At 41.9% G+C, this 72,089-nt stretch overlaps 1 protein-coding gene across 1 annotated transcript; it reads left to right on the top strand.

Annotated features, from left to right (window-relative positions):
- The first annotated feature begins 26,424 nt into the window (after nucleotides 1–26,424).
- SH3GL2 (SH3 domain containing GRB2 like 2, endophilin A1) lies at nucleotides 26,425–48,273 on the top strand. Its single transcript, XM_086629302.1, has 8 exons — nucleotides 26,425–26,490; nucleotides 30,957–31,029; nucleotides 35,869–36,012; nucleotides 37,772–37,905; nucleotides 39,168–39,326; nucleotides 40,802–40,905; nucleotides 44,215–44,345; nucleotides 48,074–48,273. The coding sequence occupies exons 1-8, from the start codon at nucleotides 26,482–26,484 to the stop codon at nucleotides 48,271–48,273; spliced, it is 954 nt and encodes a 317-aa protein (XP_086485428.1). The 5' UTR covers nucleotides 26,425–26,481.
- The last annotated feature ends 23,816 nt before the right edge of the window (nucleotides 48,274–72,089 follow it).

Here is a 72,089-nt window from a genome sequence, read left to right as displayed (position 1 = left end):
CTGCATTATGCAGTATAGACATGCACATGTGCCTCAGCGATGTCAAACAAGGCATGTTGGATATGAATCACAATTTTGCAGCTTTGTCAGCATCCTTACCATCAACGAGTTTTGTTGCCTCTGTTGGTCAAAGTATTTCTGTGCAGTAATTAGGCATATAGAAATGAAGATAAAGCATAAGAGCGGGGTGTCTAGATGCCAAGGTTTCACTTGCTGACTTAGTCATTAAAAAATTTTACATGTACCCTCTGGGGTAAAACCCAGCAATCCTCTGCACTGCATTGGTGCATTTGTCTAAAATCTCCACAAAGCAGCAAAACCTGTCTGAAAACCCTTACCATTTTCCCCATTGGAAAGACTGACAGAAGTAATGGAAAATTATCATCCTGCTGTGAATAAATAGCACTTATTTTATCCCTTGTAAAAGCTGATGATTTAAAAGTAAAACCTTTTATTAGGTGCAGCAGGCTACCATGAAGTGATTCAAACATCTCTTTAGAGTGCAATAGAAATGTGTGGTTTGTAACTTGTGGTTAAATACAAAAGAAAGAAAGATATGCTGTGCCTGAGCAGCAGCATGCTCTGTAATGAGTGCCAGAATGCCTTTGCCTGAGTAAGCACAGTTGATCATTTAACTTCTTAAGAGCTATAGATGAATGGATTTTTAATGGGTAATTAAATTAAGAAATGCTTTATAATTTGGTAAGTTCATGGATCATGAAGAATTTCCCTTGATATTTTTGCTGTGCAAACAAATAGTTTTTCTATTGTGTATTTAGTTACCATAGCTCTTTCTGGTACCTTTTTAAGTGGGAATCACCCAATGAAACCTCACTGATGCCATGGTAAGGCAAACCAGGCCTGATGGTTTTTGATTTGCACGTATGGAGGGATTCACACATTCTCCATTTGTAATGTTATCTTCTACCCTTCTCACCTTACTTTGCAACCTGCACATATTAACTGCTGACTTAGTTGTCAGCACTGTCAATATCGTGATAGACAAGGGGTTGGCAAACCAACTTGTCACCAACTTCCAGAACAAGGTATCTTCCACAGGGTCTGTTAAAAACATGACATTCTTAGAAACATTATTTTCTTGCCCTGTGCAACTTATTGAGATTACAGAAAATTTTCTAACTTGCATGACGCTGAAAACAGTTCTGAGATAGTAGAGAGTTTTTGTGAAAAAAGCTAAGAGCAGCCTACTTAAACATGTACTGTTTTCTTGACGCAAATTTCTCCTGTGAACTGGATGATCTTAATCTCTCCTTTGGACCTCCTCCACTTTGTGTGAGTTTCTTCTTCTCCCCTTCCCTCTCCTCCAAATGTTAATTTGGCCAGGCATAACTTTTTTTTTTTTTTCTGAATGGCTAAGGCTGTGAGATGTCAGAGGTGCACATTTTAGTCTCTTTTGTAAAAGAGACTCTGTGAGTGAGCTTACAGGGTCACTTGTTATGTCCAGTTTTTAACAGCATTTCTGTCCTGGCATAGAGAAAACATTTCTCAGGTCACAGTGAAACGTGTAGAATCCTGTCAAAAAAAGTCTTTTTGTCCAATGAGCATTATCTGTCAAACTGTTTGAGAAATTCCTAAACATCCCTAAATTTACCCTACAGTGGACTGGCAGTTACCATTTCTGGCTATCACTCACATGTTCTGAACTATAAAAATCTTTCTGCAACTATTAAAGTCATTGATCTTGTGGGATCCCAACTGTCTTTACAAAGGGCATCTGAATGATTAGAAGCTATTACGTAGAAGAGATTCCAGGGAAGAACATTGTCATGCTGTATCATTTGAGCTATTTAAAGAGAGCTTGGATCAGTCATCACCTTGATTGTCTTACACTAGATGCCCAGTGTCGTAATAGCTTCCGTTTTATTGCTTTTGTCTGCAGTTTGCAGGAGGCTGTAAAGCTCATGTATAAAGAGGAATGCGAGAGGTTTTTAGTTTTCAGACATATCCTTGGGCAGTTTGATGCTGGAAAAGTTTCACTGCATTTTGCCTGTCAAAATGAAGGCACACGTATCGTCAGCACTAGTGCCTAGGGAGTGTCAAGGCTATAGTCTTGATAGATTGAACGAGCGTGATGATGTACACTCTGCATAAAAATAGTCTCAGCTTTACCCAGGCAGACTTACAGCTCAAATACGCAAGAGAGAGAAAAGTTGAGGAATAAGTGGATATTACTCTCCACACAAAGAACAGTGACACAGAAACGTTAGCAGCCTCATTCCATGAAATGTCTAGGTCTGTCAGCTTGCATGGTTGGTGCATCTGGTCCCAATCCTGCATTCTTTTATAGGTAAAATTTCTCTGAATTTTCAATAGGAATTTTTCCTGTGTCAGGACAGTAAAATTGGAACTTTTAATTGTTTTCTGTTGGTTTATTTTTCCAGCTTCAAATTGTATAATGATTGTAAAATTTATTGTTGATAAGCTATTCAGGGCAAAATGTCCTTATTTTAAACTGATTTTTTTCACTGATATTCCCACAGTATAAGAGAAGGAAACACTCATTTGCAATTCTAACTGTTCGTTTTGCTCTGTTTCGCAGAAGCAACTTCATATGTTAAAGGAAAAGTAAACTGGAAAAAGCCCAACTTCACAAAAGAGCGTTATACAGCAAATAAGAATTATAAACTTATCAGTTATTCCTACAGATAAGTACTATGTTTGTTATAAGAGCAAATTACATGCTCTTTTGCATTAAGCACAGTAATTCTTTCATCAATTTCCTCAATAATTTGAAGTAGCATTATCCCTCAGAGTGGCTGTGCTGTGGTAAGATAAGTTTGAGAATAAAATAGAAACTCTAGAGCAGCAAAGCCTTCTTATCTCTCCACGTTCTGCTGAATAAAATAAGTCATCAGTCATGAGAGTGGAGTGCGCTGCCAGGTTATGTCAGCAAAGGACTCCAGTTGTATTGATGCTGAAACCGTAAAAATGCAAAGTCAAGGTGGCTTGTGGTGGAACTGATGCATGAACAGATTGTAGCGTGGTATGTGGTGATGGGAAGTCAAAGCAAATGGTTGGGTGGCCACTGGGTCATGAGAGCTTGTAATGATTTTTCTGACAGCTCCAACACTACACGCTGCCTCATGTTCATGGTGAAGAGCAGGAGATGGTGTGTAGCTGGGGGTAGCCTTTCTGCCCTTAGAAAGAAGACTTTGGCCTGTGCATTTCTGGCATCTTTAAAAGGAGATGCTGTTGGCCTTGGTTTTCCTAATCTTGCCCTCCCTGACATTATGTCCCCTTTCCAAAGCATAATGGCAGTACCAGTTGTCTTACTGCATGTTTCTGTGGCGCTGGAAGGCAGTCTTTTCCAGGCTCCTGTTTCCCCACCACTGCTAAGGCTACAGCTTACTTTCCCCCGTGGCCCTTTTGAAAGTCTCAGCACAAACAGGATTCAATGGGTCACAGCTCACCTTGGCATGACCCGCATATTGGTAATGGAGAACCAACGCTTGAAGAGTAATGTCTTGAGAGCACCACTAGTACATGTACCCATACAATATTTTTAATCTGCCATGATTTATGAGATTGCATATACCGAGTTTCTTTTCATGGTGTCGCGTGCGTGTGGCCGCCTTTTGGCTTTTGAAAAGTGCTGCTGAATTTGTATGTCAAGAATCTTCTCTTTTTGTAGCTCGTTCAGTGTTTTTTCGTGCTTATGTTGGTACAGGGTGGCTGGCACGTGAGATTATCGAATCATAATCAGAAGACTGCTTTGTAGATCCCATCACAGCTCATGCACACTTTAAGGAGAAGATAAAAAGTGGGTTTATTCTTCTGGGCATTATCATTTCACACAGTAGCTAAGGAACTGGGACACAGAGAAAATGTTATTCGCAGATTCATGCATATTCACAACATGGCTTATTTACTGTCCACCATTTTACACAACTTCAAAGTGAGTGACATATTCAGCATAAATGAAGTATGAAAAATGAGATTTTGCAAAAGTGAGTATAACTTCTCTGTCTCAATACTCCCTAGCTTCAGTTCTACTTTTCAACCACTAAAATCCTTCGGTTTGCATTGCCACTAGCTAACTGTGAAAAACAGAAATACTAGCACTTACATGTCTACATTTTTATGTGTTTATTATATGCATTTATATTTTTTTATTATTTAAAAAACCCTTCACCTGCACTGATACGTATTGTAATGCCTGTATTAGGATGTGACTACATGATGAATAACTGTTCTGCAAATTTCACACCATATTATTTTTGGCAATATAGAAGCTCAAGACACAAATAGTTCTTTATTCTTAAGGAGAAGGAACAAATTTCTTTTTTTTTTTTGGATGCTGTGATGCCATTATCCTGTACAGCTAAGGAGGATTCATACAGGAGACAGGTGGCATACTGTCATGGTGCTTGGTAGCACTGGATTTTGTGTAAATAGTTTCCGACCTTCCATGTTTGCATTTAATTTAGAGGATCAAAATGCTTTCATTTGCATATTTAGGATGTTCATAGGTAAAATGTAGCTATATTTTCACTCGTTCCTTCTTTCCTACCTTCCATGTGCAACAGTAGGTGTAATTCAGCATGCTACTATGCTATTGCTTTTTAAAATTCCAGCAGCCATCTTCAGATCTAAGCTGTCCATACTATATCTTATCTAACAAAAGAGAAGCGTTAAACTGGTTGAGTTCCACTGTTGCTGACTCTATTGGGAATCCAGGTGTAGGTAGGTCACCTGGCTTTGCCTCGTGAAAACCTCTTCTCAGCAGGGTTGGAAGTAACATTGTCCCAACTGGCAGCAGCGTACTGCCAGCATTTGAAGGCCTGCGGGAGCCAGGATACTTCTAGCCATAAAAGAAGAGCTTTTGCAAAAGACTCCCTAGAGTAGGCAAAGCTTTTATGTGTTCTAATTAATCAATTAAAATGGTGCTTAAAGCAAAGAGACTAATGGCTTTAACTGTGGACTACTGCCCTATAGTTGTTAAATGCTGATTGTATTACATTATATAAAACAGCAGCTGATTGTTACTGCTCTTCCATGTGGGTGGTGATGAAGCCACAACACGAAGTCCAAGGGCAATCAAGGGAGACTTCAGGGTCCTGGGACGGTTGGTAAGGGAATCTGGGACACAGGTTATCTTCTTTTCTTCCAGTTGCAAGCAGCGACATTGGAAGAAAGAGATGTGCCCAGTCTGTTAATACATGGTTATGTGGCTGGTGTCATCGCCACAGTTTTGAGTTTTTCAGCAATGGGATGGCCTACATGGCACCAGGCTTGCTGGCACCAGATGGGATTCACCTTTCTCAAAGGGGGAAGAAGGTCTTAGCACAATAGCTAGCGGGCCTCATTGACAGGGCTTTAAACCAGATTTGAAGGAGGAGGGGGATAATATCAAGCTTGATCAACACAAGCTGAGAGCATCTGAAGAGCAGCAGAAAGGAATTCCAGACACTCCAGTCAGGAAGTCAGATTCATTGGGGGCTCAAATTAAATGTCTCTATGCAAACACACGCAGCATGGGGAATAAATAAGAGGAGTTAGAGGTGTGTGCGCACCTGCAGGGTTATGATCTTACTGGCATCATGGAGATGTGATGGGATGAATCCTACGACTGAAGTGTCAGAATAGAAAGACACAGGCTTTTTAGGAAGGACAGGCAGGGGAGACGAGGAGGAGGTGTCACCCTCTATGTCAAAGACCAGCTGGAGTGCACAGAGCTCTACCTGGGATGGATGAGGAGCAGACAGAGAGCTTATGGGTCAGGATTAAAGGGAGGGCAGAGACAGGTGACAGTGTAGTGGGGGCCTGTTACAAGCTACCTGCCCAGGAAGACCATGCAGATGAGGCCCTCCACAGACGGATAGGAGCAGCCTCACGTCCACGACCCCAGTCTTCATGCGGAACTTCAACCACCCCGATATCTGTTGGAGGGACAACACAGTAAGGCATAAGCAATCCAGGAGGTTCCTGGAATGATTTGATGATACCTCCTTCTTCAAGTGATAGAATAACCAACGAGGAGAGGTGCTATGCTGGACCTTGTTCTCACCAACAAGGAGGAGCTGGTGGGGAACATGAAACTCAAGGGCAGCCTTGGCTGTAGATACCATGAAATGGAGGAGTTCAAGATCCTTAAGGCAGCAAGGATGTGCTCAGCAAGCTCACTACCCTGGGTTTCAGGAGAGCAGACCTCGGCCTCTTCAGGGATCTACTTGGTAGAGTACCATGGGATGAAGTCCTGGAGGGAAGAGGGGCCCAAGAGAGCTGGTTAATATTCAAGGATCACCTCCTCCAAGCTCAGGAGCAATGCATCCCAACAAAGAGGAAGTCAGGCAGGAACATCAGGAGGCCTGCATGGATGAACAAGGAGCTCCTGGACAAAATCAAACACAAAAGGGAAGCCTACAGAGGGTGGAAACAAGGACAGGTAGCCTGGGAGGAACACAGAGAAGTTGTCTAAGCAACCAGAGATCAGATTAGGAAAGCTAAAGCCCTGGTAGAATTCAATCTGGCCAGGGACATCAAGGGCAAGAAGAAAAACTTCTATAGGTATGTCAGTGATAAAAAGAGGACTAGGGAGAACATGGACCCTGCCTGGAAGGAAACGGGAGACCTGGCTACCCAGCATATGGAGAAGGCTGAGGTTCTCAATGACTCCTTTGCCTCAGTCTTCACTGGCGTGGGCTCTGGCCTCACTGCTCAAGTCGCAGAGGGCAGGGACTGGGAGAATGAAGAACCGCCCACTGTAGGAGAAGATCAGGTTTGAGACCATCTAAGGAACCTGAAGGTGGACAAGTCCATGGTACCTGATGAGGTGCGTCTGCGGGTCCTGAGGGAACTGGTGGATGAAGTTGTTAAGCTGCTATCCATCATATTTGAGAAGTTGTGACAGTCCAGTGAAGTTCCCACTGACTGGAAAAGTGGAAACATAGCCTCCATCTTTAAAAAGGGGAAAAAGAAAGACCCAGAGAACTACAGGCCAGTCAGTCTCACCTCTGTGCCTGGCAAGATCATGAAGCAGATCCTCCTGGCAACTATGCTAAGGCATATGGAAAACAAGGAGGTGATTGGTAACAGCCAACATGGCTTCACTAAGGTCAAATTGTACCTGACAAATTTGGTGGTCTTCTATGATGGGGTTGCAGTGTTGGTGGATAAGGGAAGAGCAACCGACATCATCTAGCTGGACTTGTGCAAAGCCTTTGACACTGTCCTGCACAACATCCTTGTCTCTAAATTAGAGAGACATGACTGATGGCTGGACTACTCAGTGGATAAGGAATTGGCTGGATGGTTGCACTCAAAGAGTTGCAGTTAACGACTCGATGTCCAAGTGGAGACTAGTGACAAGTGGCATTCCTCAAGGGTCAGTGTTGGGGCCGGTACCATTTAACATCTTAGTTGGCGACATCAACAGTGGGATTGTGTGCACCCTCAGTAAGTTTGCTGATGACACCAGGCTGTGTGTTACGGTTGATATGCTGGAGGGAAGGGATGCCATCCAGAAGGACCTAAACAAGCTTAAGGAATGGGCCTGTGTGAACCTTACGAAGTTCAAGAAGGTGAAGTGCAAGGTACTGCACATGTGTCAAGCCAATCCCGAGCATAAATACAGGCTGGGTGGAGAATGGATGTAGAACAGCCCTGAGGAAAAGGACTTGGCAGTGTTTGTTGATGAGAAGGTCTACATTAGCTGGCAATGTGCACTGGCAGCCCAGATAGCCAACAGTGTCCTGGGCTGCATCCAAAGAAGCATGGCCAGCAGATCGAGGGAGGTGATGCTGCCCCTCTACTCTGCTCTCGTGAGACCCCACCTGGAATACTGCATTCAGCTCTGGAGTTCCCAGCACAAGAAGGACATGAAGCTGCTGGAGCGGGTCCAGAGGAAGGCCACAAAGATGATCCGAGGGCTGGAGCACCTCTGCTATGAAGACAGGTTGAGAGAGTTGAGGCTGTTCATCCTGGAGAAGAGAAGGCTCCGGGGTGATCTTACAACTATTTTCCAGGACCTAAAGGGGGCCTACAGGAAAGCTGGAGAGGGACTTTTTACAGGGACATGGAGTAATAGGACAAGGGGCAATGGCTTTAAACTGAAAGAGGGGAGATTTAGATTAGATATAAGGAAGAAATCTTTCTGTCTGAGGGAGGTAAGGCACTGGAACAGGTTGCCCAGAGAAGTTGTGGATGCCTCATCCCTAGTATTGTTCAAGGCCAGGCTGGTTAAGGCTTTGAGCAACTTGGTCTAGTGGAAGGTGTCCCTGCCCATGGCATGGGTTTGGAACTAGAAGGTCTTTAAGGTCACTTCCAACCCAATTCTATGAAGCACACGTTTCTTGCAGTGGTGTGAAATTTACAGATACATGGCATCCTAGCATCGTCTTCTGATACAGTCTTTTTTAGGCTCCTCTGAGGTCCAGATTTCTGCCATCTAAGGACATGGCTAAATGTTTATTTTGGATTAAGGACAAAGAGGAACAAGTTTAAAACATTACAGATAATCCAGAATGTATCTCTATACTCCAGAATAAGAAACGTTTGCCGTAGCTACTCTATTAACTGATAACATGCCTTATCAAACTTTTAATACCACAGGATCCATCATTTGATATGTAATGATTCATTTTTTTGTGAACTAAAACAATGCATTTTTGCAACACCTAAAGTCTTATTAAGCATGGCATGGGAGTTGGAACTGGATGATCTTTAAGGTCCCTTCCAACCCAAACCATTCTTTGATTTTGTGATTCTATGATACTGATGAAATGCAAATCCATTGCAAGGTTGACATTTTTTTAATAGTTTCTTTTTCAAAATGTCTAATCTTGTTGTTCTCTTTTGGGCTGATATTTCTGAAATCTGGGTAGTAAAATGTTATCAACTCCTGTTATGTTTTTGTTAACGTTTAGAGACTCAAGAACTCAAGGAAGAAGTATTTTAAGGATTTTTCTGCTGATCTCTGTGGTAAAAGGTCAGCTCTGGAAGCTACAGCATGTTTGCAAAGAAGCAAGTTTTTCAACCTTTCCGCAAAGAATATTTGTACTTTGCAAACGTTCTAACTCCCAAGACGTGGTGGAAACTGGAATCCTAGCTAATTAATCCACCCTTCTACTGATGTGATGTGGGGACGAATGCATATATGCTGAAACCTGATCACAGGTGATCAAATGACTTGGCATAGGTCACGATCAGGCAATGAGATACCTGAGTGGAAAAAAGCTGTAAAGCCGGTGGCACAGCAGACACCCAACCACCTATGAGCAGAAGTGGTATCTGAAGCTGTCTGTTGGGGTGCAGTACCAGTTGTGTTTTGTTTGGGTTTCCTTTTTAGAAAGCTGAGGATAAATGAGTTTGGAATAATTTTAGAACTATGTAAAGGTGAGCCACCATCATAGGCAGGTACCAGTGAAAAATCTGTGCTCCTCTGAGTCTCAGTAACTTGCAGGTGGTACTGTGACAAATGCCAGGAGATTCTGCCTGTCCCTGAGTGTTTGGTGCAGGCTGGTCTCGGGTTTTCTCTAGATAGGAGGGTGTGGTAAGACTAGCAAACCATATTTATACATTTCAAGCCGACCACTTCTGTGTGTAATTTTATGTTGCCTTTGGAAACTAACTCAAATGCAGTATTTTAAAGCAAGAAGCAACAGTGTAACAGATTTAGGATTTCTTGAGAATTACTTTTTACCTCAGACTTGGGTATACTGCTAAGCAGCTTCCAAGGCAGAGTAAGGCAGTGAAGTATTTAGTACCATTTCGTAGAATGTTAGGGATTGGAAAGGACCTCAAAGGATCATCTAGTCCAGTCCCCCTGCCGGAGCAGGACCACCTAGATCAGATCACACAAGAACACGTCCAGGCGGGCTTTGAACATCTCCAGAGAAAGAGACTCCACAACCTCTCTGGGCAGCCTGTTCCAGTGTCCTGTTACCCTTGCTGGGAAGAAGTTCTTCCTCATGTTGAAGTGGAACCTCCTATGTTCCAGCTTATATCCATTTCCTCTTGTCCTATCATTGGATGCCAGTGAGAAGAGCCTGGCTCCATCCTCATGGCAGTCACCCTTTACATATTTATAAACATTCATGAGGTCCCCCCTCAGTCTCCTCTTCTCCAAGCCAAAGAGACCCAGCTCCCTCAGCCTTTCCTCATAAGGGAGATGCTCCACTCCCTTCATCATCTTTGTGGCCCTGTGCTGGACTCTGTCAAGCAGTTCCCTGTCCTTCTTGAACTGAGGGGCCCAGAACTGGACACAATATTCCAGATGCGGCCTCACAAGGGCAGAGTAGAGGGGGAGGAGAACCTCTCGACCCACTAACCACACCCCTTCTAATGCACCCCAGGATGCCGTTGGCCTTCTTGGCCACAAAGGCACATTGCTGGCTCATGGTCATCCTGCTGTCCACCACGACCCCCAGGTCCCTTTTCCCTGTGCTGCTCCCCAGCAGTTCAGTCCCCAACTTGTACTGGTACAGGGGGTTGTTCTTACCCAGATGCAAGACTCTACACTTGCCCTTGTTGTATTTTATTAAATTTCTCCCCGCCCAACTCTCCAGCCTGTCCAGGTCTCTCGGAATGGCAGCACAGCCTTCTGGTGTGTCCCACCCCTCCCAGTTTAGTGTCATCAGCAAACTTGCTGACTGTGCACTCTATTCCCTCATCCAAGTCATTGATGAATATGTTGAACAATACTGGTTCCAGTACCAGCCCTTGAGGGACTCCACTGGATACAGGCCTCCAGCTGGACTCTGTCCCATTGACCACTACTCTCTGGCTTTGATCCTTCAGCCAGTTCACAATCCACCTCACTACCCAATCATCCAGACCACACTTCCTCAGTTTAGCTGTGAGGATGCTGTGGGAGACTGTGTCAAATGCTTTACTGAAGTCAAGATAGACCACATCCACTGCTCTACCATCGTCCACCCACTGGGTGATGTCCTTACAAAAGGCTATCAGGTTTGTCAAGCACGACTTTCCCTTAGTGAAGCCATGTTGACTGCCCCTAATGACCCTCTTATCCTTGATATGCCTAGAGACAGCACCAAGGATAAGTTGTTCCATTATCTTTCCCTGGATGGAGGTGAGGCTGACCGGTCTATACTTACCTGGGTCTTCTTTCTTGTCCTTTTTGAAGACCGGAGTGACATTTGCTTTCCTCCAGTCCTCAGGCACCTCTCCTGTTCCCCACAATTTAACAAAGATGATGGATCCGCCAGCTCCCTCAGCACCTGCGGGTGCATCCCATCAGGACCCATGGATTTATGGATGTCCAGGTTGCTTAACTGGTCCCTAACGAAGTCTTCATCAACCAGGGTAGACTCCTCCTCTATCCTGACTTCCTCAGGAGCCTCAGGGTTCCGGGGCTCATCAGGGTAGCCTCCAGCAGTATAGACTGAGGCAAAGAAGGCATTCAGTAACTCTGCCTTCTTCTTATCCTCTGTCACCAGGGCACCCTCCTCATTCCCCAGTGGGCCTACATTGCCTCTAGTGTTAGTTTTATCTGCAATGTATTTGAAGAAGCCCTTTCTGTTGTCCTTGACCTTTCTTGCAAGGTTAAATTCCAAGGAGGTCTTAGCTTTCCTAGTTGCCTCCCTACATCCTCTGACAGCAGACCTATATTCCTCCCAAGTGGCCTGTCCCTCCTTCCATGATCTGTACACTCTCTTTTTCCACTTGAGTTTGCCCAACAGTTCCCCATTCAGCCTTGCAGGTCTCTTGGTACCCTTTCTTGACTTCCTAACTGTTGGGATTCACTGGTCTAGAGCTCAGAAGAAGAAGAGGTCCTTGAAGGCTAACCAACTATCTTGGGCCCCTTTACCTTGCAGTACTCTGTCCCATTGGGTTTCTTCTAGCAATTGTTTGAAAAGATCAAAGTGAGCCCTACTGAAGTCCAGAGTTCCAGTTCTGCTAGGTATTCTCTTCCTGCCACATGAGATCCTGAACTCCACCATTTCATGGTCACTACAACCAAGGCTCCCCTCGACCTTCAGCGCTTCAACCAGACCCTCCTTATTAGTGAGAACAAGATCCAGCAGCGCTCCTCTCCTAGTAGGCTCATTCACCATTTGCATCAGGAAGTTATCATCAATGCACTGAAGGAACCTCTTGGACTGTGGATGGCTGGCTGAGTGGGCCTTCCAGCAGATATCAGGATAATTGAAGTCTCCCCTGACAACCAGGGCCTGCATTTGTGAGACTGCTATCAGCTGCCTGTAGAAGGCCTCATCAACCTCCTCATCCTGATCTGGTGGTCTGTAATAGACACCAATAACAGTATCACACATGCCAGATTGTCCTTTAATTTGCACCCACAAGCTCTCAACTTGCTCCTGATCCGCCCCTGGACAGAACTCAATGCACCCCAGTTGCTCCCTCACGTAAAGAACAACTCCACCACCTCGCCTTGCTGGCCTGTCCTTCCTGAAGAGGACATAGCCATCCATGACCACATTCCAGTCATGCGAGCTGTCCCACCAAGTCTCAGTAATTGCTACCAGATCATAACCCTCTGATGGAACACAGATTTCTAACTCCTCCTGTTTGTTCCCCATGCTGCGTGCATTGGTGTATGGGCATTTCAGAGAGCCAGCTGAGCACGCCGATTCCACCATAGAGGGGTGGGAGGCCTTATTCCCTGAGCCTAGTTATATCCCCCCCCTGCCTTCAAACCTAGTTTAAAGCCCTCTCGATGAGCCCACCAGCTCATGAGCCAGAATCCTTTTCCTCCTTTGAGACAGCTGAAGTCCATCAGTTGCCATCAGACCCGGTTCAGTGAAAGCCACCCCATGATCAAAGAAACCAAAATTCTGTCCATGGCACCAGCCTCTGAGCCATCTGTTAATCAGGTGTGTTTTCCTGTTCCTATCTGTATTCTCTCCTGCCACTAAAGGGGTTGAGGAAAACACTACCTGCGCTCCTGACCCTTCAACCAAGCGCCCCAGTGCCCTGAAGTCCCTTTTTATGGCTTTTGGACCTCTCTTTGGCATTTCTATCTCTCGGTTTCTTTTACGAACAACTATAGGTCTGAAGGCTGTGAAAGTATACAGAGCCCAACTTATTCTTCCCCCCCCACACCCCGATATAAAACTGCTTGGGTATAATAAACATGTTAGTGGTGTAGTCGTCTGCATAATGGACCGTAACTCTAAACACATGGGTAGTTAGGCTAATTAGGTTCATTAACTCATTACATCAAGAGGCTACTGCTATATTTTTATTTGTGGTTGCGATGTTTGAATTTAGACATTTGAAAATCTCATCTGGTCTGCATTTTTTGTTATTTTTTGCTTTTACATCACTGTAGAATAACTTGTGGTAAATTTCGTATTGAATATAAATGTTCTACTAAATTTAATTAGCAGATTGACATAAAAGATCATACATGTTTTACTATCCCATGCAGACTGCAAGATATTTACATACTAAAATTCAAAACAAATGTTAATACTTGCCAGTACGGGAAATATGGGAAGTGTTTTTTCTCCTGTAGTGTAAGGTGATTGTCTTTGAAAATATTTTCCATTATATTATTTCAAATGGAAAAGAAATCCTACGCATTTAAAAGCTTTATTACACATGTCCCTTACATCTCATTCTGTAAAGTATCTTTTGATGAAATGTAGTACCTCCAGGATGGAACCTGGCATAAAACAGATCAGCACCTGGCAACATGATGTATATGTTTTTAAGAAAACAGATGAAAGAAAGGGAGATGAGTTTTTCATTGACAGGGGCAGCATAGAGCATCTATAGTGGTTGCTTGTGTCGTAAAATGGAAGCTGATTCATGTATGTTACACTAAATGAAGATCATATCTCCTTCTTACACTTGCTTTCCTTGCTCTCTTCACATCCTCTCTCTCCTCTGCCAGGTAGTACTCTTTTACAGGTAGCAGGTGGTAACCTCCATGTGTTCTGTAGAACCTGGGAAGTCCCTGTGCATGTGGCAAGGACCATATAGCAGGCCTTATGTCAGCTATGTTCCCCAGAATAGATTCAGCCAAGAGAAAATAGGTGCCAGTGAGGTGGCTGTGGCTGTGCAGACAGGCAGGGTCCACAGGAGTGGGCCACAAGGACTACCTTTCCTGGTCTGGCAGAGACAGACGTGGTCTCTCTCTAAGTGGGATGAGACAGGTTTACACTATTGCTATGTAACGGTACTTGACACGAATATGCAGCTGTCTTTCTAAAAAGGCACTCTTAGGATGGCTCTTCACCTGCTTTAACATGCTGAAAGAAGCAGGTGGGGTTTTAGTACCACGTACTATATTCCCATGCTTACGTTTCCTCACTCTAAGCTGTGACTACTACTCCCTTTATGTAGCTACAGTTTTATTTTGTAGTGAGCTGCCTAAAAGGTGATTGCCCTTTTTTCAGATGAGACATGCCTGTGGTGCAATTCAGGAAGGGTGAAATTTTCATAAAACCTTCCCTTTATTTTTTGTGGAGGCTTCAATATTTTTCAGACTTGGTTTATCTCTGAAAGTAGTCTGATCACATATGCAGGTGCACATTGGAATCTATCTTGCCTGTTGTTTTTTTTTCTGCATAGGCTAATGCAGTGTGAAAATATTTTCTTTATGGATAGTGGACTTGCAGAGGACTTCCAGACACTGAGGGCAGGGAGGGAGGTGACAATGGATTAACTCTCAAAAGGCAATTCAGAAAACAATCTGTAGTCACTTTTCATATATTTGTATTAAGCAAGATATGTAAGCAGTTCCCCTTTTGCATCTTCCTAATCTGTTTTTAAAATTCAAATGAGTCTGCACAGCCAGTTCATGAAGACTTCATAATATTTTTAGGAAAAGTTAATAGAATGTAATAGCTTTATGAAACTGAATTTATTCATTGCAATAGCTTATTCTCATATGTTGTTAAAATTACAGGGGATATAACCTAGCAAAAAGCAGCAACTGAACTTGAACTTCAAGAGTAACATTTCTCTTTTCTTTTCTGTGAAACTTCAGGTATCTATGTAAATTGATCCACAATAGCTCAGAGATTCAGCTGCTGTAAAAGGCTAAAAGACTGTAAACGTCTTGGTATATTTAAAGATGTAAATACTTACAATTTTTGAGCTGGCCACTGGTCCTTTTACCAAGCCAAACATTCTTTTTTATTATGTTTTCATCTGGATACCATCATTCAAACAAATTGTGACATTGGTAAAAAAGTACCTGTTTCATTGTTATTTCTCAAAAATTTCTGTATCCCTCCTGGTAATAAGACTCTGCTTTGTAACTTATGTAAAAACCTAGCAAAAGGTTTTAATTTCCCTTTGTCACAAGAGTCTTCTTAGAGCATCAGTGTCTCAAATACCAGCTAGAACCATAGGCATATATTATTACTACATCTAAAGCATATTTTGTTGTGTTGATCTGTGTCGTATTATGACCAGCCCTGACAGTGGTCATAAGCCAGTCAGTGCGATGATTGCTATAGTGTAATTTGTTTCCAGGGGAATTTTATGGTCATTTTTCTCATTTCTTTGGTACCTCTTATAATTCCCAAGTAAGTGTCAGAAAGCAGCGGGCTCAGCTCTGCTTTTGCTTAGTGCAGGTATGTTTGTGTAACTGCCAGGGCTCCAGGGGTGCTGCTGGTGAATTGCAGTAGTATTAAGGTCAGAGCTGAGTCCTGGGTCTCTTGGTTTTTTTATGCAGGTTTTTTATGCAGGTTTAAAATGTCCTTTGTTACTCGTAGCTGATACACACAGTGGTGAAAGGAGGAGAATGATCATCTTAAAATTTAAATATTAATCGCCTAGGGCTGTGTCTGTGCATTGATTTTGGTAGGAAGGGGCCGCTCCTCCTCTCTTCCCCCCACCCAGGGACTGGCAGAATCCCCTTGCTGACTCTGCTGCAGCTGCAGAAGCAAAGCCGCATCTGCTGTTGGCCGTGGCGCCGCGCAGCCCGCTCATACACGGCACAGCGTCGGGATAAAGTGGTGCCATCCCGCTCTTTTTCTTGTGGCTGGGTATGCTTCAGCCAGGCGTACCTGGTCCAGTCCCCTTTCTCTTCTCTTTTTTCATTTGCGTGTGTCTCAGGAGCACAAAAAGGCACACCGCCGTTTCCATCAATCAAGGGCGTCACCCCAGAAATGCCCGGAGCTTGCCCGAGCATTGCAGTTGTATTGCGGTGCTCTCCTGCCCCTGGTAGCAGGCCAGTGCTTGGCCACTTACTGCTCTTACACAGTGAACGTGAGACACAGCACATGAGTTTCAGGAAAGGGCGTTCGGATTAATTTATGTAGCGCTCATGTAAAAAAGTTAAAGCTTGAAGCAGATCTCAGCAATTTCTAAATGTGCTGCTAGTCAAAATGAAAGTGGTGGATGGCTTTGGGTTGCTCTGCGTGTAGTTAATAAATTATCAACACTGCCAGCAGCATAAGAAAATACGCAAATCGTTTGGACTGGCACTTTGTTGTGCTGTACAGACTGCAGCATTTTAGACATCGTGGCAGTAGGAACACCAGAAATAAAATGTCCATCAGTACCAGCCACAGCTTCTAGATGTGATTTCCCTCACAAACTCCCTTTAACGTCTTGTCTTCGGCAGATAACAGTTAATTCACTGACAGATTCCAGGAAATGCGCTTTCAAATTAAGAAGGAACTAGTTCACAATAGCGTGGTTTGTACAGCTGTTAAATCGATGAATCGTATTTAGGCCGGGTTTTGTTCTCTTGGCCTCTAGCAGCTTCTGAGTGTTCCCAGCATTCTTACTTTTCCAGATGTTAAGGACTAGGCTGACTTCCACCCAGCAGAAGACATGTAGACTGGTGTACATTATGTAGGGTTATAAAATATGCCTTAAATGAGATTTAATTTCTGTATATTTCTCATGCTGTTGTGGTTTGGTTGTTTTTTTTTTTTTTTGGCCTGAGTATGACCTATTTATTTCTGCTAATCTTTAATTCATTCCTGTACTGAGAGAAAGAAATTAAAACACTTCCAAAGCTTCAGTACTGTGTAAAAATGAGTAGTTGATTTGCCTAACAAAGTCACGTGTGGTAAGAATCAACAGTACATCATTGTGTCAGTGCTTGCATAACGCTGATATTTGGACTCCATGTTTCATGGAGATCTTAGAGAGGTGTAGACTGTGCCCTAGCACTCTTCACGTGCTATGCCTGCATGTGAAATACTCTAGTGTTTTTCAAAGTTGACCTTGAGTGCTTGTAAGTTATCTGGATCAGTAGCCAAGACTAAACGTTATTCTTCATGAGGAGTGAATGTGAACTCTGCCTCCCAGCTGGCAGCTTAAACCACTGCTAGAGGAAACAGCTCTGTGCTGAAATGGAGTAGGTGAGCTCATGCAGTCCAGTGACAGAGACTAATGTGGGAAGGAAAAGATCATTGTTTCTGCTACACTTGGAAGCTATGTGGACGGAGCAAGCACGTGTTAGTGTATGTAGCTGAGATAAGATGGAACATAATCCATAAGTATGCTGTATCTGGACTCCAGATTAGGCTACTAGCTGGATGGATACATGCTCTGTGTTCTCTTTCCCTCTTTTTTTTGCCCTATATACTGTCATACACCTCTGTATACAGCTTTAAGGTCCACAGCTTACCCGTCTGACAGTGCAGCAAGAAAATTTAAAGTTGCAATTCTGTCTACCCAGAGGAAGCATCTTCCCCTTAAAGCCTGATAAAAATTCCTTTGGAGGCATGAGAGAAGTATGAAAGTTTGAATGAATGCATAATTTCACGGTTTACACTCTCCCTCTAAAATACAAAAACATTATTTTTATGGTAACAGAGCGTGATAGGTCAGGACCTGGCAACTTATAGCATTCCAGATGAGAATGCTGGTTCTGTGCACATCTCCAGGCAAGAAATCTGGGAATACCCAAAACTGTTAGTGTTCCTGTATTAGTTTTGCCCCTCCCTCAGTTTCCTTATCACCACCCAGCTGAGTGAGCTGCTTACATTGAAGAAACACCCAGGCAGCGACCAAAGTTTTTGGCGCTCTGCGAAATACAGCACAGATGTCCTCTTTCTCTATGGCAGTGCAGTGTAGGGCAAGGCTCCCACTACTGCTGTGTTGAGAACCCATAAGGATTATGGGTCTGAATCCAGATCCCTTTGCACAACGGTAAACAACTTGAGTGCATTTTATTGCCCACAGGTCCACTAAAGAGTCTGGGTCATGGTACTGTTGTGATCCGAAATAGGGGAACAGATAACGTGTGGGAATAGATTCTGTGCTGTTTTGCTGTACTGCCATAAAGGCAGAGATTGGCACATCTTCTAGCTAATACAGCCACCTTTTTGTTGCCAATTTCTTCTCTGTTTCTCATACTGGTGGCCTGCTGGGGACAGAGAGTGTTAAAAAAGCACACAGTGTTCTGACTGTCCTCAGCTCTCTGGAAGCTTTTGAGCTTTTGCCAGCTTCTCTTTGCCAGCTCTTCAGGCTGCTCCAAACTGCAAAGGTGCTGGGGTTGTGACCAGCTTTCTGGCTGAACTTAAGCTTTGCAGAGAACCAGCCTCCTAAAGTGTGTGTTTGGTAAACACACAAAACTTCAAGTTTAAATGCGTGAAATGGTTTCTCTTGGTTATCGTGGATGCAGTGCAGTCGCCCAGCTATCAGCACACCTCTGTCACTGGAACGCGTAATACTGATTTAAATTTTTGTCCACCCTAGGGTAGTACTTTCCTTATCTGTCACGGTGGGTGCCTCTATGCAGGAAATTTCCATACAGAGATCCAACACGGGGCACTACTACAACCAGCACTTCCTCAGCACTTCTTCCCCTGTTCTCACCTTGCTTTATTTCACTTAGCAGTGGGCAGCCTCTGGGGTGATGCAGTGGCACTGCAGCAGAGGCTCTGCAGTAACTCCTGTCGCTGCCGAAGCTTGCGGCGTGCTTTCACATTGTGCGCTAGTGCTGAATGTGAATGACTCTCGCCGTGAATGCTGGAGTTGCAGGAATTCTGCAGTCTGGTCCTTGCGAGCAGTTAGAAAGCAAAACACTGGATCAGACTGGTCAAAGACAGGATTGATCTAGACACTCTCTTCCCTCCCCTTTGACAGCTTTAGCTGAAAATGAAAAAAAAAAAGGCAAATTAGGGATTGATTCTAAATGAGGAGAGTAAAAGCACGGGACAGGTTCACGATGCGTTATTTCTTACGCTGGAAAAATGCTGGAGCTTGGGATCCTGATCTCTTTTTATCCTTCTCTGGTAGAAACAGTTCCACTGAGCCATTTTGCTTTTGCTCCAGGCTATCACTGGCGTTACTGGAGATCCTGTCGCAAGAAGAGTTTCCTTCATGACTTGACAAGTTTTAGCAATGGCTTGTGTTTAGCATTGCCAGTTCCTGCTTCTCAACGTATGTCACATCTATAGCCAATTTCCCTGGCTTCCTGACCTGCCTTCAGACTGTTAGTGGAGCTCTTAACAGGGCTATGGGCCCTGCTACTATGAGCTGTGAGTCACAGCCTTCCCGTTTCTTCTTGAGTTTCCAAAATGCAGTTCACTTCCTGAACTTTGAATAGCAGATTTTATTGTTGACATTCTGCATCCAACAACAGAGTCAAAGGAATTTTTAAGGGAGGATAAACCTACCCAGCCTGTGGCTGGTGTGGTATTGCAGTGGAACAGGCCAGTGAACAAAGACTTCTAGCAGGGAGAAAGTGATTTAAGTGCTATCAGAGGAGGGAGTATATTATTTCCTGATGAAATATTCTGCTGAGTGACAGAAATGAAAAGGAAAAGATAATCTCAGGCTTGTCTGGCAGATGCTTTACCTTAACTTCATGACGAACATTTCTGTAGATATGCATGACAAGCAGTAGCAGGTGCAAATTAGTGCTTACGATTTTCCCATGTGGTAGGCAAGCGTACGTCTTCATTTTGCCAAGGAGAAAGCAAAGCTTCAGTGGCATAATCAAAGTCTCAATGCAAACAGGACATAAACAATGAAGTTCCCTGGATATTCTTGGATCTTTCATTTTTTCCCTTTCGCCTTTCACTCTGTCTTCATGACCTCTTACAGCTTGTGTAGTAGCAGTGGAGTCTCTGTGCTCCTCAGTTCTGCAAGGGAAGAATCTTCTGCTGATGAGCTCCAGATGGTATTGTGGACTGCCTTTGTAGCCATCCCAGCTGAGGAAGAGGAATTTACTAATGAAGTGTAAATGGGCATTACTGTATCTTAAAGGTATGTTAAGTTGGGACACTATTTCCATTTTACTACTGAAGTGGCTTGTTCTACGTTCTTATGCCATGTCATATTGACAGTCCCTATTTTACACAAGATGTTTACAAATTAAAAGAAACATAGAATACAATTCAAAGAATTTTAAGTGCAAAGGAGAGCATGATAAGCTTTCCTGCCTTGTGAAATCTTTTGTGTTTAAAGAAGTGTGGGTTTTCCTCAGTTTCTCTAACAATTGAGTGCAGTGTAAGTATAAGGCTAATCAGACACTCTGGCTTCTCGTGAGATTTATCACATCTGTTGAGTTTCCTGAAGCTTTCCAAGACTAATGATATTGAATCATTCGGCCTGTAAATCAAGACTTCCCTCATCGAAGTGACTGTTCTGGAAAAGCTTGAGCAAGATCACTCTACCTCAGTTGAAATCAGATGTTAATTTCCTTTCCAGTGCAGGTTAAGATGCTGTGAACCAACATTGATAGTTTCTACAGTCTCAGTGTTTCTGAAGATAAGCTGTCTCTAGACTAATCTGGAAAAAGTCCTTCTTTTCTTTTATGCTCTGATGTCAATTGGAGAAGGATGAGAAGTCTAATGTACAGCTGATTTACATATGCTTTTAATGTGAGGTTTTTCTTTTAGTCCCTATTCTGATTTATCTGACATCACCAGAAAAATCTCCTCTCTTGCTTACTGTTATTGCTGAGAGTGATTTGCCCCAAGGAAGTATGTTTCATTATCTGCAGAGAAGCAGAGCTGTGACTATATATTTGAATGGCAGATGTCACATGTTTTCTGTGGTAACAAATTCTGATACCTTAAATGCCAAACTGTGCAGGATCAAACAGACAGGAAAATTAGCCTGCAAGTGGCAGTTTTGTCTTACTCTAGCATGTGAAGTGACAGAAGGACTGAAAAAATAATATCTTGATTAGAGACTGCTTTTTATAAATGTTCTTTTTCAAATGTTTCCTCCTGAAAAGCCTACAGTGTTGGCAAACCGTCACCATGTGTACACAGACTTCCTCCCATTAAAATGACAGACTTCTTCCCATTACGATGCGTACTCCTCACTACTTTCTTTTGCAAGCCAGCTATGTCTTCCTTGTGTTTGCAAAGCTTACAAAGCATCATAGCATTTTAGAGTTGACCATGTTTGAAAATCTTTAGCAAAGCTGAAGATACTCCTGTCACTGTGCTTCCAGAACACAAACCCTTATAGTGACAGGCAAAAGTCAAAAAGGCAAAAACTGCATAGAAGAACTATAGAAATCTGTGGAACAGATACTAAGCAACTAGGAATGAGAAATCAATGAGGTGAGTTGCATTTAACAAGCATGAACTACAGAGACCATTATTTTTCTCCATCGTGAATTTCTAAGCTCCATTCTTTACTGTGTCTTGTAGTTTCCATATTAATAAAATTTTTGTTCCTACCACCCTGTCCACTGTGTGGCAATTTGATAGGACTGTAGTGTCAATAACCTTCCTTTTAGGGACAGAGAAGTTACACCATGGAAACCGAACCATGTGGTAGATAAGAAACATTGTGGAAGGACCATCTCCAAAATATCCAAATGAGAAGACAGATCTAGCACGATGGTAATGGTAAAAGGTACAAAGAAGTAGATCGAAGTTTGCTGTGGGCTTTGAGTAAAAATGTTGATGTGCTCCGTATTTGGAGCTATGAATGCATGCCATAAAGAGATTATTATTTTTTCAGTCTCAGTGAGGTGTGACTGCTTTGCAAACAGGCCATTCAATTTGCATCATAGGCAAGGGCAGTGTATTGTGGTGGTAATCTATTCAAAGCTGGTTTTCTCCTCCTGTATAGAAGCAAAGCTGCCTTCTCTATGTGCTGCCAAAATAGCATTTCATGAAATTAATAGAGCTGCAGACTCAAGTAACTACAATTGTAGTTTAATGCTGATCTTGCTGCATTTTCAAGTTTGGGTAGTGACATATCATACTGTGCAAGGCTTTCTGTTAGCAGTTGTTTGAACTGTGAATTGTTCAGAAGACACTCCAGTACGATGCAGTGTTATAGTACTGAAGAACATAATTCTCATGGAATAGGTATCTAATGCACATGTGATTTGCATTAATATCTTGTGAGTACTGAGAGTTGACAGCATCAGATTCATGTTGTCATTAGTTAGAGGACTGCTGTGTGGGATATTGTACAAGTGATCATCAGTGTGTGCTATAAAAGGCAACTGGAATTTTCTGCATGCTCATAGTGACCACACAAGCATTTTTTTGCCGTGCTTGACATGCTGCATCATGACACAGTAACACAAAAAAGGAAGGTTAATTGCACAACTATATGAAAAATGGAACAAATGGTTCCATAACTAAGACCTAATTAGTTTTGTTGTTTCACATGAAACCCATTTACCAAACCATACTCCTATCACTATGATTTGTGTTCCAGATCCTGTCAGCATTTACAAAAAACCTGCCTTTTTAATATTATCTGCCAGGAAAAAAACAAGTGTAGGGTTCATGCCACTTTTATTGTCCCTATTGAAACCATTCTGACCAGCAGATCTAAAGTTAATATTCTGCTTGAGTAGAAATGGGATCTGTATAAAATTGGAATTTGCTCTAAGGCACATAGCACTTTTTTCAGTCATATAAAATATGCAGATTCCAACTGTAAAACATGACATTGTTAGGTGTGGAAAAGGTCTATATATTTTTGATGCACAAAAATGTTTTCATGACATTTTTCCCCCACTCAGAAAATGTTTGTATGTTGAATCTGTTATTTTTCATGAGAATATATTGATATTTTAATGATAATTTTATTGTAAAGGCTTTTTGAAGGCAAGATGGAATGGGTAATCAACATTAAAAAGAAAAGACTCAATCACAGAATAACTAAATAATGTTGACTGTGGTATCAGATTAGATCTTGATTCTTCTATATGGCTGGACTAGGAAGAGGTGTAGTATTACCATTTTTAAAGGCAATTTTAAGGGCCTAATTCTCATGCTCTTGTAAAGCAAGAAGCAAAATATCAAAATCTCGATTCAAATGACATGGCAAAGAAGACTTGTTTTCTGGCGAGCTGTAGCTGTTAGCTGGCAATGTTTCTGACTGCTTCTGAATCTTTAGCATGAGAGCAGATCCTCAGCTGATGTAAACTGGCATAGCTTCATGACCTATGATAATCAAATCTAATAATCCTAGAGAGTAGTGGAGTGGCAGCCTTAATGAAATGCTTTAACAGTTGATTTGGAGGATGGATATAAACAGACCAAAGAATGTGTCTAAGTTGAGTCAATACAGTGATGACATAGATGTGGGCTCCTTTGCAAATGCTTAGGCTGCCTTTCTCAGGCCCACTGCTCCCACCTGACCACTTTAGATTATGGCTTTGCAAAGGGTGTTTAATATCCTCTTCTGAGTAGATTTCCCTCTTCTGCCTTAAGGGGACAGAACTTTTGAGGGTTCAGTTTTTTAATTTTTTCTTTCTTAAATTTGAATCCCTAATTTGAGTTCTCATCCCTGCCTGCTGAGTGGCTGTGGCCTTCAAGAAAAAACACCTGTATTTCAATTTTCAAGTGGGATTTTGGCTCAGCTGCTCTTTTCCTGTGGTCAGTGCTTTTTCAAATCAGATGTTTGTCTGGGTGGTGAAGGTAAAGGTACTTCCTTGAGGGCCTATGATGTAACTACCCTGAAAGAAGAGTCACCCAGCTCTGGAAGGGCTGAAGGCTTCTCAGTTCGTCTCTCTCCATTGACACACCTCTGTTGTGTGTAACAGTACTTGACCCAGAGCTTTACAAATGAATTTTCTGCTTGCTGCATAGTTTTGTTAGTCACCTTAAATGAGTGACCCATGATGGTGACTGGGAGGCTGATATTGACAAAGTGACCAAAAATGGAAAGCGTGTTTAGAAGAGAGGGATGAAGAAGAAACTAAAGGGCCTTTGTGACTTAGCAGTGACAACTCCAGCAGAGCACAGAGCTGCACTACTTAGGGCATCGTACATTCCTCAGCTAGACTAATGACCGATGAGGATGGGAAGGAGCAATTGCTATGGCTTGTAAATGTGAGATTTAGATCATTTGTGGGGATGATAAGCCATGTCTGCGGAAATCTTCATCAGCTATGAAAATATCTCAAAGTGATAAAAAGTAAAGCTACAGCTAAAAAGGGCTGGAACGTTAATTAATTTTGGGTACTTTGTATCCTTAGAATTGAACTTCAGTTATTCAAAACCTGTGTTGAATATTTAAGTACTAGCATATTTGCATACTGTTGTTTTCCTGGACCTGAAATCTTTGTGCTGGAAAGTTCCTGTGCAGATCTTACGGTGTCATCTGCAGTAGAAGGTCCATCTGCAGAAGATTCTTTTATGGGATTGGTGAAGAAAGCTTTTGGTCCTTTATGCTTCCTTTGTTACCATTTTCCACAGAAACCAGAAGTGAATAGTACCTTTTAGGACATTAAATTTATCCCTTGTCCACTGCAGAATTGTTCCTAACAGCTCTGAGTTTGAAAACTAAGATTTTTTTGTGGCACTTCACTAATCTCTGTAAGATACAAGTTCAGTAACACAGACCAGACAAACTTATCTGCATGCAGATTAATGGCAAGAGAGCATCTGCATGGATTTTCACACCTCTTCTGTGTAGGAAAGAAGGGATAGGTAAAGTTCTTTGGATTGTTAGGATTTTTCATAGTGTTGATGTCTCACCCTTTTGGGTACTAATTTGCAAGAAGCTGACAGAAAACAAGCACAGCTGATAGCCATTTCCTATTGCACAGATAATTGTAGCCTGCATTAGTAAGGGCTTGGCCGTGCAGCTCTTGCAGCTTCATTGGAGTGAACTGGAGTGAAATTGAAACTAGTCGAATGTCTGTATGTTATTACTGGCATGTGAGTGATTGACTGTGGGTCTTCCTCCTCTGTATACTAAAATAAAGCTATAGATGAGTTAACACAGTGGTTGAAACCAAGATGAAAAAAGTGCAATTTTTCTTTTGTTTCTCCTTGTTTATTGCAAGAGTCACTTCACTGAAATCAGTAGTTATACTTAGTTAGAACAGTCTAAAGATGATTCAGAGGCACCTATGACAGTTTGCAAAATTAAATGGTATTCAGCACAAAGAACTAAAAATGGATAGAAAACAGAATGTCATATGTCTGATGAATTTCTTACGACAAGTACCAGCCCAGTGAAAGACTAGTACATTTACTGGATCGTATGCACCTGATTTAGTTGTGGAATTACACCACCAAAAGAGTTTGTGACTGACAATGCAATTGCTAAAATCCATTTTGAATGGTGCTGCACAGCAGTTACAGTTCAAAACTGTTACTGTCATTTTTACTAACAGGAAGGGGAAACTCACTTCATTGTGTTCCACTTAATCAGGGAAATGAAATGGTAGCACAAAATTGTTTTCCAATTAGATTTCAAACTAAGTATTTTACAAAAAAAAAAAAAAAGAGTGTTTGCTGAAGACATGACACCAAAGTTCCCATTCATTCTTTCGAATAAATCTATCAACGTAACTCATGTGAACCTCAAGCTCTTGCATGGTGCGAATGCAGGGTTTTTTTTGTATCTATCTATCTATCTATCTATCTATCTATCTATCTATCTATCTATCTATCTATCTATCACTTTTATTTATAAACTTGATTTTTATGGTGAAGGTGTGGTTGTGGCTTGAGTCAGTGCGTTTCTGAGAGTTCTCAGGCATGGGTACCTATTGTCTTCTGCATGGCTAGAGTCAGGCCTTGGGAGCTTCTTCTTGTTCTGTGCTTAGGCGTGATTGTTACCCTTGATGTTGCATTGATACGCACTGGTTAAAGCAACTGGGGCTGTTTTTCATCTCTGATGAGAAATCTTTTAACGCCTTGATTCCTTCCTCGGTTCATTCTATCAAGTCACCTCCTTTTTGATCAGCACACATGACCATGGATACTGCTGTCTACTAAATACAAATCTATCATTGCTGATTAATGGCTTGATAAGCTCCAAGATACAGACAATCACTCGACAGAGAAGTAGAGGTGTGATCTTGCAAAGACATAATAGTATGTACTCCTGACGCTAGCAGAAGATTGGATCTCTGAGACTTAAACAGCTATATATTATTTTCTGATTGTTTAACTTAAGTTAAAGTGTGTTTGAGGTAAGTTTTTCAGAAAGAATAATAATATGTCTGAATGTTCTGCCAACTTACAGAAAAAAACCCAACATGTTTCCTCAGGAAAACATGGTGGCTAGATTTTTTGCTTATTGCTGAATCTGTTGTTCTTTTTTTAACTGCAGAAAGTGAGTGAAAAAGTAGGAGGTGCTGAAGGAACCAAGCTAGATGATGACTTCAAGGAAATGGAAAGGGTAAGTCTAGACACAGATGTGTGTATTCATTATTAACATTTATTTTTCCTTTCTAGGACAGGAATTTCAAAGCTTTTGCCCCTGAATCACTCAAATAATTTTGAAAGGCTTAACTTTTATTTAGAAGGGCTGAGCTTTCTGTTTCTTCTTTTTTTTTTTAATTTTCTAACCAAGGCATACATAATATATGACACTGTTTATAATGCCAATATTTTGTTCAGAGATTGAGGCTAATGTCAGCTACAGATTAGTTTCAGTTAACCATTGTAGCGGATTTCTGAAAAGAATCATAGATACCAGGTTGGAAGAGACCTCAAGGATCATCTGGGCCAACCTTTCTTGGCAAATGCACCATCTAGACAAGATGGCCCAGCACCCTGTCCATCCAAATTTTAAGTTTCCAAAGTTGGGGAATCCACCAGTTCCCTGGAGATATTATTCAATCGCCGATTGTTCTCACTGTGAAAATTTTTCCTCTTATGTCCAGTCGGAATCTCCCCAGGAGTAACTTGTACCCATTACCCCTTGTCTTTTCCATGTAACTCCTTGTGAAAAGGGAGTCTCCATCTTATTTGTAGCCACTCTTTAAACACTGGAACATGGTGAGAAGGTCTCCCCTAAGCTTTCTTTTCTCAAGGCTGAACAAACCCACATCCCTTAGCCTTTCCTCATACGGCAGGCTTCCCAATCCTTTGATCGTCTTTGTGGCCCTTCTCTGGACCCTCTCCAGCCTGTTCCCATCTTTTTCTCATAGCTAGGACCAAAACTGAACACAATATTCCAGGTGTGACCTGACAAGCGCTAAGTAGAGTGGGATGATGACTGCTTTATCTCTGCTGGTGATGTCCTTGTTGATGCAACCCAGCATCTTGGCTTTCTTTGCCACAGCAGCACACCATTCACTCATAATGAGCTTGTTGCCCGCCAAGACCCCCAGGTCCCTTTTCCACAGAGCTGCGTCCCAGATTATGTTTTCCAAGATGCAGGACCTTACACTTGTCCTTGTTAAACTTCATAAGATTCTTGTTAGCCCACTCTTCCAGCCTACTCGGGTCTTCCTGCAGGGTGGCTCTTCCTTCCGAAGTGTCCACTTCCCGACTCAGCTTGGTATCATCGGCAAACTTCATATTGATCCCATTATCCAAATCACTGATGATGATACTGAATAACATTGGGCCCAATATGGATCACTGGGGGACCCCACCTATGACAGGTCACCAGTTTGAACAGGAGCTATTTACTGCCACCCTCTGGGTGCAGCCGGTCAGCCGGTTCCCCACCCACTGCACAGACCACTTGTCTAGACCATAATGCATCAGCTTCTGTAGGAGGAGGCTGTTGGAAATTGTATCGAAAGCCTTGGAGAAATCTAGGAGGTAGACAATGTCCACCACTTGCTCACCATCAGCCGAGCAGTTTACTTTGTCACAGAAGGGAATCAGGTTTGTCAAGCATGATTTGTCCTTGGTGAATCTGTGCTGGCTTTTCCCAATCATGTGCTTCATTTGACGTGTGATAGCCCTCAGAAGGATTTGTTCCATAACTTTCCCAGGGACTGAAGTAAGACTGATGCGCCTCTAATTTCCTGGATCCTTTTTTAAGCTCTTTTTGTAGATGTGGATGACATTAGCCTTCTTCCAGTCTTCTGAGACATCTCCCGATCTCTACAACTTCTCAAAGGTTATGGAGAGCACACTCACAATGACATCAGCCAGCTCTCTTAATGCCCTTGGGTGGATATTGTCAGGGCCCACTGATTTGTGGGAGTCGAGCTCCTGTAACAGTTCACGTACTGACTCTTCTTTCATTGATGGTGGATCTGTGTTTGCATCAACCTGGGTTTTTGTTCTCACTGTTGGGGCCCGACAGTGCTGGTAAAGGCAGAGGTGAAGAAAGTGTTGAGAGCCTCTGCCTTTCAGTGTTGTTGGAGGCTAATTCACCTCTCTTGTTTAACAGGAAGCCAGTATTTTCCTTCTGTTTTTTCTTGTTGTTTATGTACCTGAAGAACCCTTTCTTGTAGTTTTTGACATCTCTGGCCAATTCCAGTTCAAGCCGAGCTTTTTCTTTTCTGACTGCATCTGTGCATCTCTGCGTGCCCTGGCAATGCCCTTGTAGTTCTCAACGAGTATTCATCCACTTTTCCATCTCTGGTACACTTCTCATTTGGTTTTGAGCAGACTCAGAAGCTTGCAGTTAAGCCAAGGAGGTGTCTTGCTGTACCGACTTCCCTCACCTTTAAAGGGGATGAACTGTTTTTGTGCTTCCAGGAGAGCGTTCTTGAAAAACTGCCAGCACTCACTAGCTCCTTTATCCTCCATGGAAGCTTTCTGCAGAATCCCTCCCAGCTGAGTTCTGAGCGAGCAGAAGTTTGCTATTTTGAAATCTAAAACCTTTGTCTTAGTACTGACCTTCAGCATGTTCAGCAGGATCCCGAACTCCACAATCTTGTGATCACTGCAGCCAACGCTGTCACTAACCGAGATGCTACGACAGAGAAAGTCCATCTACAAGATGGTCATTTCAGTGGCAGAGGATGCCTGTAATTCTCAGCTCCATCAGTCAAGAGGAGCAAGAGCTGTCTGCTCAAGGGGGTTGACAGTGCACTGGAATATTCATTCATAGGTTCAGAGATCCTGTTAGGCAGCTTCCACTAGCAAAGTGCCTGGGGTAGATGGGGCTAACCCCCCAACAGACTGCTTGGTGAGGCTGTCAGTGGCAGCACTGAGTGTTTCTATGGAGAGGGGAGGGGAGAACCAGCCACAGCTGTGTGTGGCAATGATAATATTTCAGTTAGAAGGATAAGTAGGGACAGGGATTTTTTCTGGCTTTGACTTTGAAAGATGCTATCAAATCTTGTAACACAAGCTGCTGTTAGGTGATTTGTAGGGTACTGGCGGATAGATAGCTCTGATCAAGAGAAACAGAAGCTATTTATCTGTGCATTTGTGTAGTGAGATGGGAATAAAACCTTGGATGGAAAGTAAAGGAGAAGGGCATATCCTTTGTACTTCTTGCAGCAAAAGTACTGCAGTTGGTTGCTCCCCTTCTGCCCAGCTTCCCTTTGAACCTGCCACAAGTATAAGGCACCACCATCAAAACTGGAAGATGTTAATGAAGATTCAGAAAACTGATGCAAAGTTTAGGGTGGAAAATAGGACATTCCAACAGCCAGGGGTGAATCACTTGTAATGCTGGTGGGCAGCATGGGTTGGCAGCCTCGGAGATAAGAGCACTGAGAGTTGAGAAGAGAATGGAGTAAACTCAACGGTTGCCTCCACGCTCGCCACCTGGCCCTGTGTCGCTTGCCAGCTTTTCTGCAGGCAGTGGACACACTCCTTCTGCCTGTCCCCAGCCTTCTGTTCCCTCACCCCCACTCTCCTCTGGAGCCTTCTAGCTGTTTCTGGACTCCCTACCAGGCAGTTCAAGCTACTTATTCGCCCAGGGCTGGCAGACCTCTTCTGCTTCTTTGTGTAAAGCATAGAGCCAGACCTGGCAGATGGCAATGGTGAGAGGAAACAGAAAAGAGGTCAGTCACAGTGTGCCGCAACCAAGCTGTCTCAGGTGTTCTTTTTTAAAATAGGAACTTACCGTTGTGGTAAAGGAGCTCACTCTGTGGGACACAAACTACCCTGCAGAGAAATGCAATGTGTCGTCATAAATGAAGAGTACAGGACAAGTTACAGGGATCCCCAAATCTGCCAAAGCAGCATTTTTTTCTTTGAGACCTGATTCTGAAAGAGAGTAGTTGCATACTTTGCTATATGCAGTTTAGGAAGCTGATGCGGAGTACTTCTTAAGAAAGAAAGAATTCCTGTTACAGTTGAAGAAAGTAATGCGATTCAATTCTAAATATTTTAAATTCCTAATATAAAATAATTCTTCATGGAGTCAGCCAGGGGAAAGAAATGGTCAGTGCATCCATGCTGATAGGTTTCTTGAAACTGGAAACTGAGTGATAACTAGTCTTCCTTAGCCCAATTCTACCAGATCTCTCTCTGAAAGAGGTAGGCAGCCAATTTTAACATTGGTGATAGACTTTGACTGACACCTGCTTTTCTTTGATTTTGCCAATTATTAGGGGGTCAAAGATGGTTAATTCTTCAAAGAGTTTCAGCAACCATTCTATGAAAAAAGTTTTCCCTATTGCGGATGCTTCCGAGGGTGATGTAAAGAATATGCACGGTACAATGAGTCATATCAAATTCCTGATACATCCTGAAGTACTCTGTACTAATGGCCTCACTTGAGAATGGATCTGCTATAAACTGATATGATGGACACATGCTTTGGTAGTTTTCCAGGTATTATCGCCGTTCTGGTACCAGGGCTGTTCTCAGGGACGTAAAAATAAAATTATAAGAAGAGTTAAAAGAATTTACGAGAACAAAAAGAAGAGAGAAAAACACCTTTCTTTTGTCTAACATCTTTTTTTCATGTTTCTTTTTGTTTAACTCTGTGTTCTTTAGAAAGTGGATGTCACCAGCAGGGCAGTTATGGAAATAATGGCAAAGACAATAGAGTATCTTCAGCCTAATCCAGGTAATGTAATTTCACAGTACTTGCAGCACTCTTTGAAAATACTCTTTGTCACCAATATATAGTCTGATGGGTCTCGTCCTCACTGGTGCAGTTAAGATTAATAGAAAATTGGTGAAGTTACTGTGAAGTGAAAGACAGAGGTGAGTACAGGCTTCTGTGTTAGGCTGTCAGGGGGAATGGAGACTGGCTTTGGGAGGCTTGTTTTCCTTTTGTGTGTTCTTGCTTTAGGTAAGGGGACAGCATATGCCTAGACACCAGGTGTATTTACTTGCAGGCATCTGACTGTCAGCACTGTGAGCATGGGGGGGCTCCCTGGGAGCTGGAGAAGGCTGCGGAACTCTCCAGGGGTGGTAGGGCAAGGGCTGGCAGCCAGGACTCATCCCACTGCTCCAGCCAGGAGCGGGGCAGCCAGGGGGCACTGGGGCGGCAGCAGCTCTGGGCATCGGGCACCTCCCTGGGTATGGAGACGACTGAGGCCAGGCAGTCAGCCCACAGGTGCGGATCTGGATCAGACACAGTGAGGATGTCTGCGTGAGACATCTCTTTCTTCTGCAGTCCCAGTCGTTCACCCTGTGTGAGGGAAAAGAACCAGGCAGGCCTTGCAGACCATGGGAAGAAGGACAGAGCTCTGAAGCAACGTCCTCCAGGGCACAGGAAGAGATGTAGCACCACCTTTCACCTGGTCCTCTAGCAATTTCCGATCCTCGTCAGAGTTATTTCGAAAGAGAGGGTACAAAAGAGCTGTTGATGCCGAACTGGAGAAAAGGGCAGATAAACGGACGTGATCAGAGATGACTAAATTGAACCTTCAAAATAGAAATAAATTATTGGTTTCCATGGGGAGATGGAAGAAAGGTTTTGTGATTAGGCTGATGAATTGCTGCGTGCCTCTCTCTTGCCAAAGGATCCTCACAAGGAGGGGTGATCTGGAGCTGTTACAATCAAGGAAACCATTAAATTTAAGAACTTTAGATTCTCATAGTGATCTAGGAACGTAAGGGATTTGATACTAGTGTAAGTCAATGCCGGATTCACTGGTAAGGTCAATGGAGTTATGCTTGTGCAAAATTAGTGTGAAGGTAAAATGAAGCCCTCCATCATCCCTAAGTATCTTAGAGTTTCATGGAGGTACAGAACAAATTCACTCATTCTCTGTGAGGAAAATGTTTCCTAGTAGCTGGGAACAAATTCGAACTGGGGTGAAATATTTTAACACCAATGTGGTAGGATGAAGGACTGTTGCTGGTATAGCTTAATTGGTGATATTTTTATGTTAGACCACAGAGGAAAGTAGGATAATTTGATGATGCTGCCAGTGGATTAAAAAAAGGAGGAATAACATTTACAAGTGCAAGAACTGCTAGAGAGAAAATAATGATGACTAGAACGGTTTCTATGTCAACAGATGAAATACTGTTTATGACTTGAGTCCACAGCTTCATTTCTCATTGTCAACAAGCACCCTGCAGGAGAAGCAATAGGATTGACAAACATTATGGAGCTAGTGATAAAGTTGTTAACTACTGTCAAGCTGCTGTTGTGCAACATCGTATAGACTGAGTAATAAGCTTTGGCTGTTTAGTGCTTCTCTGGCTGCCTTACTGACACATCTGAGTGATTATGATTGCTGTGAATCAGGATGCTCACAGCAAGGGCAGAGAGCGAAGTTTCTGGAAGTAGCTAAGGGTGTGATTTCAGGCACCTTTCGTCTGCTTGTGGCATGTGCAAGTAGGATCAGAAAATTAAAAATGTAATAGGCAGGAGGAAGATTTACTTTCTTGCATATCAAGTGAAATCAAATTATTCATTTCACAGCTGGGTAATGGTAGCAGATGGAGTAAGAGGAAAGGAGGACTGACTCTTTTCAGCTGTCGCCTGATCTTGGGTTGGTTTATGCCAATTGCAAAAAGGCTCCCTGTAATGAGAATTTCGTGGAAAATTAGTTCTTTTTTTCAATAAAATAAAAAATTGCCTCTTTAAAATTCTCCATACAACTATATTACTATTTACCTGGGGCACCAACAATGCTGATTTCCAGTATTTCCTGTTTGCTTTCTCATTTTCATAAAAAAATAGAAACATTACATTGGGAAAAAGGGGAAATTTAGTGAAAAAAAAATTCTTTAACAGCAATATTTAACAGAATATTTTCTTTAAAAGTTTAAGAGGGTTTGGGATGTAGCATGCATTCCTTGATAAGTAATAATGTGCTCTGAAAACCTCAATGTGCTTGGATAACAGTTCTGCAGTGCTAGAGATCAGTTGGCTTCACAGTGTTTTGAAGGATCAATAAATGAAGTATGCAGCATTGTCTAACTTCACTAAACAATTAATTAATACTGGAAGGAAAAAGAAAATGGAAATGGAAATGGAAATGGAAATGGAAATGGAAATGGAAATGGAAATGGAAATGGAAATGGAAAACAAAAAGGAAAAGGAAAAAAGGAAAAAAAAAAAAAGAAATGGGAATGGAAGGGAAGAGAAAAGGATCTTAAAGACAAAGGTGAATTTATTGAAAGAGATGTTGGGCTGAGGTTAGTGTGAATAAAAAAGCTTTTTAGATTTCTCGGTCATGAAAAAAACAAAGGAAAGCTGAAAATAACTAAAATGGAACATGATGAAGGCTCACAGACTTTCTGTGCAGATGTGCATGACCATGATTTCAAGAAAAAGAGGTGTGGGATGAACAAGATTGAAAGTACAAAGAATGAGCAATTGAATCCACTGTTGAAGCTTCTTTTGAACTCTTTTGGCAGTATTCTTATGGTTTGCCGTGGCTCTGTTAACACTAATATTAAGGTGAATCATTAGTGACACCATGAAAGTCAACGTAAAGGAGAGAGAGAGCAACTGGAAAAAGAGCCAAGTGTTCAGGTCACTTCCATGTGGTGTTTTGTGCATCTCTGCCTGTCCTCACTCAGGTTGAAACATAACTTAGAGAAAAAGGCTTGTGGCACTGACACAGTAAAGCAGCAGAAATGAAAGGGCTCAGGATGGGATTTTGAGATTGACTGAGCACAAACCTACCTCTGCTCCCATTGAAGTTAGTGGGATCAACTTCAAAAGGAAAAAGTGGAATGAGACCACTGGTGGATGTATTCTAAGATTTCCTACTAAATCAGGATTCTAATGTAATCGTTATTAAATGATTAAATGAATCCCTGAAGCATGAATTTTTCATGCTTACCTTTCTTCTCTTTATGATTCGTTTCTTGCGTTTCACTTATTGTCCTTTTCATCTCTTTTTCTTTCCTTTTGCTTTCTACTCTTACCTGCCTGTCCAGAATATAGCCACTTGGTTTTTTTTTTATATTCCCTCTTACATTTGTTTTCTTTTATTTCTGAGAATACTCCTATTTGTTCCTGTTTTAATTCAGCTTGCTGCCTCCATTACCCTGACTGATTTGTTTGTGCCTTAGTTTCTTTTGTGCTTCTGTATTTTCCCATCACTGTGTTTAAAGGCCAGACACTTCGTTAAAATGCAGTTTCTTACACTGAAGAGTCAGCCAGTCTGCTGTAGTTTTGTAGTCAGTAAAAACAAAGTATGGAGAAATTCAGATGCTGAAAAGCATGATTAGTGGCACTCAGGGGCAGTGAGAAAGCTTACAAAAACATAATTACTATATGTTAAAAATATGTTATCCTTTCACAGCTGCTTCTCAGGCAAAATAAGTACTCTGATGCTTGCCTGATTTTCCTGTGTTTCTGTGTCTATGTCTGTGCCTACATTTGTACACCACAAAGTGAATCACATTCAGCAGCAAGAACCATTTATTTATATGCACTTTCAACAATAAATTAAGAGCAAAACACTTGTTGACTCCAGTCTGCCAATGTTTTGTTTTGTTGCAGAAACGTGTGCCAGGTTGAGTTTTGACCAATGAAATCAGTACACAACAGTGTGACCTACTAACATTCTGTAAACAGAAGTACTAACTCATAAGAGCAACTAACAAAGTCAAACCTTTGCGAGGAGGAAGGTGGAGACATTCATAGCTGCCCATCTGTAGCACACACAATAATGTAGGTAGAGACATCCACTGAGTCAGCTTTGTTGGCAATAGGATTTAGCTGGCAAAATTTAAAGTCAAGTGCCATTAATTAATTCACTCTCTGCAGGCCATTCACAATCTGCAGTTGCAAAAATTCACTGAAACACATCATCAAACAAATTAGTTCTTTTATGTTTGCTGTCTTTGTTTTCATCAATTATGATAATTGTCAGCTTTCTTCTGATCTGCAGTTGTGTAACTGAAATAAAGTACAAGCTAAAATACCGTTGAAAAATGTATTTAAGTAGGAGTTACCCAAAGCCCCATAAAAGCAACAAGTTTTTATGTAATTTTCTACAATAGAAAGAGGTTCAAACATTTAAAAAATGTGGGCATTACAGTTTAATCTTGAGGGTGCCTAGTCTGGATTTTCCTTGAGAGGAAGGCTTGCTCAATCTGCTGTCCATCTGGTACTGGAGGATTTTAAGATTAAGAATATGGGAGTAGCTTAAAGCGTTTTCTACCTGAGTTGTAGCATGTGTCAGACATGCTATCCTGGGAGTGTTCCTGGCCTTTCTTCTGTCCAAGTCATTTCAAGGGAAGCTTTGACTTAAAGTTCAGGACTGAACCTCCTCTCTGGCCTACCAACAGAAGAAAAAAGTCAGTGAACAGCAACATTTTGTACCTTTGCTTTAAAAATAATTGATGAAAAACAGGGCTTAGTCCTAAACTTAGATAATGTCCTTCAAATACATTGTAGGTAGCTCTGATAAATTTAGAGAGTGCATTCCTGTTTCCATAGTCAAACTATTCCACGTTTGTAACCTCTGTCACTTGCCTGCTTCAGCTTCCAGGGCTAAACTCAGCATGATCAACACTATGTCAAAAATTCGAGGCCAGGAAAAGGGACCAGGTTACCCTCAGGCTGAAGCCTTGCTGGCAGATGCGATGTTGAAATTTGGCCGAGAACTTGGAGAAGAATGCAACTTCGGTAACTTGATTACTTCCCTTTCCTTTATAATGCAATAAAAATGGAAGAAAAATTTAATATAGAGTTCATTATCAAAGTGTTGTGCTCTTGTAAAGGAAGAACTTCTGTAAGAAGCATCAGAGTTCTGCTTCATAAGATTTCTCCTTTAAGGTCAGTCTAGGCCTGTTGAGTATCTTTTGCGGGTTTGGATTAGAGATTTTTTTCTTGTGGATGAAAGTCAGATTGTTTCCCTTTGGACCTATATCCATATAGACTTTAAGCTCTCTGTCATAGATTATGTTACTGGGGATGTGTTGAGATGAAAGATATACATGTTCAGAAATCATATTATTGTCTATGCATGTGTACAGTAAAACCCTTTTGTCCTCAGAATCCTTATAATAAATGTTATTGTCTTCATTACAGGCAAGGAGTAAAGGCTAATAGATTTTTAATAGACTTCGACCTTTTTTTCTGACCAAATTCAACATTTTAAGTCGGTAGTGAATAATCCTGTCTTATTTGTCAACCACTCCTCCCTCCAAACCCCAAATGAGTTTACAGCTGCCTGAGTTAGAAATGTTAAACTGAGATTTAACATGGTGTTCTTCAACAGTAGAGGTGCAACTAAGAGAGATGACATTCATGACAGGATCCTTTGTCTTTCTGTCCTATTTGTGTGGGCTTTTCTGTGGCCATTTTTATATGACAATACACAGGACCATCAAATAGGGCTGTGAAAATTCTATTTCCTGTTTGAATCTTCATAAAATGTTCCTGGCAAAAAGACATCTGCAATGGGAAAGGTACTTTCTTGTTTGTTTTATGAATTTAGTAGCTAGCTTGGCAGATGTATGTTGATTTGTGCTGAAGACTACTGAACTGTTTTTTTTTTTCATTGGTTGCCTCTCATTCACTAAATTTCAAACACATTTTTAAAGGGAAAACGAGGAACTAATAGAATTTAGTTTGTGCAAATTGCTGTATATTCCCTGATGATTGCAGTAGCATCCAGCAGAACAGATACAGCAATTATTTTCACATTCTTAACTAATAGAAGCTATTATGGCTGTTTGTCATTCTTCGTCTGGGTCTGGCAGGCTCTCTAGTTTTGCAGTGCATTGCTGGCATCCCCCGCTTGGGAGACAAAGCTTCTTCTGATTTCTCATATTTTTAGGTTTTCAGACCCTTTGTATTCTTTGAAAGTGGATTTTTTTTCCACCAACCTACACCTCAAATCAGGAGGTTATTTTTGTGCTTCTTGCTTTTAGTTTTATGCAGAGGAAAACTTGAGTAGGTGTGTGAAGTCGATAGTTTAATAAAAAAAAAATCATTAAAAAAATCTATGAAATTGTTACGAATTTTTACATTTGATACTGTCACTGTTAAGATGCAAACAGGGAGACCTAGACTTGTGTTAGAGCTGGTTTTGTATGCAGTCTAGTGTCTGGTGATGGCAACACTGGAGCAAATACAGATAGTTCTTTTCTAGCATTTTTGTTTCACTGGAGTGAGAAATGAACGGACAATGAGGGGAGTGGAGGAGGCTGTCTTGACACAGCGTGGATTTCAAGTTCGACTGTGTTACAAAGCATAAACTCTGGGGGCTGCAGAAGTATAAAATCCATGTTGCCCTTTCACACAGTGCATCATACTCTGTTTCTTTGCTAAACTTGAGACTTAAAATGAAACGTTAAGTGAAATTTCCATGACTCAGTCTCGTTCTACAGTGATTTGGAACCAAGGTATTTTGAGATGAACTGGACGCATTTTCTTTCAGGACCAGCGCTTGCAGATGTGGGAGAAGCTATGAAGGAGCTTTCTGAGGTCAAGGACTCTTTAGACATGGAAGTGAAACAAAACTTCATTGACCCACTTCAGAATCTCCATGACAAAGATCTGAGAGAAATACAGGTATTGCCTTCAATGTGGCATTTTAATAATGCCAAATGTGCACGCTGCGTGTATGTTCAAAATTTATGTTAGCTGTGTAGCTTAAAACAGACTTACAGATTCTCAGAGGGTCTAATTTGAGTCTCCTTTGGCTTGAGTTTTACTTCTCAGTTCTGTCTCTCTTGTTGATCGTTTAGAAAGGGAAAGATCAAAATTCAAACATTTTTTGATGGTAACATCAGGCTTATGCAGGCATGAGCATAGTACTCTGATCCTACTGTTTGAAAGCTTTTTTCACTTAATAGATGAACAGATGTTTACATTCGATTTTCCAGTATGTGACATGTGATGGTGTTTCAGTAGTTGCCTCTAGACTGGCTCTACTCTTTTGTCTGTATGAAGACTGTGTCTGAAACATTCCCAGAAATTATGAACACTAACACTGTTTGCTTGCATGCATTACGTAATTAGTAATCCAAGAACGAGCCAGCATTTACACAACCTGATTTTATAACTGTGGAAGTAAAAGTGCCTTCTGATTCAACAAACACTTATCTGTGTAAGTAACTGTTCTTCTGAGCTCAGTAAGACTTTCATGTTGTTAAATATATGTGAACGAAAGAGATCTTAGGCACTTTGTTGTCATTTACAAAGTTGATAAAGTTATAAATACCATAATAGATGACAAATTGATTCTTCTGAAGCAAGGTAAATGCCTAAAGTATTCATACTCATGCTTGTAGCATTAGCTTTTGGCCAGCTTGGTGTGGCAGCTGCTAAACAGGTTACGTCAGTTAACAAACTAGAAAATCTTTGATAAGAGATAATATTAACATCCTTTGGTGGTCTCATAGAAATGATACAAGGATTTTCTGTGTTGCTTTGTTTGTGAGAACTGTTACACAGGCAAAAACATACTAACTTGTGCTTTTAACAGATCTTTCTCTTAAACATCTAGGGAAAAAACATAGTGTTCAGGTAATTCTGCATCAGAGTTAAAAAGCTAGAAACTTGCGTATCTTTTATCCAGGTGGCAAGTGGCGTTCTGCGTAGCCATTTTTTAATGTTGAAGTACTGTCATTTATACAGCAGTGCACTGTGGCCTCTTAAATGGGAAATAAAACCACCTACTTCGTTGTTCTGTATTTCTCCCCTCTGGGGAAGGGTCAATATACAACAGCACGTGCTTGCAAATGTGTGTGGACTACCTGATTATAATGCCATACAAGGAGACTTGGGGAACATCCTTTATTCTGTGCTTTTGGTTGCCTTTTTGGTTTTAGCATCACCTAAAGAAAATGGAGGGTCGACGCCTGGATTTTGATTACAAAAAGAAAAGACAGGGCAAGCTCCCTGATGAAGAACTTCGCCAAGCTCTGGAGAAATTTGATGAATCAAAAGAGATTGCAGAGTCAAGCATGTTCAACCTTCTGGAGATGGATGTGAGATATCCTTTGTTAATCTTTGAGCTGAATCTTAAAAAGAGAAAGATACTGTAGTCTAAAGCAGTCTGAAGCTTCAAAGCCTTCTTACATTCATGGCGCCACAGATTGCTGTCACTATACAATGGAGAAGCACTTGCCTCCTTGGTGGGCTCAGTGGGAGGCTCAGAAGCTATAGTCAGGTACAGCTTCCACATGTAGGACTAATCTTACAGGTATTTTATAGGTAACGGCGCTAAAACCATGTATCCTCTGTAGCATCATTGTGCTTCCTAACTGCATAGTGTTACTTACAAACCCAAAATATCTTCCTTCTTAGAATTATGTGAATGTAAGTCATGACTTTTACTTAGCTGAGCTTTTTGGGTTTGAGCCAAGGCTTTTGCTCAGGTGTGTGATAGGCTGCTGAGAGGACTGGTAAAGATCAGAGATGATGAACACACAACCTCATGGTCTCTGGTGTAATCAGATGCAATAAGGAATAGAAAAGCCAAAGTTAATGTGACTGCTCAAATCTGACTCTGCAGCATATTTTTAGTTTACAGGCTGGTTTAGAATTGAGCATCTATTAGTTTTTTGTAGTCTTCTATTTATAATTAATGTTGAAACTGTAAAGTCAAGAGAGGAGGAAAATTTGTCTCTTCTGGAGGAAAAAAACATTTCCACTGAAGTCTGCCTTACAGAATATGTGATCAAAGGAAACTCAGTTTAAATATTTCTATTGAAGTAAATGATTGGATTTATTTAAAGTTTTAATACACACCTAATTTAATTCTTCGTTTTGTTACCAGATTGTTGTAGACGGGCCATAACAAACCTGAAAACATTTGCACGTTAAAACCTAAATACAGCTCTACTGAAATGAAAGAAGTATAACAAATTTATAGTTTTAATCCTAGCACTAATATCCAATCCCATGTGGCCAGATAGTGTTGGCTTGCATTATGTTATTCTGGCATTGTGTATTATGGAAACTGCTAGCAATTGCATTGCCCACATAAGAATTTTGGATATTTTTTCCTCATGATGTAGAATGCTGTCTGCCTTCACTACAAATATTCTGCATCCAAGAGTACATAGTATCTTCCTGTTTTGGTCTGCTTCACACGCCGGAATACAGCAAAAGCGTGACCGTAGTCCCTGTGGTTTTGTGCCTGTCAAAGACAGGGAGGAAGAAGGTGTATGATGCTCTCATTGCAGTGCTTGCTGAATGAGGTAGGTCTGTAGGCTGCTGTTTGTGCAAACCAGCCGTGGAGATGACGAGCGAAGAAGAGTGCAGTTACCATTCCAGATCAGGCCGTAAACCAGACGTGGTGACGAATAAAGACTGGTGTGTAACTATTTACCAACGGCAAAGAGGAATCAAGTTTTTAGAGAGGCTGCCTTTGCAGTGCCAGTGTGACAGTGCTCTTTACTCGCTGTTGCTAAGCTGTTAGCACTCACCTAAGATCTGGTGTTTTAATGTCAATCCTCAGATTGAACAAGTGAGCCAGCTTTCTGCTCTTGTGCAAGCCCAGCTGGAGTACCACAAGCAGGCCACACAGATCCTGCAGCGAGTTACTTCTAAGCTGGAAGATAGGTAATGCATTTTTTGTAAGTTTGTCGAATTGTTTTTTTGTTGTTGTTTTACAGAGGCGGAAAACGTATAAGTAGAGTGCAACGCTGTTATCTTTTGCAACTTGGTAACTGGATGTTTATGAAAACAAAGGCCATTTCGTTAGGCAATGGCGAGTTGAGGTTTATACGTTCTGGAGATAGATATACTTCTGACTGGATGAGAACTGAGTTCAGGAAAGCATATCAGCCTAGTTAAGTGTTAAATGTGATTTAACTGAAAGCAAGTGTTTATAAATACTGGAAGTCAGTGGGATTTACAGCTTTGGATTATTTACCATTCCTGCAAATAGTCTTTCTGAGAGAAGATGTTAATGATTGCTGTTGAAAAATAGTATCTTGTTACAGTCTCATCTACCTGAAGATCTTCCTGAGCCAGGTAGTGAGACCCCCGTCATTGGCCGCCTTAATAAATACTCCTTTTTTTCCAGCTTTATTATCAGATCAGACTTGATACAAGGCTTAGCTGAGTTTACCTCTTCCGTCGTCTTTTCCGTAACTGTGAATGCTATCTCAGAATTGATACAATATCTTTCTAATAAAATTTTAGAGTTTTTAGTTTAGGATTTTTGTTTCTATCCACAAAAAACAGATTGTACCCCCTTGAAGTGAGGAAAATAACGTTTGTAAAATTTATCAGGTTCCCACACACATGTCTTTCTTCAAGGAAACTTAACATACAGGAAAGATTTCTTTAGTCCACGTGGTTCTGGAAGACTCTTTCTAGAAGCTGGATGTAATTCCCAAGAGCAGATAATGTTCACCTACTGTTTGAAGGCAGCTTTTAAATCGTGCGTGATTCTTTGCTGTTCTCTGATGTCAGTAGTGTAGATCTAGTTTCTGGTACTACTGGGTATGTTAATGTTTATTTTCTCAGAGCACACAGTCTGTAAACATCATCCAGTTCTAAGTCTTAAAATTTCTTTGCCATTAGGAGCAGCACTTGTTTTGGTACGTAGGCTGCCCAGCAGGCTGTTTCTGGGTACAGTTTGCTGTAACGCCTAATCACCTAACAGAGTGATTTTCAACACTTCCAAATGAATATTGCAATTCACTTACTTTACAGAAGCATTAAAAAATCCTCAGGAGCAGGTGGGTTGTTCTGTAGTCCATAAGTTATACCATAAAGTGAACATACCTCTCTCTGCAACAGATTTCTCTTCCTGTATCAATTCAGATAGTCCTTTTATTGTTTTGAAACTTCTGCTAAATGGTCAGTATGTTTGCTCTAAGTATTAGCTCTGAATGATTCAGGCTGCTATTCTAGATCATCTGAAGTAAATCTTTTGCATAAACTCACTGTGCATCCCTAATTGTAAAGAGTCAGCTGGCTAAATCATCCTTTGTCCACAGCACTGGACACAAATTAGAGCACTGTGATATGCTCTTGCCAGGGATTAAGCAGGAATGTAGAGCTGTTGTCTTTTCCTGCTGGTGATATGCAGGTGGCAAAGAATACATGGCTTTGCGTTTTGGAGGTTGTTTTCTTGACCATATGGACCAGAAAATAACTAATGCTTTACTTTTACATTGAGCAAATTTGTTACTGTTTACTCCCAGTGACGTCTAGAGCACATACTGCCCACTTCCTAGATGCTTTTTTAAAAATGTGAGTGAACTTGTTTGTGCTGTTGTTTGGCAGGGACAAACTAACTGCTAAGACTGTCCTGTTTAAAATATTGCCTAAATAACTTTAAAAAAAAAAATTGAGGTAGACTGCAAAAATAATGAAAAATTTAAAAATGCACTTGGGTCTTCTATTCTTTCTGGGCCCTTTACGTTAAGCTTCAAAACTTTCTTCAGGAACTGCAAGTGCGAGAATTTTATTTTTCCTTCTACACATTAATGGAAGGCATAACCTTCCTTAAAATACCATGATTCCAGGAACTGGGACATTAGAAACTTGGCGAACATTAGGAGACTTGCAATAAAATTAATAAAATTTGGAAGGTCAGCAAAGGCTTTTCTTTTTGAACTCTTTTTCATCAAGCAAAAGGAGGCTGCAGTTTTCAAAACAGAGTATCGTGACGGAGCAGCTGGGAAGCAGGAGTGGTTTCCGTGGAGATGTTTCTTTTCTCAAGAAACATGTCTTATGCTGAGCTTTTGGGTAATTTTTAGCAAGTCACTAGAACTGTCGCCTTCTAGTTCATATCTGTAAAAAATGGTGTTTGTTTCACAGAAGTATTTAATGTAATAGAACTTGTTTAAGTATTTCGTTCTTCGAAACTTTACTGTTTTGAAGAAGTAACTTATGTTAATAAGTGAAACAGCAAAGCCTTTTTAAGTTATTTTGACAACTTCATTAATTAGTTTTTTTTCAGTAGGCTGTCGTGGTTTAGCCCAGCTGCCGGCTTATGTTTTTGCTTATCAAGAAGAAAAGCAGTCTCTGGGGACTGACTAATATTGATAATATTTTGGATGGTGAGGAAACACTTGTTGTCAGGACCAAAACTCGTTAAGTTAGAAGCACATTTTTTCAATAGATAAATCAAAATGTGCTACCAACAGCAAGTCTGGGGCAGATCTAGAGAAGGTTAGAGAAACCAACTTGTCCTTTCAATACAGAAGTTTTGACTCAAGTATTCTTCCATACGCAGTATTAGAAATACATGTGGCAGTTCTGCTTAAGCTGCTCTGATTCTGTCATCATCCACTCCCTGGATTTTACCCTGGAATCTGAAAATGTACCCTTTCATAGAAATTCTAGATTTCTGAATTGGAAGAATAAGTTAAAAAGAATGATGCGTGTTTTTATTTTGAGAGTCAGGAAAACAGGCTTTTTGTGCCTTTGTGAAACAAGTATTCCAATTTACAAATGAACTAAGTCTGCAACTGAAGTCAGTACATTCCCACACAGTCTCCTCACAAAATGACAAGAGCTGGCATCAGCCAACTGAAGTTAAGGCTTGCCAGGGATAGAAGCAAAAAATCATGCTAAAAATGAGGACAGAGATGCTTGTACAGCCCTTCTGGAAGCATTGCTGATCACATAAAAGGTTTTTCTCCATTAGAAGAGCTTTGTTATTGTTAGACAAAAGGAAGCCAGACAAAATGCCAACTTTCTAGAGTGAAAGATTTAACAACCTCATGGCATGGTCACATCAGGTGGTTTTTAGTAATTTAAACTAATATTGTAAACAAAAAAATGACTCCAAGTGCCAAAACTTGTCTAGTCTGGATGATGAGAACTTCAGCTATGGAAATAAAGATGTTTGTTGCATCTCATTTGTTAACAAGAAACTAGCTCTTGACATTTAAGTTCATGTTTTGGCAGAATAAAAGAGGCATCATCTCAGCCCAGGAGAGAATACCAGCCCAAACCCCGCATGAGCCTGGATTTCACAACTGGTGACAATACTCAGCACAATGGAGGAATATCCCATGCCACCACACCCAAACCATCAGGTAACGGCAGTAGCAATTTGAGAAGAAAAGTCAACTCTGCCTGAAGTTTTGCTACAATACACAAGTTCCATGCTTTCTTCTAGAGATTAGTTCTTCCATAGTTAGGGAAAACAAGAATAAAGATAGTATAGGAGAGACCTGTTTGAACCGTTGTTTCTTCGTAAAGTGTTCCCATCCCCAGGCAAGAGGACAGGGATGGATCATTCACTGCTTTAAATGTGTCTTTGAGTCAAAAATTTCCTTAGTCCTAGAAGCTCAAAGAGATGCTGCTGTACAAAATTCATCTTGAAATATGGATCTTTACAAAATAGGCATTTAGAAAACCAAAAGAACAACTGGAAGTTTTCCATGAAAATGCAAAACCCTGAACGACCCCAAAACCTCCATGACCTTATCCTGCTTTTTAAAACCAGTAATTACAACACCTGACAGTAAAAATCACTAAAAAGAAAAACAGAGCCATCTGAGTGATTTTCTTTGTCCAATTGGGAGCGGCACAAGTGAGATTAAGTGTTTATGTGACTGTGCATAATCATTATCTTAAAGAAGTATTTATTTCATATCAGCACATACTAAGAAAGTCTCATTATCTGTTTCTCACAGTAATGGTCTGTCACCAGGTGTTATGGTGAAGGCTGCCCTCTGTCCGTACTATGACTTCAGTTACTCCAGTTTACCCCAGTGACAATTGCTAGCATGCTCCACCTCGCAAGACTGGATTTTTTCCACTAGATCTTTAATCAGAATTTCTTTCCTTCCCATCACATCCTGATGTGAATCTTTGCTGTTCACCCAGATATAGGCAGCAACAGTGTCTCCATTTGGCACCTGCAGCCAGAAATTGTCTTGCATAATCTTGCAAACTCCTAGTAATGTCACTGTGCTACTGAGGAGGAAGATACAATGAGATTCCTTGTGCACGAGTGTGTCTTGAGTCTTGCATGCCACCAGTAATTTTCTTCTTCACTTCTTTTTTGTAGTGTCATGAACACTTGTCTGTGCCAAGGCAGTGCAGGCTGATGTTCTTGTGTCTCTTCAGCATTCATGTTTTCCTCTTCAGAAAGCAGTATTTAGCGTTTTCTTCAACAGGAGTTCTTCCTTTTAAAAGTGTTTATTGGTCTCAGAGAAACACCTTCTTCTTTGGAAATTCCTTAATGTATGTTTGGGTTGGTTCATTCAAAGCTCTGATCTTCTATGGTCATTAGAGTTTATTTGCTAAGTCTTCTAAGTTTCAGCTGGTAGCAATGAGGGTACCAAACATGTGTTGTAAGGCTTTTTGATGTCAGCTAAATAGTCTTTACGAGAAATTAAGAAAAATACACGGTGAGTGACATGTAAAGAAATGAAAGAAGGTTTCACCACAGAATTTAATAAATTAAATCTGGTATTTGAAAAACTTGCTCTGTTGACATCTGTAGAAATGGGATATTTTGGTCCTAAAATAACTCAAGCATGGGCCTCCTAGCTGTAGTGGGTTGCTGAAATGAATATGCAAAAAGTTTGACTCTGAAACTTACTCGTCCTGAAGACAGCATACAGGAAAAAGCTGACGTGTGTATTCTTAGATGTGCCATTATGGTGGAGTGGCATGTGTCACTTCATTATGGGCACTGGAAGTGCATGAACTTTTACCATAGAAAGTCAAGTAGGAGTGTAAGATTCCTCACAATTTAGTGATGCTAAATCCTAAATATTTTGACTGGTAACAATTTTACTTTTGTTAGGCTTAAAGTTATAGAGACTTTGGGGGCGAGCGAGGATTAGGATAGGGGATGGGAGGAAATTTGTTGATTTCATATAACATATGAAAATCTAATCTAACTAATGACTTGTGACAATATCCCTTAGCCATCCTAAAGAGTTTATGGTCAGATGTTCATGAACTAGTGTCGTGGTTTTAGGCTGATCCAGCAACTAAAACTCACACAGTCTCTCCTTCTCCAGTAAAGTAGAGAGGAGAGAAAAAAAAAACAAAGGGACTGAGGGTTGAGACAAGAACAGAGGGAGCACCCACCAACCATGGTCCTGGGCAAAACAGGCAGAGCTTTTCTCAAAGCAAAACAGTTTATTAATGATTACTTAGAAGGACAAAGGGAAACAAAAACCGATTACTTGAGAGGACAGAAAGAAACAAAACCAGATCTTAAAACCGACACCTTCCCCCCCGCCTCTTTCCTTTTCCTCCCGGCTCTACCTCCTCCCCCCAGCAGCACAGGGGACAGGGACTGGGGGAGTGCAGGTCAGTTCATTCCGTGCTGTTACTGCTGCTTCTTTCTTAAAGGAGAAGGAGTCCTTACACCCTTTTCCCCTGCTCCAATGGATCCCCTACCCACGAGGAAAAATCCACAAATTTCTCCAGCGTGAGTCCAGCCCACTGGAAACAATCCTTCCCCACAGATTGCTCCGGTGTGGGCTTTACCACAGTCTCGGGTACTTAGGGAGCTGTAGCCACTCGCTCCGGCGTGGGTCGTCACGCAGACTCCAGATGCCTCTCTGCCTTGCCGTGCACCCCAACACGACCATCCTCAGGCTCAGGCATCTTCTCCCCACGGGCTGCGAGTGGGTCGCTGCTCCACCGAGGCCGTCCTGGCTGCAGGGGGGCCGCCTGCCATCTCACCACCAGCCGCAGGGGAAACTCGGCTCCGGCACCTCCTCCCGCTCCATCCTCACTGACCTGCTGTCGATGCGGCTGTTTCTCTCAGATCTCAGTCCTCTCCAGGTGAACTCAGCCCAGTGGGCACCCTGGGAGTGGGGTGCCCCCGAGTTCCCCAGCTGGCTCCGCCGCCGCCATTCTCCGTGGGCGGCGCCGGCCCGACGCAGGCAGCTGCCCGGCCGGGAGCCAGGGAGCGGGGGCAGTGCCCTCCTCCCTTCTCTGCTCGATCCTGGGCGAAGCACCTTTTCCGGTCCCTTTGTCCTGACTTAAATAGGGCAATTCGCAGAGGCGCCCTATTGGCTCAATCCCGAGGGGGATGGCAGTCTGATCTGGTGGCCAGAACCAAACCTAACCCGGTTCCAAAACCGGGGAGGTCGCAGGGAGCAAAACCCCTCTCCTGCCACCAGAACCACCCCCCCCCCCTCCACATCAAACCATGACATTTAGCATATTAGAAAGCTTTCCTTTTTAAACTTGTTCTGAATCTATCCTGGTGGCCCTGCAGTCAAGTGTTCTGTGGGAATGGGGAGGAAAGGTCTTTGGAAACTTCATATTAAGATTCAGAGGATTAGGAGCATATACAGTGTTTTACAGTATAGCCACACCAGTGAAGTTTCCAAACAGAGGTCAAAGACGCAGTTACATCTTCACTGTTGTTTTAAGCTACCCTTTACACCACTTACCCAAGGTAAATAGACAAAGCATCTCTGTGCCAGTAAAGCTGGAAATACATTAGGGCTTTTGCTTCATTTTTTGTGTGTTGTAAACAGATAAAAATTAGATTCCAAACTGATGGTAGTCATGCTTTTAGGTGTGGGCTTGACTGTAGCTTGGTTCTGTTAGGATTCTCAGACATTTACAAGCAGTGACATATGAAAACTGAAGGCTGCCAAAAGCTCATAGCTGTCTTCTAGTGAAGTTTAGCAGCCCAAATTTAGATGTTATCAAAGAACTGTCATCAGCATATAGCTGATACCAGAAACTGAAAAATTTATAGTAAGGTATAGTGGTGAAAAGGATATTGTAACTGTTGAGATTTTTAAGCACGTTGTTTCTTTGTGTTTCTTCTCCATAGGTGTTCATATGGATCAGCCATGCTGCCGAGCTCTGTATGACTTCGAACCAGAAAATGAAGGGGAGCTGGGATTTAAAGAGGGTGATATCATTACCCTCACTAACCAGATTGATGAAAACTGGTATGAGGGGATGCTGCATGGCCAGTCAGGTTTCTTCCCCATCAATTATGTAGATATTCTAGTTCCATTACCCAATTAGGATGGCTGATCCACCACCTCTGACCCAGATAGTTGTGTCAGTACCACTGCTTTCAGAATGCTGCTTCTTACACCTTACAAGTGCAAACTGCAGTGGTTAGAATCATCAGTTTCCACTGAGCATCTTTGGTTTACGTGTTGTCGTACTACGTGGTGGTGATGCGTAGTATCTTCTGAGCCAGCATAGTGTGGCTTAGCTTATTGGCCATGCTGGCCTGGTGGTAACCAGAGCCATTACTGAGATGAAGCTCGGAAGATGATGGCAAGCAAAGCAGGTGACTTATAGTGAAGTAGCAGGAAGTGAAGGTGGTATTGGGAAGATAATGCCTATCACCACTGTATTACTTTTCAGTCTTAGTTCTCTGTAAAACGAGGGAAAAGTTCTTGCCATTTCATCTTTCCCTTCCTAATGATACAGTTCACGCAGGTCTAATATTGACTAACCAGAATTGCATCTTCCAAACAAAATGGCTTGCTGTTCTTACGGAGACAGTATAAATGTAGACCCTTCAGTTTCTCAGAAAGTGAACCACTGTACCATGTGTCCTGCTGCTCTCTGCTCATTTTTACATTCTTAGTTATTGTTAAAAGGCCTATTTCCATCCAGAAGTAAACTGGAAACTATTAAATGGGGATTGCTGTAGTAAAAACCTTGGACCGCAAGCAACCTGAATTTGCCCTTCAGGAACTTTAAGCATGCTCATCAAAATGCCAGTAAGAGGGCAAGATGGGGAATAAAACTGGCGTTTGTTAACTGTTTCTTGTCAAGTCTTGGCACAAAATTATGCTGCTTAAGCACCAGACATCCTTTGTAAACTCACTCACTGAGGAATACAGTAACCAACCAAACATGACCCTCACTTCATTTGTTTCTGTCTGCCATGTGTTCTTCGAACATCATTTGTGCATATTCTGCCCTCAATGAGGACTAAATAAAAGTTATCTTTTTGTGTTGAGCAATTAAAGACATGTGGCTGTATATGCAAAAACATTTCCCATATGTTTAGTTGGTTCTCTTGTGTTCCTCCTTCCTGCACTTTGTGTGTACAGTGCTGTGCCTAGCTTCTTGGCATTCTTTTGGTAACAGTTGCAGAAGTTCCCTTAGTTTAGTTATCCAGAGTTCTATTTATCTAAATTGTACAGACTCTTTCAGAGGTTTAGTGTGCTGCTTTGAATGTGCCACTTCAGTACTGGATGATGTGAAATGAAGACAATTCCCTACTGCTTAATGTATAAACTATATCATGGAAAGTATTGATATTTCAAATAAATGCTGAGAGAATAACTAGAATAATGCTGTGGATTATTACTTTGGTGCTCTCAAATCTGTTGTGCTAACTTCAGCTAACAAGAATTTTATTTCACAGAGCATATTCCTTATTTTCTGCAAATGTGAAAAATACTTTTTTTGTCATTATCATGTAGCTTCAGTCAATTAAAACTCTTATGTATAATGGCCCTCGAAAACAGGATAAACTGAACACTGAGCACATTAAATTAGTTTCTCGAGGACCAGCATGCCATCTTGTGGATACAGGTTGTTTCTCATTAAAGAATGCTGGTGTTCACAAACCCCCTAGTAAAGCTTAATGACATGGTAACTTATCATTTATTTTTTCTTTCATATGACACAGTATTTTATTTCATTTTATATTCTTCATTGTACACGTATTGTGGTGAATTAGCCTTGGCAAAAAGCCAAACACCCACCCAGCTGCTCACTCACTGTTCCTCTTCAGTGGGAGGGTAAGAAAGCTTGGGTGGGATGAGATAAAGAAAGTGGGAAAGTGGGATGAGATAAAGACAAAGAGATTGCTTACTGGTCACTGTCACAAGCAAACTAATTTATCACCAATTAAAGTAGATTTGTGTAGTAAGAAACAAAAAAACAGACAGACATTAAAATAGCACCTTTCCTGCCCCATTCCCAAGCTCAAATTCTTTCCTTCACTCCTGACTCCTCCCCACCATCATCAGAGCAAAGGCATGTAGAATGGGATGTTTATGGTCAACCCAGAACAGCTCCTTTCTGCTGCTCCCTTCTCATGGTTTCCCCTCTTCCAGTGCTGGGTCCCTGCACGAGCTGCAGTACGAATATCTGCTGGTATGTCATGGAGCACCTCCTTCTCATCCTTCTTTGTTCTTGATATTGCCTCTGCTTTTATTTTTCCCCTCTTCCTCTCTCTGCCCAGTGTGTTTTGCCTTTTCTTACATATATTTTCTCTGAGTCGCCACCACCTCGCCTGAGGGTCTCAGCCATGTCCTGCAGTGGGGCTGTCAGGGCTGACTGGAACCCGCTGTGTCCAGCACGAGGCATCTCCAGCCTCCCACAGAGGCTGCCCTGTAGCCTTGTCACATAACCTGGGGGTTGTCCCTGCACATGTTGACAGAGACTCTGACAGCGAGAAGAAGACAGAGTCTGACAGAGACGGAGCCTCATTTGAGGCTCAGGTCGAGGTCAGGTTGAACAGGGCTCTGAGTGACCTGGTTTGGTTGAAGATGACCCGGCTCATTGCAGGGGGGTTGGACTGGATGACCTTTAAAATTGCCTTCCAAACCAAACTATTCAAAAAAATTTATATGTGTATATACATACACAACTCTCATTACTTTTTATTGTAGTCCTGGCTTCAATCCTAGGACTGGCCTCCAAGTAATCTTCTGTCAGTTTTTGGAAGTTTTATCTGTTTCAAACCTGATGGCCTGAAACTTTTAACAGCTGCATTAGTGGAGATGTGCTACAGTTAAGAGCTATGTTACAAGTAATTAACCGTGTTAATAATCAAGGCCTAGAAGTCACAAGTCGTACCGCTGAATCCAAAACACACATTTCTGGCCCTGGCACAGCCCTGTTTAATCAGATTAGCGTTTTGTAGTGTTTGTGGACAGCATGCAAACATAGGGTAACTATCTTAGAAATGATTTTACATGATTTAGAGCAAAGGGATAACTGGTGTGCAGTGCTGTCCCACCCTGCTGAGGAGGCCTGTTTTTTAAAGTGTAGGGAAATGTTGTGTCTTTCAACAAATGGGGCCAGAAGGAATGCACAGAAGAGTCAAAAAGTCTGTTACATGCCATCATCTGATGACATGGCCTGGTCTTGACAAGTTGCACAATTCTTGGCAGTTCCGTTTTGCTTCGTTCTCTGTCTTGCACAGGTCATCCCTGAAGAACACTATTCCTCAGGTGGTGAGATCAAAATCTGACTTGGCCACGACAGAGTCTCGGATTCTTAGGGAGCTGTTGCCACTTTCTCCGGCGTGGGTCGTCCCACAGACTCTAGATGCCTCTCTACCTTGTCATGCATCCCACGCTCCATGACTGTCCTCAGGCTCAGGCATCTCTTCTCCAAGATGGCTTCTCCCCGGGCTGCGAGTGGGTCTGTGCCCCATCGGGTCTGTCCTGGCTGCACGGGGGCTGCCTTCCATCTCACCACTGGTTGCAGGGAAACTCAGCTCCAGCACACCGCGTCCCACTCCATCTTCACTGACCTGGTGTCGGTGTGGCCGTTTCTCTCAGATCTCAGTCCTCTCTGGGTGAACTTGGCCCAGCGGGTACCCCGGGAGCGGGGCGCTCCCCGAGTTCCCCCGGCGGCTCTGCCGCCACCATCCTCAGCAGGTGGTGCCAGCCCGGCGCAGGCAGCCCCCAGCTGGGAGCTGGGAGTGGGGGCAGCGCCCCCCTCCCCTCTCCTTGCTCCTGGGCAAAGCACCCTTTCCAGTTCCTTTGTCCCAACTTAAATAGGGCAATTCGCAGAGGCACCGATTGGCTCAACCCCGAGGGAGATGGGAGTCCGATCTGGTGGCCAGAACCGGGTCTGACCCAGTTCCAAAACCAGGGAAGCCACAGGGAGCAAAGCCCCTCTCCTGCCACCAGAACCCCTTTACACCAACCCATCACACTCACAGAGGACATTAGGAAATCTTCTCGTGCTGAGCTATCGGCTGCCAAATATAGCCAAAAGTTTTGAGTTTGATGTTGTGGTTTGTTTTTTCTGTTGAATCCCAAGGTTTCATTAAGCTTTTACCTTCTTAGACTTGAAGTGAAGTGAAAGTGAAACTTTGTGAAAAATATAGCAAAAAAACCCAAGAGTTCCGTGAACGGTTCTCTATTTAAACAAGGAAGTGATTGAACTAAATGAGGGTGGGGTTTTTTTTTCCACTTTTAAAATATCCTTTCCAGAAAGAAAGAAGATGGCAGTCACACGCAGAATTTTGTATTTGAATCTTGGCTTAGTAATTATACAGGCAACTCTCCCCTTAGAGATAATCGTACTGCTTTTCCCACATAAACTACATGGACAAGATTTTAAAACTGCTATGGGGACTTCTTTCCTGATTTCACATTTTTAGGTCTTTCAAATCTTTATGGCTACTGCTATGTTGAGCAATAGTTCTGCTCCAGGATGTATCCTAGGCTTGCCATATCTACAGGCTAAGGAAACTGGCTAGACTCACAAAAGCAGGGAACAGGGTGTGTGTAGGTCAGTGTGCAGACGGATCTTCTTCCCAGCATAGGAGTAGGCTGAATTTGAGATGGTCAAATGAAGCAAAAAGTTAGGCCACATTCCCAGGTAACACTGTATAAAACTAAATGTATTCTATAGAAATGAACTTGATCTTCATTTTCTGTAAAGCATCAGTAGATTGTCTTAGACTTAAGCTCAGAATTTCTAGAATGCTTTGTTGTTGTTGTTGTTGTTGTTATCATTATTATTATTATTATTATTATTATTATTAAACTCTTAGCATTCTGGTAGTTCAAACACAGACTTGGCATTTCCAAAAGGCTTTGCTGTCTTTCCTCACCATTTGGCCTAAGATGTTGCAAAGATGGGAACAGCTTTGTGATATTTTCTTGCTATGCACTGTGAAGTACAGATGAATTCTAGGATATTTACCTTCAATAGTATCTCCTTGGAGACAAAGCACAGGGTAGCAGGTCAAAGAAACAGCAGCTTCTGCCATGACTTCCTAGAGCCCCTGGCTCTAGAAAGCCCCAGCAACTGGGATTCAGAGAACATTTCCCTTTCAGATGCTGCTAGGGCAAATGGTGGACGAGCTGAAATCCCTGCAATAAGAGCCCTCTCCTGGCCCACAGCTTATTTGGTGGGGTAGTGGCAACCAGCCTCGTGCTACTTGCACTCACCTGTAGAGTCCTCAAGGCTAGTCCCTTTTGCGCTCTCTTCACATTTTTTTTTTAAACCTACACTTGAAAAGAAGCACTAACAAAACAAGGAAAGAAAACAGGGCTCAAGATCCTGTGTCTCTGCTCATGTGTGAGCTGGGAGGCTCTAGGAAGGTCTGGGCAGCTCTCTGACAAGATCTGCTTTCCTGGTACCTGCAGAAACACACTTGTGCTTCTTTGAGTAACTTCCTAGAACTCGAGGATTCATCAGTCCACCCAACCACCATCAACAGTCCTCATCCAGGAGACTTTCCTGTTCCTCAACAGTCATTGATCCGTGGTACATCCTTTGCTCAGAGCATCCATTAATACATGGCTCTGTGGCTGGTGTTGCCACCACAATTTTGTTTTTTTTGATAATGAGATGGTCTACATGGCACCAGACTTGCTGGCTTCAGATGGGATTCACTGTTCTCAAAGAGAGAAGATGGTCATAGAATCATAGAATCGTAGAATGGTTATGGTTGGAAGGGACCTTAAAGATCATCTAGTTCCAACTCCCCTGCCATGGGCAGGGACACCCTCCCCTACACCAGGTTGCCCAAAGCCTCATCCAACCTGGCCTTGAACACTTCCAGGGATGAGGCAGCCATAACTTCTCTGGGCAACCTGTTCTAGTGCCTCACCACCCTCAATGTAAAAAATTTCTTCCTTAGATCTAATCTAAATCTCCCCTCTTTCAGTTTAAAGCCATTGCCCCTTGTCCTATCACTACACGCCCTTGTAAAAAGTCCCTCTCCAGCTTTCCTGTAGGCCCCTTTAAGTACTGGAAAGCTGCTATAAGATCACCCTGGAGCCTTCTCTTCTCCAGGCTGAACAGCCCCAACTCTCTCAACCTGTCGAGTTTCTCATCAACCAACACCTTCAAGTCCTTTTCCTCAGAGCTGCTCCCAATCCATTCTCCACCCAGCCTGTGTTTGTGCTTGGCATTACCCTGACCCATGTGCTGGACTTTGCACTTGGCCTTGTTGAACTTCATGAGGTTCGCACGGGCCCACCTCTCAAGCCTGTCAAGTTCCCTAGCAACCCTTCCCTCCATTGTGTCGACTAATTCCAGCTGGGTAGTCCCAGTCAAATGTTTTATATCCCCATCTGCCTGAACCTTTCAGAGATCATGAGAACAGGGAGAAACCAAGAAGCTCCTGTAGAAATGCAGAAAGTATCATATATCTGAAGCTTCATCCCATGAATGGGGTGGCATTATGAACAAGGCAATATTAGAAGAGACAGAAAGAAATGTTCTATCTGCTAGTAGGAAGCTTCAGAGCCAGAACTATCCTCTTATTGCTGACTTCAGGTGGTACTGGGAAACAAATACTTCCTAAATCACGAGGGAACAGTATGGTACTTAGTAAGAAAAAGAGTAAGAAATTTTATTTATCTTCTGTTCTTCTAGAGATAGGACTTGTGTTCTTGCAATTTCTCTGATTTTAGCCTTTAAGTGAAATGTGATAAGAGCTGCTTCTAAAACAAATACCATAATGAAGAGAAAAACAGAGTCATAAATAGAAAACCTTTCAAGCATACTTTACTTCTTCAGCGTGAGAGAAGGAGGAGACCTCTGACAGTTCTTTTGCAGTAGGCTGAAGTAGATTGTCAGCAGCTCACAGTTACTATAATGCAAACTTGAACCATCAGGAAAAGATACAGTACGATGATAGAGATCAGCACACATCAGTGGTGATGCCCAAAGGAAACTGTGGATGTGTCAGCTTCATCAATCCTGCAGCGACCTTCTGATCCAATCTTGTACCAAGTTCCTGTGTGATGAGTGTGGTAGAGGGAAGAGTAATGCTAAGGCAGCTGAGCAGCTCTGGCAAGTCCTGTAAGCGGGTGCTTTAAAGCTTGCTCTTCAAAGAGCAGAATGAATTATAGATATAAAATAAAGAGCAGGCAGCTGGATTGTTTATGCCATCATTTTAACACTTCTGAGCAGGATGAAAAAAAGCCTGGTACACTACATGAAAATAACTTAGACTCACAATGTCCACTGCAAAAGAGCAGCTGTGTGTAAAGCTGAGGTAGCTGATTAAAAAAATGAAGCAGCTTCCAGAGCTGACATTATAGAACATTTCACCATGTCCTCAACATTCCTTCTCCCAGAAACTGCTCCTTGCTTTCACTTTGGAGCATCATGAAGTTACTATTTGCTTTGGCCTGGAAGTCTAGCAGGGTTTCATGGGGTTCCCAGAGTCACCAAGGTTGCATCCTACCTATTTCCAGATCTGTTTCAAGTCTTAGGATGGAACTCCACATTGATTTGATTTCCAGTGCTGGCAAAGATTTGTTGCCAAAACTGGGCAATAAATTTAGTTTTAATTCTCTAACTGTACAAGAGGGCTGATAATAATTCCATGTTTCACAGAGCTGATGAGACTATATATTAATGTACATAAAGCTCTCAGACTTTACACTGTAGACTTGAGGAAAAATCTGTTCAGCTGCTCTGTACCACTATGGTATTAATCCAACCAAATAAAAATTTCTGCATTTACCCAAGGCCAAAAGTTTTGCTTTTGCTGGTTAAAGGATATTTACTGAGCATTAATGCTCTAACCTTCAGTTGAGAGTTTGAAAACAGAATTAAGCTGAAGGTGTCTTCCATTGAATACTGGGATGATGTTTGGCGGGTAGATGTCTGGAAGCCACAACTTCAGCACTTCACTACACTCTGAAGTTAACTGTAGATGTGCTCCTCCACACCCTCATGTCAGAGGGCCTATCAAGTACGAATGCAACCAGCATCAGTGGTTCTTTTTCTATTCTTCTTCTTTGGCCTTCACAAGTAATAAATAATCCCATTGTCTCATGTATTTTCTATTTCTTAAAGGAAGTTGATGGAATTTCAAAATTCCCTATAACCCAAGAAAAGCTCTCACTTCCTGCTGCTCTCTGCAATATTGCAGCATGAAGAGGTATGAAGAAACAAGTTTGCTGATCTGGCTTGTAGCAGCATATGCACACTTCTAGAGATTACCAGGAAGCAAAACTGGAAGCACAGACAGGTGTTAAAATGTTCCTCCCGTGTGGGACACTGGTTGCTGAAGGTCAGCAATCGCCTGCTGCCACCTGTGAGCAAGTATTTCCAGTTCGTGCAAGAAGCTTCTTACTTGATGTCTGAGCTGGAGAGTTGCTTCTTGACAGTGTGCAACCATCAATCTGTCGCGGACCGCCTGTACCTTCCCACAGTGGGTCGCAACCAAACGGCTGTTGTGACCACGATGTGTCTCACAATCAGAAGGCTCTTCTAATCTCCAACAGAGAGCTCCGACTCACTGCTCTCCAGGAGCTCCTATCACTCCAACCTCCAGGAGGGAACTGCCCCACTCCCTCTTGGGAGTGCCCCATCTTTAAGCCTCCCATAGGTCACGTGGTCTCCGGCTGACCACCGTGACTCACAGCACCTGTCTCAACAAGGCACAGGTGCTTCCCATGTAGCAGCCAGGAACTCCCCCAACAATTTCCCCTTTCTTTTTTGAAAAAAAGGCCTAATAGCCTTTAGGGGTTTCTAATGTTCCGATTCCATTTTTCATCACCATTTGTCAGATGCCTTGGAACGAAATCATGGGGGAATCGTTCTCATTTTTTGTCATACTATGACGGCGGATATATCCATTGATCCGGCGACGATGGATACATCCACCCTGGCTGCTCTGGCTGCTTTTTCTGTTGATCAACCTGTGGCTGCCGTAATGCTCCTGCAAAAGCTTTGTCCGGACCATCATGCATCTGCGTACGCTTTCTCATTCTTTTATTTCTTGGCCAGCCGTTAGTGTAAACCTCTGATTCGCATTGCTTAGCAAAATGGCCCATCTTTCCGCACCTGTAACATCTCTGTTTTCCACATTTATGACGAGTAACTGGGCCATTAACTTTTCCGGCATTTATTATCCACCTTTGACCCTTCCGTCCTGGGCATTCCGATTTTATATGTCCCAGGTTTCCACATCTATAACACTTCTGCTTCCTAACACGCAAAGAACCCGGGAGGGCTAGTGCCATGGGGAACGCACTAGGCCCTCCCCCCATTTCTGTTATAGATGATTCTTTATTGTTAACTGGTACCCCCAGAGCTTCAGCCAGGTCCCAGTCCCTGGCCTCTATTGCTTTTGTTCTAACCTCGTCCCAGAAGCGAACTGGGTCATGAGGTTGAACTGTTCCTGTAGTCGCTCCCAGGGGGTCTGGTTGCACTAAACAGGCGGATTCTGGCGACTTTCTCCTCGTTCTAGGTGCGGTTGGTAACTTCCCAGCAGAACTATCACTTGCTTCAGAGGTCTTTCTTATAGTCTCTCTTGCTGCAGGGTGGGTCATGGCCTGCTGCAGCATCTCCACTACAGCTGCTAACTGCTGGGATACTCCTTGTAATAGTGTCATAACTTGCTGTAGTATTATTGGCTGCTCCAAACGTACCTGGGCCGGATAACCAGGTACTGCGGGATATGAAGTTGCCAAGGGTGGGGCCAATTGCTCAAATGGTGGAGCCGTAGGCATAATAACGGGGGAAGGGGGAGCTGTTGGGGCAAAGGGTGGGGGACGTTTTAACACCTCCTGCAGGGTGGGGCAGAGAACCTGCACAGTCCCCGCAACTTTCTTGATATCCTTGAACAGTGAAGATAGACCTGATTCACTGTCCATGCTGTCTGAGGCCAATCCTCCCTCAGACAGTTCATCATCTTCTTCAAAACCTTTGCCCATTGATACATAATCTGTTGCTTGAATTATATTATCCAAGGCCCCCCATGTATGCAATAGGTCAGTTTTGGTTAAGTCCTCATTCTCAAAGACTACTTCACAAAGCAACTTATCCCCCATTTTTTTCCAAAGCTCTAGGTTAAAGGAGGCACTGAGACTCACTAGGTCTTCACGCTCCGCCGCCCAGTTGAGTAAATTATATAGATCCTTGCTTCTTATATTGGCCCCCGCAGCCATTATCGCAGATTCAAGAAATGCAAAAGTCTGGCCTTCCTTTGCAAAGTTCTGTCTCATGTCCATTCCCAGCGGCTCACCTTGTTCCAGGTGTCTAGGTCAAAACTGGTCAATCCACAGCTCCTGCCGCTCTCAAGCTTCGCTGGGTTTTATCTCCACCACAGTTCACCCTGCAGTCCAGACGGTTCACGTTTCACCAAATCACACCGGGGTCACCAGATGTCGCAGACCGCCTGTACCTTCCCACAGTGGGTCGCAACCAAATGGCTGTTGCGACCACGATGTGTCTCACAATCAGAAGGCTCTTCTAATCTCCAACAGAGAGCTCCGACTCACTGCTCTCCAGGAGCTCCTATCACTCCAACCTCCAGGAGGGAACTGCCCCACTCCCTCTTGGGAGTGCCCCATCTTTAAGCCTCCCATAGGTCACGTGGTCTCCGGCTGACCACCGTGACTCGCAGCACCTGTCTCAACAAGGCACACGTGCTTCCCATATAGCAGCCAGGAACTCCCCCGACATCAATCTTATTTCTAAACTTTTGTCATAGCTCCCGTGGGGAACTAGAGCAGAGAAGGACTGCACAACGGCAGGAATTTCGCAATCCGTGATGAACTTGTAGACTCTGATAAGCTGTCAAAAATGTAAGAGGGCATGCTTTGTTTTTATTTTCATACCCTGGAAAGCGTTTTTTCAATTGATGATGCATAACATCACAGCCTCATCTCTGCAATATGAATGTGGTTTGCTCTACCCACGCAGTCGGCAGCCCCTGGAGAAGCCGGTCAATTTCTTCAAGCCGCATACAGCCTGTGCTGCCACCACCTTTTCAAGATGTGGGAGGGACACGAATCTGTTTTTAACAAGTCCAGCATGTTTCAAATCAGAAGCAGCTGGCGATCTTCTCTCAGAGTTTGGACTATGGTTCCTGCTGGGTTACAAATATTTTTGTTACTGTTTGGTGTTAATACTGTGTGCCAGTAGAGGGCACCCTGGCATTTAATTTTATTATTATTAACGATAAGTTTTCTTTCAGAAATGCGACGTTTTAAAAGATACTGTTAACAAACGGACAGATTCCTCTAGCTAATGACCATAGTGCAAAGCTAGTTGTGAAAACCTGTTTTTTCAAAATATCAACCAAACCTGAACTTTAAAATTTAAAAAACCCCAAACTACCCAAAAGTCCAAGCTGTGGGAGCTGCTAAAGCTCACCCTGTGTACTTTCACTTACCATATTTTCATAATATAGGCAATTTTTCTTTCATGCAGATCTTCAGAATGGGTTAATAAAACACACCTAAGGATTGAAAAGTCCAGTAAAACAGTCAAATAGCACCCATGTACTCACATCACCCATCTGTCCTGAATAAAGTTATTTTTAGCTGTCTCCTAGCTACAGACCCTTCCAGCACAAAGCTTTATAGTTTCAATCAGGCACACACATGCTTAGACATAGCTTTTTCTCCCCTCTCCCCCATATAATAATAGAATTGCAGATGCTCACTTTCAGAAAATATAAAACAATAAAAAAAATCAGAATAGCTTCTGAAATTGTTCATTTGAGCACAAACTATTAGTCATTAAATACAACTGTCAGCCTTTAGCTGGAAGGAGAGTTATGCTTTCTTTGGGCCAAACTGTCTCAAGGAATGTATTAGAATATGGATGTTTTGACAGTTCATAGCACCTTTCATCTGAAGTTCCCCAAATACTTCATGTATATTAATCGAGGTTCCTTCTTGTAGCAAAATCTTTTTATTATACCCAGTTTACATATGGGCCCTTGAGGCATAAGTGATTAAGACCCACTTTTTCCAAAGTGTGTCTTGAAGGAGTTATCTCAGTGCCTGGTTGTTCTTTACTGTAAGATTAGGGTAATTTCAAATGTGTTTTGTTTTGTTTTGTTTCTCTAAAAATGTATTAAGTAAAGGTGAGGGAACTAATAATGTCTAAGAATTTAATTAATCTGTAACCTGACTGTGAGCGATAAGTATGAAAATAAGGATCGAAAAGTGTTTTCAGGAGTAAAGATGAGTTCTCCAGAGGCATTCCAAAGGTTATTCATATTGGTAAACAGCTAAGCTGAAAGTGCCTGTTAAAAGTGCTGGAAAAAAGTACTCTTCCTATGAAGTCTTAAAACCATCCTCAAAATCAGACTGTAAGAATAGCAACCTCATGCACATGTGCAAAAGGAGACAGTGTGTGGGGCAAGAGCTTAATAACCTGAGGCATTATGGGCTTGGTATAGACAGGACAGAGAGGACTCAGGATGTCAAAGGGACAGGAGCAATGATGGCAAGTCATTGCCACGTGTGCCCTGTGTGGCACCACCAGAGACATGAGCTGATATCATCAGCAATGCCAGTGCTTCGTAAAACGTGTTTTTGCCCAGCAGCTTACAGAGATCCCTTTTCCTGAGACTCTCACCATCCGTAGCTATCATTTTAACCCTTTAGAATGAGTGAAAAAGAAATCAAAAAGAGTCTGACAAAAAGATACTAGGTCTCTTTTGGCCTCATTGGAATAGAAAAATAAGTAAACAACACAAGCGTGGGCATAGAGCTACGTGGATACTGGGGACAGAGCTCCATGGATACAGGCTTCTGATTCCACCTGTACACCATTGCTGTAGGAAAGGCTTACAAGCAGTGCTGTAGACATGACAGTGTCAGCACATTCCTTGCAAGTATCTTGAATGGGCAAAGAAGAAATGTTTTGTTGATGAGATCTGGAAAATCTCTTCTAGCAACCAACCAATCTTTGCTCTCTTTATTCCTGGGTCTTTTCAAAATGTCATTAGTGACAGTACTTGCTTCAGCAACTGCTCTGTCCCTAAAGACCTAAGGGAATTCCTTACAGTTAAACCCATCAAGACTACAAAACACAGGTTTTCCAAGGACTAGGCAGTCCCAACTCCAAATTATTTGGATATTCTGTGTTGTGATAGATTTCCAAAATTTCTGGAGAGTACAGATGGCAAAAAATCTTGTGCCGGCCGAAAGCAAATCCTTTTCACAGGATGTTTAAACTTCCATTCCTTTTGAAATATTTGATATTTTTGTCTCCAAAATCTTTTTTATTTGCTGCAGGAGTATCACAGTCTTTGCCCTGATCATAAGTAAGTAACTAAGCATAATTACCCGTGGCTGACAGGCAAGCAAGCAAGCAAGAACTGAATGGGATGAGCCATGGTACGGACCACGGATGAACAAGTGCCAGGAGAACACCACCTGAAACTGCTGGATAGGCCTAGTGTGATATCGTGTGTCAATTTGAGACAGCATCTGGCCATAAACCCTCCCAGCAATAGAGTCTGGGAAAGCTGGTACACAAACATCTGGCACCATGTAGAAGCAGAGGACCCCAAATGCAGCTGTTAAACAATGCCTGCCAAGCCCTCAGGCAGAGCCCACCATGGAGTGGCTGGGGAGAGTGTCACTTTTTCTGCAGCCTTGATTCTCTGGCATGGGAACGGTGAGGGGATCGTGCACGTAACTGTATATGTTAACTGTGCCTGTGCCCGTGTGCACACACACGTGCCTGTGCGCAATCCTTTACCTGACACAGCCTATCCTATGTTTTTGGTCCACTTAATAATGTCAACTCATCCATGTCATGTTATCCGGTGTTCCTTTTTCCCCATGACATTATATTGTTATGAATGAATAGAAGTTATTTTGCTTCAAAATATTTTCTTCCTTTTTTTGAGGGACTACAACTTTCTCTGACTTTTAAAATGTTTTTTCTTTTTTTTTTGTAAATGTCACAGCATTGGAGAAATGAACTTTCTTTCGATAAGTTCTTGCCTTTAACTCAATATGGAGAGTGAAAAGGTTTCATGTTCTGCTCTGTTTTCAAGTGATACACTTTGAAGTAAAATGACTAGCATTTTCTCCTTCTTATGCATTTTATATGTCATATTTTACCCAAGTTTCAGTAGAAAAGAAAGCATGTGTAACAAAAAAAATTAAAAATATGGGAATATTTCTAGCTTTGAAATCAGTGCTTAAAACTCTTCTGTATTCCATTCTGAGTCATTTTTTTCTGACAGAAATAAGCTTTGGCAAACAATTTTTGATCAGATCTTGAGTATCTCTGTAATTCAGAGTTGTTACCTACCTAGAAGAAGACTTCTTAGGCCAAGATTAAGATATACTGGCTGTTATGTAAGAGGGTATCTATAGCTGCTTTGATATGCAAAGTTACTGGACAATTTGCGCCCTGTCTTTGCCCTTATACTAATTTTCCAGTCTACAGATTGAAGCATCAGCCTCTTATTTTATACTTTTTTCATATTTATATGAGGATAACTTTTGTTTGTGTAGATGATGCACAACTACTTGTTAAGGAGTTCTGAAGGAAATAATTTTGATAATGATTAAACCAAATTCTGAATCTCTGTTATCAAGTTGTTCTTCTTATTTTCATTTTTTCCTGTCATCAAATCTCTCTTCTGTATTCACTGTAAACCCTGAGAATCTGCTCATGTTTCAGCAGAGACCGAAAATAGTTACTCCTTTTCACCTCTTCTGGCTATGTATGAAAGTAGCCTCTGCAACTCTCTTGTGTTTGGCCTTTGTCCTCAACTACTTAACATTCTGTGAAATTTCACAGAGCTTTTTTTATTTTTGTGTTGGATGTTCGGACAACAGAGATGTAGCTGAAAAACACTTTTTAAACTCCTAATTTTGTAACTCCTGCCTGCACTTAGGAGTGCACTGCCACAGGCAGTGTGTATCTCCCCCGTGTTTCAACTATTTTGGTTCTACACCGAAGTAATTAGTTACTTGACTTTATTTCTACAGCACTTCATACAGAAAGAGGAAAAAATTCTCCATATTGTTTTTTTAACACTATACCTGGCATGGTGCAATTTCTACAGTAATATTTGCCCAGAGAAGTTGTGGCTGCCCCATCCCTGGAAGCGTTCAAGGCCAGGTTGGATGAGGCTCTGGGCAACCTGGTGTCGTGGAGGGTGTCCCTGCCCTTGGCAGGGGAGTTGGAACTAGATGATCTTTGAGGTCCCTTCCAAACCAAGCCATTCTATGATTCTATGATTCTATATCAATCTTTAGCAGCTATAGATAAAATCCTACATAATATCCAGTATATCTTAATCTTGGCCTAGGTAGGTTTTCTGTATATTTTCCATAATAGTATATTATTCAGACTTGTTTTTATAAATCTCCAGTACTAAGCTCTGTAATGGCAGCCGTCAAATGCTGCTGCTCAAGTGCACTTGTAGAGAACAAAAGTAACAGGCAAAATGTCTTGCTTTAGCAATATTTAGGGACAACTAACTCTGTGCAGTTGCTATCCTTGGAGTTAGCACTCCTGCAAACTGGAAGCAGCTAGTGAGGGTGTCTGCACACAGAGGGAAATAGAAAGGGTTGCTGAAGGCTAGGAGTCTGGTGAATAGCTGTTGATAGGAAAGGGTAATTCAAAATTCCTGGCTGATTGGCATCAAGCAGGATGCCATCCGAGGTCCCTGCTCGGCTTGGCACAACAGAAATACAAGAAGCAAGAAACTTCTGACTGAATGCTCTTCTCTCAGAGTAATAAGAGGAAAAACATGGGGATACATTCTCTTACCATTAGGTCTGAAGACATTTTCTTGTGTGAGCATCTCACAGCTTCTGCTTTTATTATTTCCCATTAAGAGCAAGAAAGGTAAATCTTCCTGCAAAACATATTTCCAAAGCATTGATTTACCAGTCAAAATATTTTGTGTAAGCTTCTGTGTGGCTATGCTTAACACAGTTTGTGACATCTTGAGAGCGTCTAAAGCATAGATAACCACCTTGATAAGATATCATGGGTGGTTTTACTTTGTAAAACTTTACTTTGTAAAACTGTTAAAAAAAGAATAGCTACATTTTATGATCAGCTTCTCTTACGTTACAACTGCATAAATTCAGAAATCTTTCCTAATAATTCTGTGCAGGCAATCTGACATTTAGAGGAATTAATACTGGCAACCTATAGTTGTTCTCTAAGATATGATCAAAATTCCATTCCTCATACCTGCTTAGGCTATCAGAAAGGTCTGAAGATTTGTGAAGTTTTTCTTCCCACATCTTTTGATGTCTATGCTCTTTCTTCACCTCTGCAATCTGTTGGTGCATGAACAGAGCTGAAAAGTTTGCCCCATTCGAAATTGGCTTCATTCTGGACTGCTGTTACAAGCTGATAAACAGTGACCATAAAAATCAGTGTCAGGTGGCAACATGGTTATCGGTACTGAGATACGGGCATAAAAACAAAGGTCACAAGCTTTTACACAAGACAACATGGTGAGAAGCAGAACTGGTGCCAGGTGCAATGTCTGCGTTAAGCATCGTTCAGGGGAGGTGTTCAAAATAAAGCATGGGCTGTAAACGCTGATTTCTGATAGCAGACATAGTGACTTGTTCACGTTTGCTATGAAGTTTGCACCTTTACAGCTGCTTCCAGAAATTAAAAATAAATGCTACACTTCCATCCTAACAACGACACCAGCTTTCTGAAATGTGTGAAGAGGGTGGTAATCAGTAGATAGAGAGAGGCAATTTTTGTAAAACTGGCGGCAGAACACTACATACAACTCTAACATCAACAACTTACGAAGAGCTGAAAAATAGAAATGTGAGAAAATACTTGCTAATTGTTTGAAGTCTAGGGAAACATCCTGCCAATACTCAATCCTTGTTTAGCTTAATAAGAAACACAGAGAACTTAATTTTGGTAGAGAAATATATTTATTAATATAAATGGGATAAAATGGAGAACATAATGCATCTGATAAAGCTTATCATTATAGTAAAGAAAGGCTGTTGGCCAAAATATGAAAGGAGGAGATGCATCCACAGTCTTTTAATGACTGAGTCCCTTCCAAAATGCAGAGCATAAGGCACAATTTCATAGAATCATAGAATGGTTTGGGTTGGAAGGAACCTTAAAGATCATCTAGTTCCAACGCCCCTGCCATGGGCAGGGACACCCTCCCCTACACCAGGTTGCCCAAAGCCTCATCCAACCTGGCCTTGAACACTTCAAGGGATGGGGCAGCCACAACTTCTCTGGACAACCTGTTCCAGTGCCTCACCACCCTCAATGTAAAAAATTTCTTCCTTACATCTAATCTAAATCTCCCCTCTTTCAGTTTAAAGCCATTGCCCCTTGTCCTATCACTACACACCCTTGTAAAAAGTCCCTCTCCAGCTTTCCTGTAGGCCCCCTTTAGGTACTGGAAAGCTGCAATAAGATCACCCCGGAGCCTTCTCTTCTCCAGGCTGAACAGCCCCAATTCTCTCAACCTGTCTTCATAGCAGAGGTGGTCCAGCCCTCGCATCATCTTCGTGGCCCTCCTCTGGACTCACTCCAACAGCTCCATGTCCTTCTTATGCTGGGGACTCCAGAGCCGAACACAGTATTCAAGGTGGGGTCTAACGAGAGCAGAGCAGAGGGGCAGAACCACCTCCCTTGACCTTCTGGCCACGCTGCTTTGGATGCAGCCCAGGACATGGTTGGCTTTCTGGGCTGCCAGCGCACAGTGCTGGCTCATGTTGAGCTTCTCATCCACCAGCACTCTCAAGTCCTTTTCCTCAGGGCTGCTTTAGCTGTAGTTAATAAGTGGCAATTGAACGAAATTCTGTGGCTTGAATAAATTTGCCTATGTGTTTAATAGCCCCTACCAGTCTGAAAGAGAAGTTGATAATGAAGAAACGAAAGAAATTGGAGGGTAGAGGAAGAAATGAACATGCCATCAAAGAAGACGTAGATAACAGGAAGGCAGAGCAACATCACAGTAATGACTTTCCCTTGATTAAATGAAAGCCAACCGTATCCTGGGCTGCATCCAAAGCAGCGTGGCCAGAAGGTCGAGGTAGGTGATTCTGCCCCTCTGCTCTGCTCTCGTGAGACCCCACCTGGAATACTGTGTTCAGCTCTGGAGTCCCTGGCACAAGAAGGACATGGAGCTGCTGGAATGAGTCCAAAGGAGGGCCACGAAGATGATGCGAGGGCTGGAACACCTCTGCTATGAAGACAGGTTGAGAGAGTTGGGGCTGTTGAGCCTGGAGAAGAGAAGGATCCGGGGCGATCTTATAGCAGCCTTCCAGTACCTAAAGGGGGCCTACAGGAAAGCTGGAGAGGGACTTTTTACAAGGGCGTGTAGTGATAGGACAAGGGGCAATGGCTTAAAACTGAAAGAGGAGAGATTTAGATTGGATATAAGAAGAAAACTTTTCACTCAGAGGGTGGTGAGGCACTGGAACAGGTTGTCCAGAGAAGTTGTGGCTGCCCCATCCCTGGTGGTGTTCAAGGCCAGGTTGGATGAGGCTTTGGGCAACCTGGTGTAGGGGAGGGTGTCCCTGCCCATGGCAGGGGGGTTGGAACTGGGTGATCTTTGAGGTCCCTTCCAACCCTAACCTTCCTATGATTTTATGATTCCATGATTCTATGAAATGAACATCACTGATGGTTTATTAATAAGTTTTGTGTGGAATATGTGAAGAATGTTTTCAGTGACATATTATTCAAAGCTTCCTCTCTAAATCCCTCTCTCTTTTCTTAAAAGGAAGCTGAGTGGGTCACTTTCCCTGACTCTCAACAAGTCAGACCAACAGTGTAGCCTCAGTTGAATGGGTTAATAGGATCTGAAAATTTCGTATTTTATCTCTCTGATATGCTGTCAAAAAGCAGCTTAATATCATTATATGTATATAATTTTACATATTATATATAAATCTTTCATTATGGTAGCTAGTCTTTAACGGTGATGAAGTCCATAGAAAATACGGTATATGGAAATAATGCATTATGGAACTTACAGAAATGTGACAATATGTAATGTATAACTGTAAATTGCAATTCTGGGTCAAAAAAGCACCAGAAAAAATAGGCATTAATGAGGTTTTCAGCTACATGATTTCTCTGCATGATTTAGTGTGACACAATTGCCTATGACCAGCAGTTTTTACTCAAATGCTTCAAACAAGGGAAGAGTTCTGGAGGATGACTGAGATGATGTTAATGTTTAAACTACACTTTCTTATGCCTGTGGTTCACAGTAATTATGCAACATTCATGATCTGATACAGCTTGGTTGTGATTGAAATAAATTAAAAAATTGAAAAATAAAAGCTAACTTTCACACAAGATAACACAGAAATATTTGTATTTAGGCATTATATTTCTTTGGAAATTTACAGCCAGTTCCTCCTCACTCATACTTGGCATTTTCTAGTGTTCTTCAAAGCTGAAGATTCACACTTGTGTGTTTTAAAAAAAGAATATAACACTAGGATCTTTCTAACATGGACAGCTATGTAAATTTTTTCATTTGGTATTATAGAGTCAAACCCTTCAGCATTTCACCTCCACGACCTATGTACTGAAAATTGACTTGACTTCATCCATTTTAGTTTAATGGCATATGTATGTTTGTATAGTACATGAGGAGCAAGACAATTTATATTCATTATAGATGATTTTAAAGTTTTTAATGGATGCTTTAGCCCCGGCTAGACCTGAAGAATGTCATTCTACCGTATTTTGCTACTTGTAACTGCATGCTAGAACTGCACAGTGCAATAGAAGTGTTACCACATTTAAAATCTCTACCTAGCTGGCATATAAGTGCTTTTTCTTTTCTTTTCTTTTTTTTTTTTTTTCTGTTATGGAAAACATTCCTAATGTCAAGCATTATTAGCACACGTCTGGATTCCCTGCAAATTTTCATTTCTCGAAAGAAGCTGCATTGTCCTAGTTATTTTTTTGATGTAACTGTGGAAAGAAATGAATACCTTGTACAGTAAAAAATACAATAATAATTAAGTAACCTCTGAAATATGTCAAACAACTTCTTCAGATAGCATAAGTGGGTAAACTATATCACATAAGGTTCACGCAGGCTTTTAGCTAGAGATACACAAGACAAGCTGATAGATGTCGAGAACAGATCTTTTGACAAATGATCTGTGGGCTCTTTTTCATGCAAAACTAGGAAGGCTTTGTCTTACTTCCAGCTCTTCATCGACTTTGAGCAATGGACACCATGCCAAGACAGAAGGAAATGGATACTTGCAAGTACCTTTAATGCAGTGAGAAAGGGTTGCATACCATCCAGGCAAACTGAGAAGAATCCTGGTGGTGAAGAGGTAAACGCTGTTTGCATTTGGAGGTGTTCAATAGGTTGATTCATTTTTACATTTGTTCTCAGGAAGCACCTATTATGGAGTTTTGTTTACTTGATCATTAATACACTGAACTCAGTGCTTGTTTCTGAAGTGTCTCAAAAGTGGCTCATGAAAAGGTAAATTTGAGTCATAGACATTGGAGACAGAGATCCACTGATAGAGTTTAGAAGGAGAATAATGTCCAGAAACTTTTGTCTGATTTGATGGCTGCACCAAACTCTCTGTTAGAGCCTACAACACAGTATCTGGTATCTAGTTATTCAAACTTTCTCTATTATTTATTATTTCTTTCTCTTTGAAATACTTTTCATTTTTCCCATGTGTTCTATGCATCTTAAAATCAGATGCATAGAACACATCCTCTTAGAACACTTACCTCTTCCATCTCCAGAAGCTTTAAAAGCAAGAATTGTGTACTGATAGTGAAGTTCTTGAGACACACTTAAAAGCACCTGAAAAATAATATCCAGAATTTGCCAGTCAAAATCCTCTTTAATCTGCTTATAGTCTTTTATCCTGTTTAGGCACAAGCACAAATAAATGAAGTAAAATGCTACACGCTTCAGCCAACATAACAAGGAAGAAACTTTTTACTCTGTGTTTCTGTTCTGACCTGATAGAAAACTTCTTCCCGGTTGTTGTATTTCAGTAGATAACAGATTATGAAGTTATTTTAATATTTATTTCTGCTGCTCATCCTCAGCCTAAGACTTTGCAACCCTCTGCGAATAGTTTATCTTGCAGATTCTCCTCACTTAATTTTTGGTAAATTTGTCCTGTCGTGTGTTGGGTTAAAGAGTTGGCAGGAGCATGCAGGCCAAAGAGAGAAGCATCAATGGGGAGTGTTTCAATGAGGAGTACTGCATCCAGTGACGCAACGTCTTGCAAAATATTTAAGGCGAATCCCATACTTGTATAGGTACTTCCCGTGCTTTGTGTATGTGTGTGTGTGAATATATCTGATGAATTCTTTTTCACAAGTAATTAGGATACAACTGAGTATTTGTTGGTATGACTTTGCACACTTAGCTAAAGTTAAAGCGATGTTTCAATCCTTTTAATGCACATCCAATGTGGGGTCATCACCAAGTAAGAATTAGTGCATTTCAAATTAACACACATTTTGGCAAACGGGAAATGCTCTTAGTGTGAATTCCTAGGTGTAAACATCTTTCACCAGCCCTGGCTAGTAGCAGAAAAATATCTCGACATGATACAATTATTTCAGAAGTGATGAAGGACTGCAGAGCACATGACAGGGTACAACTTTCTTTCAGAAATTCAGTAGCATGTTTACCAGACATTTTGTTAGCTATGGGACATAGACCTTAATACGTGCTTCAGTGAAAAGATCTCCTCAATTTGTTCCATACTATATTACTGCAAGCAAAAGACAAACAGCTTTCATTTTGTTCACAGAAAGCTCTGTGTTGCTTGTAGTTGTGCTGAAAATGCCCTACCTTGCGAATTTTCTTGCAGATTTGAATAGAATTATTCAGTAAAACAATATGCTACTTATTCACTCTAAAGACAGCAAAGTTCAGTCCCTAATAAGCTCTATTTTTATTTTCCCTTCACATGCTCTGTAAATGAAATGTTTTATTCTGCCCCTCTATGTTTTGGTTCTTATGTTCTTCCTTCAAATCTAGTGGAACGCAAATGTTTTCATCCCTAGCACTCTTTCAATCTGGCTATTTTATATTTTTCGCTTTGGATTTCTTTCACTTATCTAACAGTCGCACAGTCGTGCTGTCTCCCTAGGAGTCCCATGTTCATTGAGGTGCATACCTGCACCCCCACCAGACCATACACGACCAAAATGGTAGGATGTCTGGATCCCTAGGCTCCAAGAACCCACTGTTGGATCCCAACTGCTCAAAAAACTTCAGAATTCATAATATGTCAATTTCTCTTTTTCAGGGCACATCTGATTTTAATTCCTGGAAAGGCAGGAATAGAAAATTTACTGCAAAGTAATATTCCTTAGGATTCACTATCAGTTCAGTCTGGAAATGACTTAGGAAACCTACAAGGTTTCTTGCCAAGCTTCTGCCCCTTAGGTATTAACTTCTGGGTTGGTTCACTAAGGATGTGTGAGAGTCGTCTGGGTCATTTTCAATACAGATGCACTGTCAAGCTAACTGTTTCTGAAATAAACAGATCAATTTCTAAGAACAGATCTTGTTTAAAGAGCTGCTAGTGGCTATCCTACTGTTTGCCTTCTTTCCAACCCCTTTTCATTTTAGGTTTTGAACTTTTCTTCTCCTTGGTCTGGATTCTCCCTTTTTAAAATCATTAGGAGTTTGTTCCATGGGACGAAGTCAGTAAAACAGGAAGAATAGCACCTAGCTTATAAATTTTTAAAGCTCAAGGACAAATATATGTACAACCTTGCCAATCATTTCTTGAAAGAGTTCTTGTCCTGTTCACCTATTACTGCACTTAAAAAGCTTTGTTCTTTTCCAGTTTATAGCATCCTCCAATTTGATCCAGCACTGTAAGTCATAATAATGTTAAGATTTGTGACACTGTGTTCATTTCTATGGCAACGAAATGCTAAGTCACAAATATAGGATTATGGCTGTCAGCAAAATTATTCTTATCCAAGCACAAATATGCCAGATAATAAATAGTAAAGGAAATGTAGAAAACGGTGGTCCAGGTAAATTGTTTGGCATGGAAATATAACCGAATCAGTCCTGGGAGGCTACTCAAGAGACCAGCAAAAATTGTTTGTCTAGCATTGCTTGTTTTGATTAGAAGTCAAATAAAATTATATTAGAAAATTTAGGGATGTTTTCAAGTGTCGCTAAAGGCAGGAAGTTTCCCTATTGGAAATGAGATCCTTGATACAAGAAATGGTGGCTCTCTTAAAGACAAGCAGAAGGCAGAAGGCAGAAGTGGAGTATTGTGCCTGGAAGTACACATGCACATAGAATCATAGAATCGTAGAATGGCATAGGCTGGAAGGGACCTTAGGGATCATCTAATCCAACCTCCCTGCCATGGGCAGGGACGCCTCTCAACTAGATCAGGCTACTCAAGGCTCCATCCAACCTGGCCTTGAACACCTCCAGGGAGGGGGCATCCACAACTTCTCTGGGCAATTTATTTCAAAGTCTTACCACCCTCGTATTGAAGAATTTCTTCCTAAGATCTAATCTAAATCTGTTCTCTTTCAACTTAAACCCATTTCCCCTTGTCCTATCAGTGGACACTCTTGTAAAAAGTCCCTCCCCAGCCTTCCTGTAAGTTCCCTTCAGGTATTGGAAGGCAGCTATTAGGTCCCCCCAAAGTCTTCTCTTTTCAAGGCTGAACAATCCCAGCTCCCGCAACCTGTCCTCGTAGCAGAGGTGCTCCAACCCCTGGATCATCTTTGTGGCCCTCCTCTGAACACGCTCCAACAAATCTTTGTTGGAATCATAGAATCATAGAATGGTTGGGGTTGAAAGGGACCTCAAAGATCATCCAGTTCCAATGCCCCTGCCATAGGCAGAGACACCCTCCATTACACCAGGTTTCCCAAAG

Source organism: Tauraco erythrolophus, chromosome Z, assembly GCF_009769465.1.
Source record: "Tauraco erythrolophus isolate bTauEry1 chromosome Z, bTauEry1.pri, whole genome shotgun sequence".
NCBI lineage: Eukaryota > Metazoa > Chordata > Aves > Musophagiformes > Musophagidae > Tauraco > Tauraco erythrolophus.
Note: the sequence above shows the minus strand (reverse complement) of the source record. Positions and strands in the feature narration are given on the sequence as shown.

Bases quoted from the DNA above. Each gene is read 5' to 3' on its own strand.
- SH3GL2 (XM_086629302.1), top strand. The intron at 37,906-39,167 runs GTATTGCCTTCA...TTTTGGTTTTAG, and splicing joins AAGATCTGAGAGAAATACAG to CATCACCTAAAGAAAATGGA. The intron at 40,906-44,214 runs GTAATGCATTTT...ATGTTTTGGCAG, and splicing joins ACTTCTAAGCTGGAAGATAG to AATAAAAGAGGCATCATCTC.